The sequence below is a fragment of the Triticum urartu genome, chromosome 7, assembly GCF_003073215.2.
Source record: "Triticum urartu cultivar G1812 chromosome 7, Tu2.1, whole genome shotgun sequence".
In the NCBI taxonomy this organism is placed as follows: domain Eukaryota; kingdom Viridiplantae; phylum Streptophyta; class Magnoliopsida; order Poales; family Poaceae; genus Triticum; species Triticum urartu.
This window is the reverse complement of record NC_053028.1, coordinates 137528923-137599182: the sequence shown is the minus strand read 5'-3', so window position 1 is coordinate 137599182 and position 70260 is coordinate 137528923. Positions and strand designations below refer to the sequence as shown.

The following is a 70260-nucleotide window of genomic DNA, read 5'->3' as shown; positions in this document are numbered from 1 at the left end:
GCGATCAAGGAAAGCGATGAGTTCTCTTGTGGATGTAGTACGCTTATAACTTGGAAGTCGAGCTCCACTACAAGCAGTCGGATTAAGGAGGCGTGTCCGGAATCCGAGTTCAACATGGGCAGACGCGCGAATCCGTCCGGCCAAGGCCAGGATGTGTTGCGCGAGCGCCACCAAAATTTACCATCCAGCGTCCATCTTCGCTAGTACTCCCTCTGTCCGGAATTACCGGTCCACAAATGGATAAAAGTTGATATATCTAGAATTAAAATATGTCTAGATACATCCATGTTTATGACAAGTATTTTCGGACGGAGGAAGTACTACCTTTCGCCGCCAGATTTCTTCTCCCGGCATAAGGTCAGCTCTAACGCGGCACTCCGTTTGATCCGCCCCGCGTCTGTTTTCGGATCGCACGGATAAAAGCGCAGCTAAACATGAAGACATAAACAAATGTGTGTCATTTTTTGTCTATCGTGACCCATTTCCGGCCCAAATTTAGGCCGGGGTTTGCGTCGGAGCGGATGCCCATGACGCCCTCCCTTGTCCTTCCCTGACCCGTTCGTCGATGGGACGTCCACCCCATTTCCTCCTCTCCTCCAAAACCCTTCCACCCTTGCGCCATAGACGGCATGCCCAACCCGGTTGTTGCCTCCATCCCAAACGCCATGGCCAACAGCATGGCCATCCATGGCATGCGCCCAAAGAAGAAGCTGAAGAAGGAGCTCGTGCCGAAGTAGAGGGTCGTCGAAACGGCGAAGAGGACCGACTGGATGAAGGTGGCGGCAAACCAAAAAGATGTCGTTGCCGCCCACGTCACAGTCGAGGCCGCGCGCCCAAGGACGTCGATGCGGAGACTGATCTCATCGTCACCTAGGCCACATAGCGTGCCCTTCTCATGCTAGGGATTCGCGGCGAGCCAGCCATTCCCGTTGTTGCCGCTGCGGCTGTGACCAACATGGGCTCGTCGGTTACCCACCTGCCATATCCGGAGTCGCATCGCACCTCACCGCCGCCGCCGTACCGGTTCCATTCTCAACACGCAAGCACGTCCCGTTTCTTCGGGTCGCCTCAGGACAACTCGCCGGCAATGCGAATTGCGCCAACATTCCTCGTGGTGGCGGCTCTCGACCTCAACGTCGCACCAGTGGCTGGCTAGTCCATCGGGACGCAAAGGAAGCATGTGCGAGAGATCCTTACGGACAACTATCCCGATGCCTGCAAGCTGTTCGATGAACCATTTCCGAAGAGCAGAACAATTTCAATTTGCGTCTCCATTGTTTTACCGAAATCCAACTCTTAACATGTTTTGAATGCTAAGAAACATTTTCAAAAAATACACAAACGATTTTTTTAGGAACATGTTTACGATCATCCGGTTGATTTCACGCTCGCATAAACGGTCTCCAACGCACGCCACGTGTCCTGCGGGGCCAGGCACCGCCCAACCTTATCTCCTCGCCCCGTCTCGTACAGATCACGAGAGCCACCCAATTCCCCCGAGCTCGATCTCCCTTTGTCCTCCCCCTCTCGCCCGTGTTTCTCCGTTGACCCATCCTGGCCCATGGATGCATCAAAGCGCTGCTGCCCAAGCTCCACGCGGCGCTGCAAGCTACTGCCATCGCCGGTGGTGGACTGATGCTGCGAGGCGGCGGCGCGCCCAGCACCCCGCAGCACCTGCACCGGCCTTTGCTGCGGTCAGTGTTCCCCGAGCGTCATTGACCGTCGATGTGGCCGGCGTTGCCGAGCATGTCGGATGCAACGCCGCCGGTGCTATTGATGAGGAGTGCTGCAATTGGTGGATCTCGTCGGCGGCAGGGATGCTTCCAGGCAGCACGAGTGGTGTTGCATCCTCCTAGATCTCGACGGACGGCGGAGCTGCAGTACAGCACGCCGGTGGGCAGCGGAGCTGCTGTTGCGACGAGGCATCTCTCCTCAACTCCGGTGCAATGAAGCTTCACCACGTCGCCGGTGCTGCCACGCCAAGCTTCACCGGAGCCGCCGGTGCTTCACTGGAGCTCTGCCGGAGTTGCATTGGAGCTTCACCGGAGCCCCCGGTGCTGCATCGGAGCTCTGCCGGAGTTGCATTGGAGCTTCGCCGGAGCCGCCGGTGCTGCGTTGGAGCTCTGCCAGAGTTGCATTGGAGCTTCGCCGGACGCCGTCGGTGCTGCGTTGGAGCTTCGTCGGACGCCGTCGGTGCTGCGCTGGAGCTTCCCCGGACGCCGGTGGTGCGCCATGACGAGTTGCAGTGTAGCTTTTGCCGGGGTGCAGCGGTGCTGTGTCGAAGCAGTAGCGTGCTTTACTGCTCCCGTGACTTTGTTATCATCGAACGGTTACCAGGGTGCTGATCGGACGGCTACCTAGCCGGATGATTTCTCTAAGAAATCATCTTTATAACAGTCGCCTTTTTTTACAATGTATAACATTTTTTTGAAACTATCAAATTTTTTTAATACATAATTTTTTATATGTCACATATGTTGAGTAAATAGGCAATTTCTCGATTAAATTAATCCATGAGTAAATCACTAGCATGGCATTGACTAAGTTGATGACGTACTGACTCTGATCTAAACATGCACGTACTAAGCAAACAGTAGACAAATCTACACATACTGCTAGTACTGCTAATATGAAAATAATCAGGAGCGGGATAAACGAGTTATACCCTCCAGTAGGCCACGCAGAGGCCGCGGCTTTGGTGGCAGCAGCGGGCGTCCTCGGCGTCCTTGCTCTTGTCGGCTTCAGCTTTCTCGGCGGCGGCACGGTCGGCGTGTGGACAATGATAAGGCGAGGCCTCCGGCCATCCTCTCCTTGTCAGAGTGTCTCTCTCGCGTTTTTCTTCGGGCGGCCGTTAGGCCTTTGGGGCTTGGGATGAGCGACTGCATCATATAACCGACTGCTCCCGCTTTCATGCACAACCACGGGGGTCGTCTCTCAGCTCAGAAACATCATAGTGGTGCTGCTATGGCCAGAGCGTCGCTATGGTGCCTTAGGGCTAGTGTTGCCCCACACGAAATCGAGCGATTAATATGCCATCGTGCCGCTCAGACCGATAACTCTCCGGTCCGCCTGTCGTCCCTCGAAGCAAAACTCCTCCCTCCTCGCCTCAGCCCCAGCTTTCTTAGGTCCGCATGTTCTCCGTGTCGCTGTTGGAGACCTGCCTCTACCCGTCGAAGTTACGCGGCGCGACGGTATGGAGGGTTTCGACCGGGCGGTTCCTCTCAACTTTCCGTCTTTTCGTACCGTCGTCTCTGTGCCATCCGATCCCTTCGGAGACTTCTCCCGTCGACCGTGTACGCGGCGGACGGGATGGAGTCACCGGCGGCAGCAGCAGCAAAGGAACGACGGGGCGTGCGCGTGAGCAGATGTGATCTGTTCGTGGCCGGCTAGGGTTAGGAGACACCGCATACTTATAGGCGCAGCCGCGTGGAGAGACGTGGGCTCGACCCACGTCCGAGTCCGTGACAGCCCACGATCCGACGTCTCAGATCGTGGCCCAGCTGTCAGAAAACTCTCCGTTAGTGACTGGCAAAAATAAGCGCGTAGGTGTGAGCTCGGCTCGGCTCAATCTCGCAACCCGCGGCGCGTCGTGACAAGGCGTGGCGTGGCGAGGCGGGTGGCGGAGGAGGAGTGCGCGAGGGCCTCTTCTCTTCTCAAGCTCCAATAGCATGTAGAAGAGAAACCCTTATAAACCACTCCAACTCTCCTTCCACTTCCGGGGTGGGACTAAACTTCCCACCACACCTAGTGCCATATAACCCACATGGGCCCTTAGAGATTTTTCAGAAATTGCAATATGGGCCTAGAGCCCATCTCAGATTTCAGCAATCCCCCACCAGATCTCGAGGGCCCATTGTGTCCTCTGTTCCAATTGCTGTTTCGATATACCAGTGTTTCAGTAAAGGCCTGTTAAGGTTGAACTTCACCTAGAACAAGTGGCTACACTCCTTTACAACTGAACAATGGACTATGCCTTGAATTGTCAGTTTGGCGTAAAGAAGTTTCACTACATGTCTTACTAGTACCAGGCTGCCGAAGGCTGACCCCTCGGGTGGAGCATATAAGTCACACTCCTGGCCTATTCATGAGCTTACTAGAGATCACCCCAATCTCATAGACTGTGACCAGCAGTCGGGCTCATATAGGTGTGTTCCTCCAAAGATCGCTCTGTAGGATAGCATCTTGCTTTTATAAGCTTTGGAACACATTGAGACCGTAGTCATCCTACCATACAGTATTGAAAGTATTGCATCTCCAACGGAGTGGGTTAGTATAGTTACTCTCCTCAGTTCACCACTGGCTTGTTTTCCCAGGTCCTAGTTCACGGGATCTCCGATCACATAGGTTGGATTACCACCATGGCAACTCATGTGGGTCTCATACCCATCTTCCTCGATGCATTATCTATCACAACACGTGATAGCCCTTTTGTAAAGGGATCTGCCAGATTCTTAGCCGTATGGACATAGTCCAACGCTATCACTCCGGAGTTTCTTAATTTTCTGACAGCTTTTAATCTCATTCTTATGTGTTTGGTGGACTTCATGTTGTCCTTTGAACTCTTCACCTTGGTGATGACAGTCTGATTGTCACAGTTCATAAGGATAGCCGGAACCGGTTTATCAACCAATGGCAAGTCCATCAAAAGATCTCGAAGCCATCTCGCTTCAACACCAGATGTGTCTAATGCCGTTAATTCTGCTTCCATTGTCGGTCTCGTTAAGATCGTTTGCTTGCAAGACTTCCAGGAAACAGCGCCACCTTCAAGAGTAAACATATACCCAGTTGTGGCCTTCATCTCATCAGCATCAGAGATCCAATTCGCATCACTATACCCTTCAAGTACCGACGGGTATCCGGTATAGTGAAGCCCATAGTTCATAGTACCTTTCAGATAGCGCATAACTCTCTCAACAGCATGCCAATGTACATCACCCGGTTTGGAAACAAACCGGCTCAGTTTGCTCACAGCAAACGCGATGTCAGGCCTCGTTGCGCTCGCTAGGTACATCAGTGAACCAATGATTTGAGAGTATCTCAATTGATCTTTAGCCATGCCTTTGGACTTTCGAATCAATACGCTAGGATCATATGGTGTTTGAGATGGTGTGCAGTCCGAATATCCAAAATGACTCAACACCTTCTCAACATAATGGGATTGCAGAAGTGTGATCCCACCCTCATTATCTCTCAGTAGCTTGATGTTCAAGATAACATCAGCCACACTAAGGTCTTTCATCTCAAAGTTCTGAGATAGAAACGATTTGACCTCCTCAATGACTTTGAGGTTTGTTCCGAATATCAGTATGTCATCAATATACAAGCACAGTATAACTCCTTCGCCCCCACCATGGCGATAGTATACACATTTGTCAGCCTCATTAATAACGAAACCAACAGATGTCAGAGTTGTATTAAACTTATCATGCCATTGCTTAGGTGCTTGTTTCAGGCCATATAAAGATTTTATCAACCTACACACCTTTCTTTCCTGACCATCTATCACAAAGCCATCAGGCTGTTGCATGTAGATTTCCTCCTTTAGCTCTCCATTTAGAAAAGCCGTCTTAACATCCATCTGATGGACGAGAAGACCATGTGAGGCCGTCAACGAGAGTAATACTCGAATGGTGGTCAGTCTAGCCACAGGTGAATAAGTATCAAAGAAATCTTTCTCTTCTTGCTGGTCATAGCCCTTGGCCACAAGCCTAGCCTTGTACTTTCAATCGTACCATCGGGCCTAAACTTCTTTTTGAACACCCACTTACATCCCAGTGGTTTGCAACCATAGGGACGGTCAGTGATCTCCCATGTCCCGTTAGCCATGATGGAATCCATCTCGCTACGGACCGCATCCTTCCAGTAGTCAGCTTCTGGAGAGGCATACGCTTCTGAAATAGAAGTGGGAGTATCATCCACGAGGTACACGAAGAAATCATCACCAAAGGTCTTTGCGGTCCTTTGTCTCTTGCCCCTACCAAGGGTTTCCTCGTCATCCTCCTCAGGATTTTCATCATGTGTTTGTTCATAATATTCCATAGGGATGGCAGGTTCAGGAGTCTCCTCAGATTCCTGTCTAGAAGTGCTTTGCATATCTCTCATAGGAAAAATATCCCCAAAGAATGTAGCATCCTTAGACTCCATAATTGTACCGATCTTCTGGTCAGGTACCTCAGATTTCACTACTAGAAATCTATAGCCAACGCTGTTCTTAGCGTAGCCCAAATTAATGCAGTCCACGATCTTATGTCCAAGCTTACGCTTTTTGGGGATCGGCACGTTGACTTTCGCCAAACAGCCCCAAGTGCGCAAGTACGAGAGTGTCGTCCTTCTCTTTGCCCATTTCTCATAGGGAGTGATCTCACTATCCTTTGTCGGAACTTTATTCAGGACATGACATGCCGTCAATATAGCCTCCCCCCACCATGCCTTGGATAAACCCGATGTATCTAACATGGTGTTAACCAAATCAGTTAGAGTACGGTTTTTCCGCTCGGCAACCCCGTTTGACTGGGGTGAATAGGGAGGCGTCCTCTCATGAATAATGCCGTGTTCCGCACAGAAGGAATCAAACTCACTCGAGAAGTACTCTCCACCACGATCTGACCGGACTCGTTTAATTTTCTTTTCAAGTTGATTTTCAACTTCTGCCTTATAGATTTTAAAGTAGTGTAGAGCCTCATCTTTAGTATTTAACAGATACACATAGCAATATCTAGTGGAATCATCTATCAATGTCATGAAGTATCTCTTTCCACCTTTAGTCAACACACCATTCATCTCGCAAAGATCAGAATGTATGAGTTCTAATGGTGCCCAGGTGTCTCTCCTCCGCGGCCTTGTGAGGCTTGCGAGGTTGCTTAGCTTGCACACATGAAAGGCACTTAGAACCTTTGGCTAAAGTGAAACTCGGGATTAAATCCAACTTGGCTAGCCGCGTCATAACACCAAAACTAATGTGACAAAGACGTGAATGCCAAACTTCAGATTCATTAACATTCGAATGAATATGGTTCACGACTTTATTACAAAAATCTGCGAGGGAAAGGCGGAACATCCCTCCGCTCTCATAACCTTTTCCAACAAAGAGTCCATATTTGTAACAACTAATTTATTAGACTCGAAAACCAACTTAAACCCTTCTCTACATAGAAGGGAGCCACTAACGAGGTTCTTCTTGATGGCGGGACATGCTGCACGTTCTTCAGCTGCACGATCCTTCCCGAAGTAAACTTCAGATCGACCGTGCCAACACCATGAACAGAAGCACTCGCGCCATTCCCCATCAATACGGACCCGTGACCTGTGACCTGGTAAGAAGTGAACAATGAAATGTCAGCACACACATGAACACCTGCACCTGTGTCCACCCACCAATCGTTGGGTTGAAACACTGAAAAAACAGTAAATAAATTACCGTACCCAGATGCACCATTCTCATTGTTGCCCACAATCATGTTGACAGACTTGGAGTCCTGTCCTGACTTCTTGTACTTGTTTGGGCACTTGTTGGCCCAATGTTCAACCGAACCACAAGTAAAGCAGCCCTCGTCCTTCTTGTTCTTCTTGAAGGTCTTCTTACCCTTCTTCTTAAAGTCGGTATTGTGTTGGACACCGTTCTTTCCCTTGGGCTTGTGGGAGTTGAAGTTCTTCTGGTTCACCATGTTGGCAACAGAAGTCCCTTCGGCCCCTTTTCCGTGCGAGTCTTTTGCCCTCGAATTCTGCTCAACACTCAGATGGCCAATGACATCCTCCACAGAGAATTCACGCCTCTGATGTTTCAGAGTGGTGGCAAAGTTCCTCCAGGAATTAGGGAGCTTAGCGATTATGCAGCCCGCGACAAACTTGCCCGGTAACTCGCACTTGAGAAGCTCAAGTTCCTTAACAATGCATATTATCTCATGAGCCTGCTCCAATACAGGACGGTTTTCAACCATCTTGTAATCGTGGAACTGCTCTATAATATACATCTCGCTCCCTGCATCGGCGGCCCCGAATTAGATTCGAGCGCCTCCCACAAGTCCTTGGCGACATGCACATGTAAATATGCGTCGACCAGTTTATCTCCGATCACGCTAAGAACTGCTCCGAGAAACACAACGGTAGCCTCCTTGAACGCCTTCTCCTGTTCAGGAGCAATCGTTCCCGTGGAGACACCGGTGACCCAGAACACGTTCATAGCCGTGAGCCATAACGTGGTCTTAGTCTGCCAACGCTTGAAGTATGTACCGGTAAACTTATCCGTTTCAGTGCAGCGGCAAAGCCACTTGCCGAGAAATTCCTACACATAATAGGTGTTTTGGATTGTTGAGTAAATAGGCAATTTCTCGATTAAATTAATCCATGAGTAAATCACTAGCATGGCATTGACTAAGTTGATGACGTACTGACTCTGATCTAAACATGCACGTACTAAGCAAACAGTAGACAAATCTACACATACTGCTAGTACTGCTAATATGAAAATAATCAGGAGCGGGATAAACGAGTTATACCCTCCAGTAGGCCACGCAGAGGCCGCGGCTTTGGTGGCAGCAGCGGCGTCCTCGGCGGCCTTCTTGTCGGCTTCAGCTTTCTCGGCGGCGGCACGGTCGGCGGCGGTGGACATGGTGATGATGAAGGCGACGCGGACGTAGAGGAAGTAGACGATCGGAAGCGAGCAGTCGCGTAATCGCTGCCCAAAAACCTATTCGCCCCTCACCCCGTACAGGAACTAGAAGGGCGTGGTTTCGGAGACCTGCTCTCCCGTCGACCGTGTACGCGGCGGACGGGATGGAGTCACCGGCGGCAGCAGCAGCAAAGGAACGACGGTGGGCGTGCGCGTGAGCAGATGTGATCTGTTCGTGGCGGCTAGGGTTAGGAGACACCGCATACTTATAGGCGCAGCCGCGTGGAGAGACGTGGGCTCGACCCACGTCCGAGTCCGTGACAGCCCACGATCCGACGTCTCAGATCGTGGCCCAGCTGTCAGAAAACTCTCCGTTAGTGACTGGCAAAAATAAGCGCGTAGGTGTGAGCTCGGCTCGGCTCAATCCCGCAACCCGCGGCGCGGCGCGGCGCGGCGCGGCGCGGCGCGGCGGGCGGCGGAGGAGGAGTGCGCGAGGGCCTCTTCTCTTCTCAAGCTCCAATAGCATATAGAAGAGAAACCCTTATAAACCACTCCAACTCTCCTTCCACTTCCGGGGTGGGACTAAACTTCCCACCACACCTAGTGCCATATAACCCACATGGGCCCTTAGAGATTTTTCAAAAATTGCAATATGGGCCTAGAGCCCATCTCAGATTTCAGCAACATATTAACAAAATTATTTGGTGTAACATATGTATTTAGTTTTTCTAAGATATAAACAAAAGTAAAAGGAAAAAATACACACATGATGGCAGCATGACGTCAACATGGCGAAACACATGGTTATGGTGCCGGCTCACTACCGACTCTCTGTAGCGACACGGTCTTGTGTCTCGCAGCAACCTAGATATAGACTCGCCTAGAGTAAGGATGAAAACGGAGCGGAAACGGACGAAACTGAGTGCTATCATATTTGTTTTCATATTTTTTTGCAGAAGCGGAAACGAATACAGAATCCCCGGAAATGAATACGGAAACAGATACTACCGGAAACGGACACGGAGCGAATACAATGCGGATACGGAAACAGAAATAGGCATTGATCGGAACTTAAAAACCCCTTGAATCATAGAGAAATGCACACAAAAACAAACAAATTTAATGAGTTATTAACATGGCTACAAAATAATATCATTATGTTAGCAACTTAGCGTAGTATTGTAGTAGTACCGGACAATTGCGTATAGGGTCAAGTTGAGTACATGTGTGGTAGTAGAAGTTGGGCCTTACATGCATTCTACTAATTGTGTCATTGTGTTCTCTTTAGTGGTTGGGCTACAAAGCAGCTATAGGTCTATAGTAAAAACAGAAATTCCATATTCACGGAAACGGAAAGTTCCATTTCCATGCATATTCCACCGGAAAACACCGTTCCATTTTTGTTTCCGTTTCCGCATAAAAAATTCCATTTCCACTTACGTTTTGCAAATTTCCATTTCCGTTTTCATATTTCCTCTCTGTTTCCATTTTTCCTCCGGAAAAACGGAAAGTTTCCACTTCATTTTCATCCCTAGCCTAGAGGCTAGGCCCCTCGTGGGGCTATCCATTGATTAGGTGCACATTTTACTTGTGAAAATCCGACACCCACGAATGATTGATTTATGAAACCTTTCATAAATTCTCTCCTCCCCACCTATGAATTCAACCGGGATGGGCCTCTGCCGCTAATCCCGCCCCAATTGATTTGTTCCACATCAGCCCGTAAGATGAATTACGTAGAAAATGTACATAGATTTAGCACGGGCGCCCCTATGTCTCGCTTAACGTGAGGCGCAGGGAACTCTCGTGTGAAGACAATCACAAGATGATCTGGTCGAGGCATGCGGGAGGCACAACCTAATTGTTGTTGTGTTTTTTTTGCATGTTTTTTGTTGTTGTTTTTTGCTTTCTTTTCTTCTACTTTTGTTTATACTTCCAAATGCTCTAAATAAATATATTAAAAACACTTTACATAAAACATTTGAAAAAAATGTTAACCAAGCGTTTGAAAAAAGTTAAATGTGTATAGAGAAAATGTTTTTTTGAACATAGTACAAATGCAAACACTCATATATACGCTCATACACTCATCCATATGAACGCACACACGCACACATACGCACACCCTATCCCTATGAGCACCTTCGAAAGACTGAGCCAGCATATCATCTTGAAATTTACGAAGTCACCATAGACACCTCGTCGTCGACGGAAACGTCTCTTCACACTGAATGCGCATCGCCGGAAAATCATGAAATAAATCTAGGAATAAATGCGAGCATCAGGACTTGAACCCTGGTGGGCTGAGGATACCACAGTCCTTCTTAACCATCCAACCACAGGTTGGTTCGCTATAGAGAAAATGTTTCTCATGTGTAAGAAAAAATGTATACAAAAAATATACAATGTGCTAAAAAGGTTGATCATGTATTTATAAAATATTAACCAAGCATTTTAAGAAAAAAAATGTTAAACAAGTATTTGAAAAATATTAATCAAGAATTTTTAAAATGTTAAGTGTGTACATTTTTTTTGACCATATATTCGAAAAATGTTAATATTATATTTAAAAATATTTATAAATCATTTTTAAAATGTGATAAAAAGTCTTGACCATGTATTCAAACAATGTTAATCTTGTACTTGAAAAATGTTTACCAAACATTTGCAAAAATGTTAAATGTGTAAACCCACCGACCTAACCCATCTAGTGGGCTAGGTCTGTGAAAGTACCAGCGGCCGAGCGGAAATGTACATCATCGTAAGCCCACCTAACCCAAGCCCACACTACGGCCCACCAGCGACGCGGAACTCGCCGACCCAAACCCGCAGCAAAGCCAGTCACGCAAATCGCGGTCCCGTGCAGCCGCCGTGGCCCTCCTCTCCTGTGGCCGCCGTTGCCGTGCACCACCGCCGCCGCCGCCAGCGCAACCAGGGCAACCCTATCAGCCATTGCGCCGACAGTCACAGCACACCCTAGAATTCACCATCCCGCCGCCGCATGCGCTAGCCCGGGACCTAGCCTGCTCGCGGATCCCTCGTCGCTTCGCCCGACGCGACCCGCGATGCATCGCGCCATGCGGCTGCGCTGCCTCCTGCGCCCTCCGCCGTCTTGCGGTACCGTGCCCCTCGCCACCCCCGCGACCGTCGGCGGTGGCGCCGGGAGATTTGGCGCGCCCGACGGGGCACGGAGGCTGGGTGCGCCGCGCCTGCCCTTCGGCGAAGGGGGGCGGCTCTGCCGGTTCTACAGCTCGAAGGAGGGTGTCGGGAGCGCGGAGACGGCTGCGGGGAGTGGCGGCGGCGGCAGCAACCAGCAGGAGCACGCGCGGCTCGGGGAGAAGGACCAACAGGAGTGGCTTAACGGCGAGCGGTTCGTCACCGGCTGCAAGAGGCGGGAGTCGCCGCTCCTCACCAAACGGGAGCGCTTCCGCAACGAGTTTCTGCGCCGCGCCGTGCCTTGGGAGAAGAGCAGCCTCACGTGGAGCAACTTCCCGTACTACGTCGAGTAAGCACTATGGAACGCAACGCACACCACCTGCTTGGTGTTTTTCCTCCCTAGCGTGGACTAACTCAGTTGCATTTCACCACCTCTCCTTTGTGTTGCAAGTAAGAATGCGAAGCAGCTGCTGACCGAGTGTGTGGCATCACACCTGCGGAACAAGGATGCTACTTTGGAGTACGGTTCTCGGCTGCAGTCGTCCGGTGGGAGGATATTGCTCCAGAGCTTGTCAGGTGTTGTGCAGGAAGGATGACAATTTCTTCCAAATGTGTGCCATTCTGCTTGCATGGATGATGAGATTTTACATTTATTGCAGGAACTGAGCTTTACCGGGAGAGATTGGTAAGAGCGATTGCTCACGAGTTACGCGTACCATTGTTGGTTCTGGACAGCAGTGTTCTAGCTCCATATGTAAGTTAATCTTTGCCTATTTTAAAAGCTTAAGACTGCAGTTCTGTGGGCAAACCTAATGGCTCACCTTGTAGGATAATGGTGAAGATTGTTCAGAGAGTGAGGAAGAGAATGGTCAACCGGAGTCAGAAGATGAAGGCTCAGAATCAGAAGGGGAAGATGAAGATTATAATGAAGCTAAGTCTGGTGAAAGTGACGACGACGAAGTTGGCAAATCAGTGGAGAACCTCAAGAAGTTAGTTCCGCGCACTCTTGAGGAATTTGCCAAGGTGTTTATTTCTGTTATGCTGCCAAATCATATAGTATTAAAACATGACATTTGATAATGCCTGCCATCTTGCTCTTTTATTTTATTTGATTTTACTGAGCGATGTACCTTTACTTTGTATCTATAACAATCTATTTAAAAAATCAGGGGTGGAAGACCTACAAACAAAGAGTTTTTTGCTGCAAAATAGTAAATAGTATAAAAGGCTTAATGTTGATATTAGTGTCTTGTAGTAAATTTCTGATCAGCGATTTTGCGTCTAATAGTGTCAGTCTCATGTGATGGTCTTGTTTCCATCTTTTCTACTGACATGCTAATTAATGTTGAACCCGTTTTCCTCCTTTCTTGTGTTTGCTTCTCATTCTGGCTTACAACTTATACCTTGAGTTCTTGTCTTAGGGAGTTGTTAGTGCGCAAGAAAATTCTTCAGCAGCAGAAGAATCCACCGCTGAGTCGCCTGAAGAAGAGAAAAGGCCTCTCCAAAAAGGTACATAACTAAGTTTTTTTTTTCTTGAGTGGTTTCCCCAATGTTGGCTGCAGATTAGATAACATTGTTAATCATGACACTGATAATTGGTCTTATTTTAGTAAGTAGCCACTTCCCCGCTTGGTGGAACGAACCTACCTATTGCCTGTGGAAGTTACAGGCTAAGCTCTGCCGTAGGTTAATATGTCATGTTATGGGAATTAACTCAGGTCTAATTGCTTGTTAAGTACATGCCCATCTGATAATATTCAATCCCTTCATCTTGAATTATCACATTCTGTTTTTTGTGTGTACAATGTTCTGCATTAGATAAATGGTTGTCAGCCAGATCGTGAACAATGTATATAGCCAGTAGCCAGTTGCATTCTAGTGTTATTCACTTATTCTTTGTCAAGGTAAACCGAAGCTTCACTAGCCACAAAACACTTGAATCATCAACTTCTCTACGCAAACAACTTTCCTCCAAAGTTTAAGACATGTTTGGTTCAGAGACTAAATTTGCCAATATTTGCTACACTTTCTTGCCATACATGGCTAAGGTTTGGCAATCAAAATTGACGCTACACTTTAGGCAATCTTGCCACATTTTTCTGAGTCAATGACACGTGGGGTCTAGATTGCATGAAAAGAATCTTGCCACAAGTGTGGCAGCAAACTAAACAGGGGACTAACTCAGTCAAACTTGCCTAACTTGTGTTGTGGCAGCCTTAGTATGCCAACCAAACACGCCTTTAGCTCTTTGTATTGACAAGAAGTTCAGTACTCCAGCTATTTTATGAGAATGAGGTCAATATAATTCAGCTATACCACTTGCTTAAGTTTCATAGGATTGTACCTATTGGTGAATATGAAATTCAGGCTGGACCATTTTAATACGTACCGTACTCTGTATGAAGACATCACCTACTTTCCTCATCACTGTTTCAGGTGATAGGGTGAAGTATGTTGGAGAGTCAGTGCTTGCTGAAGCAGATCACAGGTACTTGTTGGTAGTTCTGCTCTCCTTTTGGTTTAAGCCACTTTTATCATGATATTTCTTCCTTTCCATTGAACTTCTTTCAACTTATTAGACTCATGTATTGTACCTCACTTGATTTGCTACTTTTAAGGCTAAGCAATACATGTGCCTTTTAGCTGACCATGGCATCATGCATGGATTGATGCATCCATGCACAGACCATCACATGACTGCTATGTGTTATATGATGTGATGAGTTTCACCATGAAGTTCACATATTGTTAGTCCGTTCATGTTGTTGGTTGTCTCACGGTAGGACTGGCCACCTGGGTACTTGCTGATCCAGGTGTATGCATAGTTGCATGTTTGTTCATTTGAGTTCTTGTGTGCGTGTTGTTAGTTCTCTCTGCATGCATGCTTTTGCATTAGTAATGCTGGCGAGGTTGGTGCCTGGTGTCGGGAGGGCATGTAGCACATGTTTGCAGTGTTCATTCTCTGTCATCTAACGTAGCTACGGACCGTCTTACTAATTGAGCTTCTTTCACTTATCATGATGCATATCATCTCTCATATCACAGGGTCATTTTGGGGAAAATACCAACTCAAGAGGGAGCAGCAGAAGCCTTTACCTTTATTAGCGGCAGGTGGGTGGATAAATCTTTTCTTGAATAGATTAAGAAGGCTTGTCTGCATGCCTTATTTCATGTCTGTCTGCATCTTTAGCTTTTCATGCCTTTGGATAGTTGTTATCTACTCCCTCCGTTCCTAAATCTAAGTCTTTTTAGACATTTCAAATGGACTACAACATACCGATGTATGTAGACATATTTTAGAACGTAGATTCACTCATTTTGCTTCACATGTAGTCACTTGTTGGAATCTCTAAAAAGACTTATATTTAGGAACGGAGGGAGTATATGGGTAGATCTAATTTTTGAAGTTTCTCATTTCAACAATATGGGTCAAGAAAAATCTTGTGTTGGAACCATATGTTGTTCGTGGGCATATTCGGAAACTTCTGCAAGTTCTGTTGAATGCTTTGCTGTGCTTATACATATAATTTATGCGTCTTTAGTTTGATTTTTACTATGCTTCTGTTCATCTCAGTAGTCCACGTCGGCATTGTTTCTGATGTATAATGATTTGGTTTCACATTTTTATGTCTTACGATATTGTAAGCTTATCGCTGAACATTCTTAAAATTCACTATTTCCTTATGATTTTTTTTATAATTCAACATTCTTTGAACTGTTAAAATCGCAGAACTTTATCAAATGGACAGCGTGGAGAGATATACGAGATCAATGGTGATCAAGTGGCTGTTTTATTTGACCCTCCTGAGGAGAAGCTGGATGATGGTAAAAATGATGAAGCTAACAAAGAGCAAGATGCTAAACCATCAGTTTGCTGGGTTGACAGTATGTTTCTATTCTGAAGCATCCATATCTACATTCAGCTTGGATACTCTGCAATTTTAACAATGATCTTGTTTTGTAATTTTAGCTCAGGATATTGTGCTTGACCATGACACTGAGGCGGAAGATTGGCATATCGCGATGGAAGCATTTTGTGAGGTAATTTCACACAATATCTTTTGTATGGAACATTTTTTTCTTGACATTTCTTGTCTTTGTGCATGCATACATTTGAATAGCTTTGACCACCATTCTATGCTGGGTACACTTGGTGTTATGCTTGTGTGCTGCAATTGCAGTGTCCATTCCATCTGGTCTGCTCAGTAAACTTACCTCTTCTGGATTCCCTTTGCTTGTACAAATAGGCACTGCCATCTCTTCAACCAGCCATTGTTTACTTTCCAGACAGTTCACAATGGCTTTCTAGGGCAGTTCCAAAATCAAATCGCAGAGAGTTTATCGAAAAGGTAGAGGAAATGTTTGACCAGCTTAATGGACCTTTAGTGTTGATATGTGGGCAGAACATACTCGAGGCAGCACCCAAGGATAAAGATCCAGTAAGCAATAGAAACTCATCTAGTCGCATTCTCACCTTCTTGCATTCTATTATATATATTTCTTTTCTTACTTTTGTTATGAATAAATACAGAAGGCGCTGATGTTTCACAATCTCTCTCGCCTGTCTCCACTGGTAATTTCTTGCTAATCTATACAAGAATATGTGTTTGTTTCGTAGTTTCTCTCTGTTATAACTGATTGAGAAAACATCCTCATTCTCCCATCTAGCTTTTTAATTGTCTCTTGTGCTCATCTAGCCATCTAGGTATTAGTTATGGCACAGTATGTGGCTAGTTTATTGCATCTATGAGGTCTTCAAACTGAAGAGACCTGCAAAAGTATCATGCTATTTTCCCTTGCTCTTTTGTATCCTCATTTGGCCGTTCCCTCATTTGTTTTGTGTTACCAGTGGTGGGTAACTCTGGGAGTGAAAGAAACTTTAGCATTGATAACATGTATACATTGCTTAACCTAACCTGCTAAATATTCCCATGGGCTCTGTTCATTGTGCTCATCCCACATTATTAGCATAGAGTAAGGGATAGGTTTGATATAGCTGGATAAGTTAGCAGTTGACCGCTTGGTATGCTAGCTTGCGTGACCTCACATCATTTTTATTTTTGAAGAAAATTCAAAAGCAATCCCATATATGCTTAGTCCCTGTGCCAGATCAAGGTGAGAGTAAGTGCAACATTATAAGCCTGCTAGCAAGCAAGGCCTGGCCAGACCTGGTCGAAACAATGTTTGTCTTAGCTGATCCAGGTTGGCCGGCCTTACCAGGTGCCCAACTCCAGACAGGTCTGGCAAAGACTGCCTGGTGGCAGGTTGCTGTTATTGTACTGCACTGCACTAAACTGTAGATAGTTGCATAGAACGATTAACAAATCTACAGTTGGTTGCAGAGAATTGTTATCAAATCTAGTTGGTTGCAGAGAATAATTATCAAATCTAGTAAAATATTGCTGTCACAACTATCAGAAGAGTCTTGCCGTAAGTTTATATGTCAAAAACTAGCATAATGGAAGTGCTTTTATGAAGCCACCACGATTTAAATGCACCCTCCAAAATCGGCAATGCTTTTCATTGTTAACCTAACAAATGCTCTACCTTAGCGAAGTAGGTAGAAAACATAATTGGGTCATTCTCTGCCTTGTTGCATGATGTTCTGCAGTCGAATTTACATTGTTCCTGTGAGCTACTTTTCTTTGCAATAATGTCTTGGAGAGTTGGTTTCATTTATGGTGGGATTGCCATAGCAATGGCTAAAAATTTGTACTTGGTTGAAATTTGTATTTTTCAGACATCATCCTTGAAGAGGCTGGTAGGGGGACTACAAGGGCGGAAGCCTTCAAAGTCCAATGGCATAACGAAACTCTTCGGAAATAAATTCTATATTCCTTTACCAAAGGTAAGTTTACACTATTTTAGTCTCCAAAAGTACTATTATGTTATTCAGTGTTGATTGCACTCTCCTGCTGATCTGAAAACGTACAAACTACAAGCCCTCCTAGTTTGGACGATGCTGTTATCTTTACAGCTGTGTGATACTTCTTTTTATGTTCAGGATGATGAGCAACTGAGAGTTTTCAATAACCAGATTGCAGAGGACAAAAAAATAATCGTTTCAAGGCATAACCTTGTAGAATTGCACAAGGTATTGGAAGAACTATTTGAGCTCTAATCAGTAGATTTAGTCAGTTGCTTTTCATTTCCATTACTTGACCAGTTGACCTACATATGACAACGACTGATTCGCTTCCCCAAGTGCTTGCGTGTAAGTTCTGACATGTAAATGCAGGTGCTTGAAGATCATGGGCTATCATGTGAAAATCTGTTGCATGTGAAGTTAGAGAGCATTATTCTGACGAAGCAAAGTAAGTCTGCTAACCGGACCCATATTATGATGCATATCCCTTTTTCCTGAATCATGGTTGCCAGTGCTGCTTATGTGCGAATAGATCATATCAAAGTTTGGATTAAACAATGCCCGGCTTCAAGTTTATTGGTGCACATGATTATTGTTCTGGTGTTTGGGTGGCATACTAGCATGCATTTTCATTTATTGATCCTACGGTAGTTCTAACTCAACATTGCTATTCTTGTTAAGGAACCTTTGTTTGCACTGTGCATATTGATCCCAGTTGAACTGCAACTGGAGTACATGACCAGTGCTCAGTCCGTGCGCATGGGCCCAAAATTTTGAAGTTGCATCACCTTATGATTGGCATTATAAGCTAAATAAAATTAATACTCCCTCGTAATGAATGTAACACCTCTCACCTGTCTTAAGTACAACCTTTTATTTCAGCTTATAGATTCCTCTAGTCTGCTCTGGACTTTCTCTTTCTCTGCCTTCCTTTTCCCTACGAATCCTCCATATTCCTACCATATCCCCCGTTCCTCTCCAGCTGACCGCTGGCATAGCTAACGGCAATGGGTCTACTTTGTATACAGTTTTACTAGTTGATCTAGTTTTTAGGCTACTGGTTTTTGTGTTCGAGGTTACTCCTCCCAGTGTGGAGTTGTTTTTCCCTTGTTGATTTTAGTGTTTATCATCATAGCTCGGCACCTTTGGATCTGGGCAGCGACATGGGTTAATAATCCACAGGCGTCAACTTCTCTGTCTGTTTCTCCTTCCTTCGTTCTTTAGTTGAATTCTAGATCTGAACTACCTAGGGTTTACACTGGATGCTCCTTACCATCTTCAATCATCAATCTCTGGTCACTGTGGTTGGAGTCCCCAACATCATCGGTATACAATGGTGTAGGATGCAGCTGCATGGCATGCCACCTTGTTTACACGACTTGTCGTTGGCGATCACCAAAGTTCCTCCATCAGTCCTAAATGGCAATCGGGCCAAGGAGACCCTCTCCTCATTTCTCAATCCTTACTTGCTGAAATGCTGCAGTTGCTAGATCCAACCACAATATCGTGGTCAACAAGCTGCAACAGCCATCCCTTGCCAGATGTATCCTCGAAATATGTTTGTATTTGTTTTCTCGTTGCTGCAGGTGCTTGTGGGTGTATGACTGCATGATGATGAACTTTCATCACACCATCAAAGAACTTAAAGCGTCTTAAGTTGGAGCAGGACAGTTACTTGCTGCACGCATTTGTAATTTTGTATGTGGATGCAGGAGCGGAGAAGGTCATTGGATGGGCTAGAAGTCACTATTTGTCGTCAGCGATTAATCCTTCCATAAAGGGTGACAAGCTAGTCATTCCCCGTGAGAGGTGTTCCCTCAGTTGTCTGGGCATTCAGTTGTATCTATGGCTGGGCACTGACTGTTGATATCTTTTCTTCTTTGATTGAAGTCTGGACCTAGCAATCGAGAGGCTAAGGGAGCTGGAGGCTTCAACTAAGTCACTTTCTGAAAACATGAAGGTAATTTAAGTTGTTTGGTTGTTCCTTGGAGTTAACCATGCCTGTTCTTATGTAGCAAGATTATGCTGTGATGATGTCCAACCTCAAAGAGTGTCTTGCTGCAGATGTTGGCAAAAGATGAATTTGAGCGCAATTTCATATCAGCAGTTGTACCTCCCCATGAAATTGGAGTTAAATTTGAAGATATTGGCGCTCTTGAGGATGTCAAGAAGACACTGGATGAACTTGTTACTCTTCCAATGAGGAGACCAGAGCTTTTCTCGCGTGGGAACTTGCTAAGGGTAATAATGCTTTCCGTTTGCATTTTCATATGTACCTGTAGCATTTTGGGCTTCATAATACCGAATTTGACCCCTTGTTCCATATGGGCTTACAAACTACTGTGACTGCCAATTTATAGCCAGGCAACATTGAATTAGTATCCCAACACAGAAAGAACCTTAGTTTTATCTTTAATTCCTAACTTCTAAATAAAAAAGGTACTTGTGATTTTCATGGGGTGTTTGGTGCTATGCCGCTGGAAGTTTGTTTAGTGCTCAGCTAATACTCAATGTTACCCGATGTTGTTTTATAGTTAATGATTACGGAGATTTTAGCAGAGGTTTTCCTGTGGATGTCTACTAAAGCAGAGAAAAGAAAATCCTAAACGTACATAATTGGTCCTCTAGTCTAGTGAGTTGGAATTTTTTTAGTGAGCCAGCACTAGCATTGCAAGTCTGCAGTAGATGAAACAATGGATCGGGTTGCTATCCTTAACCAAGCCTCAGGCTAGAGAGTTTTCCTTTTTCCTACAGTAATTTCATTCCTGATATCCAATACCAACAACAACAAACAACAACAACAAAGCCTTTAGTCCCAAACAAGTTGGGGTAGGCTAGAGGTGAAACCCATAAGATCTCGCAACCAACTCATGGCTCTGGCACATGGATAGCAAGCTTCCACGCACCCCTGTCCATAGCTAGCTCTTTGGTGATACTCCAATCCTTCAGGTCTCTCTTAACGGACTCCTCCCATGTCAAATTCGGTCTACCCCGCCCTCTCTTGACATTCTCCGCACGCTTTAGCCGTCCACTATGCACCGGAGCTTCTGGAGGCCTGCGCTGAATATGCCCAAACCATCTCCGACGATGTTGGACAAGCTTCTCTTCAATTGGTGCTACCCCAACTCTATCTCGTATATCATCATTCCGGACTTGATCCTCCCTCGTGTGGCCACACATCCATCTCAACATATGCATCTCCGCCACACCTAACTGTTGAACATGTCGCCTTTTAGTCGGCCAACACTCAGCGCCATACAACATTGCGGGTCGGACCGCCGTCCTGTAGAACTTGCCTTTTAGCTTTTGTGGCACTCTCTTGTCACAGAGAATGCCAGAAGCTTGGCGCCACTTCATCCATCCGGCTTTGATTCGATGGTTCACATCTTCATCAATACCCCCATCCTCCTGCAGCATTGACCCCAAATACCGAAAGGTGTCCTTCTGAGGTACCACCTGGCCATCAAGGCTAACCTCCTCCTCACACTTAGTAGTATTGAAACCGCACATCATGTACTCGGTTTTAGTTCTACTAAGCCTAAACCCTTTCGATTCCAAGGTTTGTCTCCATAACTCAACTTCCTATTTACCCCCGTCCGACTATCGTCAACTAGCACCACATCATCCGCAAAGAGCATACACCATGGGATATCTCCTTGTATATCCCTTGTGACCTCATCCATCACCAATGCAAAAAGATAAGGGCTCAAAGCTGACCCCTGATGCAGTCCTATCTTGATCGGGAAGTCATCAGTGTCGACATCACTTGTTCGAACACTTGTCACAACATTATCGTACATGTCCTTGATGAGGGTAATGTACTTTGCTGGGACTTTGTGTTTCTCCAAGGCCCACCACATGACATTCCGCAGTATCTTATCATAGGCCTTCTCCAAGTCAATGAACACCATATGCAAGTCCTTCTTTTGCTCCCTATATCTCTCCATAAGTTGTCGTACCAAGAAAATGGCTTCCATGGTCGACCTCCCAGGCATGAAACCAAACTGATTTTTGGTCACGCTTGTCATTCTTCTTAAGCGGTGCTCAATGACTCTCCCATAGCTTCATTGTATGGCTCATCAGCTTAATTCCATGGTAATTAGTACAACTCTGAACATCCCCCTTGTTCTTGAAGATTGGTACTAATATACTCCGTCTCCGTTCTTCTGGCATCTTGTTTGCCCGAAAAATGAGGTTGAAAAGCTTGGTTAGCCATACTATCGCTATGTCCCCGAGACCTTTCCACACCTCAATGGGGATACAATCAGGGCCCATCGCCTTGCCTCCTTTCATCCTTTTTAAAGCCTCCTTGACCTCAGACTCCTGGATTCGCCGCACAAAACGCATGCTGGTCTCATCAAAGGAGTCGTCCAGTTTAATGGTAGAACTCTCATTCTCCCCATTGAACAGCTTGTCGAAGTACTCCCGCCATCTATGCTTAATCTCCTCGTCCTTCACCAAGAGTTGGCCTGCTCTGTCCTTGATGCATTTGACTTGGCCAATATCCCTCGTCTTCCTCTCTCGGATCTTGGCCATCTTATAGATGTCCCTTTCACCTTCCTTCGTGCCTAACCGTTGGTAGAGGTCCTCATATGCCCGACCCCTTGCTTCACCAACAGCTCGCTTTGCGGCCTTCTTCGCCATCTTGTACTTCTCTATGTTGTCTGCACTCCTATCCAGGTATAGGCGTTTGAAGCAATCTTTCTTCTCTTTAACGCCTTCTGGACATCATCATTCCACCACCAGGTATCCTTATCTTCGCTTCTCCTTCCCCTGGACACTCCAAGCTCCTCCGAGGCCACCTTACGAATGCAAGTCGCCATCTTCGTCCACACATTGTTCGCATCTCCTCCTTCCTCCCAAGGGCCCTCCTTAATGACCCTCTCCTTGAACGCTAGAGCTACCTCCCCCTTGAGCTTCCACCACTTCATTCTAGCGACTTTGGCACGCTTATCCCGCTGGACACGAATCCGAAAGCGGAAGTCAGCAACCACCAGCTTATGCTGGGGTACAACACTCTCTCCAGGTATCACCTTACAGTCTAGGCACGCACGCCTATCTTCTCTTCTCGAGAGGATGAAATCAATCTGGCTAGAGTGTTGGCCACTACTAAAAGTCACCCGATGTGATTCTCTCTTTCTAAAGAGGGTGTTAGCTACAATCATGTTGTAGGCTAGAGCAAAGCTTAAGACATCTTCTCCTTCTTGATTCCTGATGCCATAGCCAAAGCCCCCGTGTGCCCCTTCAAAACCTGTGTTAGATGTACCCACGTGGCCATTGAGGTCTCCTCCTATGAAGAGCTTCTCACCAATCGGTACACTCCTAACCATGTCTTCCAGGCCTTCCCAGAACTCCCTCTTGGTGTTCTCATTGTGGCCTACTTGCGGGGCATACGCGCTGATAACATTGAGAACCAAGTCCTCAACTACCAGCTTGACCAGGATAATCCGGTCCCCACGTCTCTTGACGTCTACCACTCCATACTTGAGGCTCTTGTTGATCAAGATGCCTACGCCATTTCTGTTTGCAGCCGTCCCTGTGTACCACAGCTTGAAGCCGGTATCCTCCACCTCCTTCGCCTGATATCCAATACCATTAACAGTAAATATTACATGCTTATAACTTCATGCTTTAGGGATTCAGGATAAATTGCTGTAGCTGTACTAATGTGATGCCATTTTATGCCATACAACACAACTCAACTTCATAAATCAAGCTCCTCCATGCAAAAACACTGCTAGAATTCTTACAGCACTTCCTATAAAATAAGAATATCTCTGAAGAAACGTCTAAATCTTAGTTTGCTTTCTTAGATGTGTACTTCTGTATGCATATCTTTATGTTTTTCATAGTTGTATGTTTAACATGATGTATCTGTATGGACCTTTGTTCAGCCTTGCAAAGGAATATTGCTTTTTGGGCCTCCTGGAACTGGAAAAACTCTTTTGGCAAAGGCACTTGCGACAGAAGCTGGAGCAAATTTTATCAGCATAACTGGTTCTAGTCTCACGTCGAAGGTAAATTTATTTGAATTCGGCGTATAGGAGTTATATTATGTGACAACTGAATGGAATGTTAATGATGAATTGCTTCTATATTACCTGAAGAGTCCGTTCTCCTATTCGACCATATCCTGCACCAATTTTATGTTTTTTCAGTTCACAAAAAATTGCGTGGTTAGCTCCCTCGGCCCCTCCTGTATCGAATGTACTGTTAGTTGCGGACTGATAGCAGCATACCTGAAGCAACCAGAACACTTCGTTGGATGTGTAATACAGCAATACTGGACATTATCTTTGTAAACAAAGACTGGCAGTAACCATTTATGGTTTTGTCAGATTGCACTAGTCTGCCACCTTTCCATGTAATATGCTGGTACTATAGTGATAGTCAAATCTCTCTATTCAGCACTGCATTGATCTACAGTTTCTCCCCGCTGCGAGTGCGGCCTGCTGCTTTACATGAAACAATGAAGCCAAATATCGAAGTTCATCTCTTGTGTGAATTTTCTTTTCCTGGAATGTATCCATTATTTGACAACTTTAATTCACTTCCATCATTTTCTGTCAACAGTGGTTTGGAGACGGTGAGAAGCTCACCAAAGCCCTTTTCTCGTTTGCAAGTCGGCTAGCTCCTGTTATCATATTTGTGGATGAGGTGAGTTTTCATTTGATCAAACATACTGAAGTAGGTGTTTTATATTCAGGACGGCATCCTTATCATTTTGACAGGTCATGCGGAATCTCCTGACCCATACAATTTTGATTTGCTAATGGTAGGTTGACAGCTTACTTGGTGCAAGGGGTGGTGCAATGGAGCATGAAGCAACGAGAAGGATGCGCAATGAATTTATGGCAGCTTGGGATGGTCTAAGGTCCAAAGACAGTCAAAGGATCCTTATTCTTGGTGCAACAAACCGTCCATTTGATCTAGATGACGCTGTAATACGTCGTTTGCCTAGGAGGTAAAATCTGCATTGATGTGCTTGTGCTGTGCATGGGAAAATATTATTTTGGCTCGAGTGACTTAAATGTGATGATATGTCAACATGACCTGCAGGATATACGTGGACCTTCCGGATGCGCAGAATAGGATGAAAATTCTCAAGATATTACTTGCCAAAGAAAACATAGAATCTGAATTTGGATTTGACGAACTAGCCGATGCAACAGAAGGTTACTCTGGGAGTGACTTGAAGGTATCATGCTCAAGCCATCCACAGCTGTTCTATTCTTCTCCCTCGCGTACCAAATTGTCTGCTGTCCACTTCACCTATGTGTAACTCGTTTGGTGCATTTTCTGCAGAACCTATGCGTAGCTGCAGCATACAGGCCAGTTCATGAACTGCTAGAAGAAGAAAAGAAGGTGGCATTTCCTTGCTTTTAGTATTACTTGTTGCATTCTAAGTTTATTCACCATGGATCTTCCTCTTGATGTCTTTGCTCACCTGGTTGCCACCTTCTCTTAGGGGGCTGTGGGCAGTACGAAAACTTCTTTGAGGTCCTTAAAGTTGGATGACTTTGTCCAAGCGAAAGCCAAGGTAAACAGAAACCAACTGTCTGTTGACTGTGCTGTGCACTCCCGAGGATATTTAACGTTTCATGTTTGATTGTTTTCATTTTTGCTGTGCAGGTGAGCCCATCTGTTGCCTTCGATGCCACAACCATGAACGAGCTAAGAAAATGGAACGAACAGTACGGAGAAGGCGGCAGCAGGAGCAAATCGCCATTCGGGTTCGGCAGCTAACATGATTCCGGTAGCAATTTTGCCACACTGTATCACTTGTAGTACCAATGTGCTCCGATTTAGCCATAGGGAGTCAGATCAGCGATAGCGCTATTCCTTTGAAACTCTGATGTCCACCTTTTGCGGTTTTGCCTGTAGCGTCCACTCTGCTCCTTTCTCCACTTTTCGGTACACACCTAGAGCCCTATTTGAGCGGTACTACGGTGGCCCTGTTTCGTTGAGAAACACGCCTGACGAACACGGAAGTTTCCTGAGCCTGTGATGGCAGTGATACACGGGGTCGCCCATTTATTTGTGTTGTACACCGTTGCCGCCGAGGCCTGATCAAAATGTAAATAGATCCAGAAATTTTTGCACCCAGAACAGCTGACGGTGTACGTCTGTAAAATAAACCACATATTCTGTTGCTTCGTTTCAACTGTTTATTTTTTTCCTGACTGGATAATGATTTCTGCACAAGTGTCTGCTTAAGGGTAAGCCAAACGTGCTTTTATTTCTTGTGTTCCACATTTATATTGCCTCTGCTGCTGCTGTCGCTTCTTAACCGCCTGGGTACGTTTCGGCTCGGTTCTACGCCGGGCAAGAGATGGCGCTTGGTACGTTTGTCCCTTCCTGGTTCCTGTCTTTAACCGGCAAATAGTGTGGCTCCTCCTATATTTTTCAAAATTTTCGTCGTAGTACGCTAACTTGACCTAAGTCGGCACGTTCTACTAGCAATTTATTTTCTGCAGCGGACACCTTTTTGTGCATGGGCGTGCATGGCAGCATGCACCCCGTATACAAGCGCTGATGGGCGTCATCAGATCGAACCAAAATCTCTTCTCTGCTGGCACGGTACGAACTTATACAACAGAAAACAACACAACATATGAGAAGGGATCGCAACTTTTTGCCCACCCCCCTCTCACCGTACCATGGGCTGTTTGGTATCTAGCCATATTTTGACACATCAAGTTAGGCGGATGTTTGGTTCTACCATACCCAAAGCAAGTTTTTTTTGTGAGAAATAAGCAAGGGATAAGTTAGGTGTGACATGATTCCTTGAGGCAAGTCAAAATCTGGCTAAGAATTTGAGCGTTAGGTTAAACAAGTTTGACAGACATAATGTGGCGAGCTATGACAAAGTTAGCCACCAACCAAACATGCCCGCTCAAGTGCCATGAAGCAGGTTCAGATGAAGCTTGAGGTGTGCCATCGAGTGTTGACTAAAGAGTTGGTGTCTTGGGAAACAGGAAGGAAGTGGAAAGAGAGATGAAACAGGAAGGTGGAAGTGAGAATAAAGCTGAAACTATTCACATAAGACCAACAACTACGATATGTTGGATTGGAAGAAAATAACTATGTTTAGTACAACTTGGGGTTTTATTTTAGGTGAAGACCACCAACCATGTGCAGTTTTGGTTGAACATTTTTCTTCTGACTTGATGTGGTTGAACATGCTCCAACTATTGCTAAACAAAGAACATGCTCATACTAGGTCTTGGCCCAAGAGTAGTCGTAAGATTTCATTTTCTCTGCTCACATATGCACCTGAATGCTTTCACACAGCGGATTTAGCGTGGGTTTCACCATGGTGAATATTTCCCGGTAGAACGATACCTACTACTCCCTCCGTTCCAAATTACTTGTCGCAGAAATGAATGTATCTAGAACTAAAATACATCTACATACATCCATACCTGTGACAAGTAATTCGGAACGGAGGGAGTACATAGCAACATGCATCGTATAGTACTCCCTCTGCCTGGATCCATTTCTCCGACAAGTATTTTCGGACGGTGGTGATTATTTCCACGGTAGAACGAACACTTGAAGCATCTCATCGCATGGTGGCCTAGCGGTGCACAAATCACCGAGCAAGTAAGTTGATCACTAGCCGGATATGCTTTGTTTTGTTGCTCACTGGCCAGATATGCTTTGTTTTGTTGCTCACTAGCCGGATATGCATTGTTGACAATGTTTCACTTTGTAGCCTTCTCGTGCTTGTTTTTTTTTACAAGCAGTTGGAGAAGAAAAACTTCACCGTCATGCATTATTAGTTGAAATTGAATGGGCAACCGAAGTGCAACCTTTTCATAGGCAAGACCGCCGCCCAAGCCACCGAGGAAGAAACCAGCGACCCTACCAACCTAACCTAAGAACTGCCGAAGGTTAGAAGATATTTACGGAGAAAGAAGTGGGAGGAGGGGAGGGCGAAGCGAGAAGGTATGCCAGCCAAATTGACAAAGAGGTTTGAGAACATATTGGCGAAGAAGGAGAAGGCATTCTGAGGCGCTCGGACCTCAAGGAGGAGAAAAAGGCGTATAAGTTCAAATTGTTGATGGAGGCACCAGAGGAGGACCATAATCAAAGAGAGGAAGGCCGCACTCGAGGAAAAGAAGATGAAATTGCCGCCAATGCGGAAGTCGCCAAGATATTGTCCTTGAATGTGGCATCTTTGAATGCCAACACAAGAATGATCGTGCAATCCGCCCGCTACCAGATGTTCCATCAGCAGAAAGATGAGTTGATGGTGGCAGACAATGAGAACGTGATGGAGGCGGAGGCTCCCTAGGGCAGAAAATTGCACGGACTGCCGGACTGATGTTCTTTTGGATTCGGGCATGTAAAAACTAAGCATTGCCTCTTTTTGATTGTGATCGGGCATGCGCTCTGACGCTGGTGTGATCTGGCGCGCCGTTTTTATCTATATTTAAATTTTAAATTGTCCTTTACTAACAGACATATACAAAATAGCATTGGATGACCATCCTCGCATCCGTGTCCGTGGACTGGTCCTCCTGTTCGGTGTCCGTAGAAGGACGCCGGAAGGAACTTGCGAGTGCCCTCATGAAAAACTTTGGGACGTGTCTAGGGAGCAAACGTGTGCTCCCTAGCATCCCGTGGCACACACCTGTTTTAGGAAAGTTTTTGTCCCCCTCCCATCAAAAAGGTAAGCGCACATGTCTGGTCCCCCAAGGTGCCCAACACCGATCGCACAAAAAAGCCTCTCACGCCCCCTCACTGTCTACCAGAGCCTATCCCACACTGCCTACCAGAGCCTATCTTGTTTCTTGCTCGTCTTCTTCCTCCCAGATCTAGTTGCATAGCTCCAACTCCATTAGCACACAAAGAGCTCCCTAGCCGCATACGTTCTTGGTCATCTTCTTCCTCCCAGATCTAGTTCCATAGCTTCAATGCCATTAGCACATAAATAGCTGCAGAAAAAAAACAAAAAGAACTCTCATCAAACTCTGACTTACAGGTACCCGGCGCACTCATGGCTAACCTCCTCCCCCTCCTTCAGGACTCCCCCATCCCCCTGGTTTAGGAGTTTAATTCGATGAAAAAAGTCAAAAAAACTGTTCCTGCCATAGAGGAAGAAAAACATGATCTAGCAATAAAAGTTGTGGGGCATCTCTTTTGCTCAGAGGTTTGTGTAACTCCCATATCATTCCTAGGTTTAGGCAAAAATGTGCTCCGAACAAAGCAAACCGTGTAGTATATCCAGGCAAACTCCAGGTTTTTGTTTATAAAGAGGGATTTAAAGAGATAGCAACTCACACTGGTTTTGTAGGCAATTTCCATAGATTCTGCAGCAAACTGATTAGCTTGCTTGCCTTGAAAAAAAAAGATAAAAGAAAGTGGAAGTAAGGAGCAACTACTAGTAGATAGAAGGCAATTGCCTACAAATTCCAGGGGAAATGTTGCCCTATATTCTGTAGAACATCAAGTTGGTGTCCCCTTGGCCAAATGCATTTGTAGTTGTAGGCATGATCTAAGCAATTTGCATGGTATATCCAGGCAAACTCTAGGTTTTTCTTTTCAAAATATGAGATTGAAAAAGGTAGCAACTCGTACTGGGTTGGTAGGCAATTTCCATAGATTCTACAGCCAACTCATTAGCTTTGCCGAAGAAAGAAAAAAAGTAGAAGTCAAGAGCAACTGCTACCTGGTTTGTAGGCAATTTGCCTACAAGTTTCCCAGCCATGTCTAAATACACACAAGTTGCTTGAACATGGACCAGAACTTGCCTGCAATCAAGCACGACCAGAAAAATGCATGTAATTAAATTTTCTTCTACAGTTCTACTTGCAAGTACTTATGATGTCCAATGACTAAATCCATCGCATGAATTAATTGTCAACAACATCTTCCTTTGCGTGCATCACCATGCAGCAAATCAAGTTTTGCTGGCCATAGCCATAAGCTAGCCAATACTAAGTACATGCTTGTAAATCAGTAGGAAGCAATTTCTACTAGTTAAGGCAAATCGCAAATGGCTATTTCCTTCCCAAGACAAAAATTAGCCAGATTTCTGGAAGGCAGCAAAATAGATCATATATATGCATGAAGGCATGAGGCTCATGAGTGTGAGCCGAAATGACACACAAGTTGCTTAAACATGAACCCGGACTTGCCTACAAATTAAGTACACAAGTTACTTTGTGGGAAGAAGAAAATGCCATGCTAAATTGGAAGTCCTAGTTCATGTTCAACGCAACTTTGTGTTGTTAAGGCAAATTAGTGAGCAACTATATCGGTTTTTCAAGCAAATCAAGTATTGACAAAAAGAAAGTCTGACGGTGCATGAAAACTGTTCCATTTTTCTTTCTCCAACTACTGGTTGTTGTACAACCAGAGAAACACCTTAATGCTTTTCTTAGGTTACTTTTTGTACTAGGAATGTGTTGAGAAAACAAAAATAGAGCAGCCAAGTTCTAGGGCTTGTTTAAGCAAAATCAGTGTTGGCAGTAAGCAACTCTTGTGTGTTCGCGCATGCTAGAATTTGATGTGTAGGGGGAAAGTGTGAGCAACTATAGCGGTCTTTTAAGCAAATCAAAAATTGACAATAAACAAGTCCTGTCAGTACATGATAACTGTTTCGATTTTCTTTGTCCAACTACTGGCTGTTGTAAATGCAGAGAAACCCCTTGATATTTTTCCTAGGTTGCCTGTTGTACTAGAAGTGTGTTGAAAAAAAAGAGCAGCAATTTCTAAGGTTTGGTTAAACAAAATCAGTGTTGCCAGTAAGCAACTCATGTGTGCTCGTGCATGCTAGAACTTGATGTGAAGGAGTGAAGTGTGAGCAACTATTGGGGCGCTTTTAAGAGAAAATGTAACGGGTGGGAGAAATTAAAATCACAGAAGCCTGCCATTCTTAGTTTGCTTCTGTACAAAAATGGTTCTGGCCGAAAAAAGGGCAGCGGCTTCTATCTGCTTGTTTAAGCAAATCCGGCGCTACCATTAAGCAATTTGTGATATGTTGTCATTAACCGACCTACTGGGCTCTTTATATTCAATTTTACTGGCAAAAGTCACAGAGTCACAGAGTTTGCCAAAAAATAATAGGCAAGTCACACACTTAACACTAGCAAGTCACATTCAAATGTAAAGCAAGTCCTACACCCTACTCAAATGTCAAACAAAGGGGAAAGAAAAGGAGCTTACTTGCATTGCATCTAGTGTTGAGTATGTAACTTGCTTGGCATTTAAATGTGACTTGCTAGTGTTGAGTATGTTACTTGCTTGACATTTGAATGTGACTTGCCTGTTCGACATGTGTGATTTGCTTGACACACAACCCCTGTCCCTCCCCCTAGATTTGTGCCTAACATTATGTGATCTATAATGTGTATTTAACTTGCTTTGTTCTGTGTGTCAAGCCTGGTCTAGTAGTGTGGACTTGCCTAACCCCTAAATGATTATGTGTGTGTTGTGTTTGTGAACTTCGATATATGTGTGTGAGGTGCTTGAAAAAAAAGTATGTGTATGGTTAAACGGGGGGAGCTTACCCGCAGCTTGTCATATTCCCCCTCTGTGTGTTGCTCTCCAATGGAAGAAGATGAATCATTGTCAGCAAATGAATCATGGTCAGGATCAGGAGAAGCCGCAGGATGTTCTTCCCAATTGCGTTTTTTGCACGTCCCAGCCATTTTTCCTGCTAAAAAGGAGAAAACAACACCATGAAATGCATATTTAGGTGGCTTGCATGAAACTTCCAGGACACTAACTACAAAGAACTAGCAAGTTATGAACCATATGACGAAAATGTGAAGGAAAAATAGCACATGAGCAAAGTTTGTGTGTTAACTGAGGCAACTACCTATAGAGTGCTGGGCAAATTTTGGCAAAACTCAAAGCCACCTAAGTAACAAAACCATTAAAAGCAAATTATGAACCATGTCAGGAAACTAAGTAACAAACATTAGGCAAGTTGAAAAGCAAAAACAAGCAACTACTTATCAATTGTTATGCAAGTTTTCTCAAAAGGGGGGGCACACGCCCACATATCTGGCAACTGCATATCTAGGTACCCACGCCCGCATATCTGGCAACTCGTAGCCTCTGCCTGGCAACTGCCCACCCTGCACCCCTCTTAAACATCACCAATATAATGCCGACTTCGAGGCAGAGTAATGGTTTGCCGCACCACAAAAAATAGTTCAGACGTCATGGAGAAAGAGAAAGGATTTACCTCATGGAGACGAACGAACGTGGTGTCACTGTACCATCCACTTCTAGTTCCTTCAATGTCCCTCTCGGAGCAGCGAATAGGTCCTCGTGCATGTCCCACTCGCCACTGCTTGTCCGTGCAGTCCTCACCGTCGCCCTCCTTTAAATCGGCAAGCACTGGAAAAATCAAAAAGATTTAAAACTGCATCTTCGAAATCCATTGAGTGGAGTTCATATTCCAGTGTACGGAAGTTTTTTATTCTTCACATATGGGTGGACGGAGAAGAACTGTGGTGAGGAAGGAACATAAACAGCAGGGCAAAATTAACCGGTTCCTAACCGGTCTTCCCTGTATGCAAGCAATAGACCATATATATGTGACATTTTCATCTCTCATTAACGCTAAGAATCTAACATCTATCACCGCCCATGCTGATTACTCACTTCAAAACAGGTGGTAGGACTAGGGTTCCTACCGGCTCTACTGCGTAGGTTGTAGGGGCAAGGAGGGAGTGGACGCGGCGAGGAACGGGCGCGCCGGCGGCAGGGCGCCGTCGCGGCTAGGGTTGAGGGCGGCGGCGGCTTGGCTGCGGCGGCTAGGGTTTCCGGCTCCTCTAGGAGCCGGGCAACAAAAGATAATAATATTCTTTATTGCTTACCTCCAAACGATGTCTTACATGAGTATTTATAACTTTAGCCTAAGATAACTTTCCTAAGATAACTTGCCTAAGATAACTTGTGGGCTAAGCCCCTAATACTAATGCCCGGTGGGCCTCTTCCTAGAATAGACCAAGCCGGTCATAACATCTCTCCCCGCCTGCGCAAACAGCTCGTCCTCGAGCTGAAAGTCTGGATAGTGTTGACGGAAATCCTCACGCTGCTCCCAAGTAGCCTCCTCCTCCGGAAGGCCCGCCCACTGAATTAGGACGAACCAGACGCCACGACGGAGCTGAGCCTGCAACACCTTTGCTGGCTCTGGAAGAATGCGACCATCGGCGGTTGGAGGAAGCGCCGGGGGAGCCGCCGGTGGCTCGCCACGGAAAGGCTTGAGCAGCCCCACATGGAACACGTCGTGGATGCGGGCGCGGGCTGGAAGCTGAAGACGATAGGCCACCTTCCCAATGCGCTCCACGACAGGGAAGGGCCCGACGTAGCTAGGACCAAGCTTGCGCTTTGCGCGCGGGTCCAATGACTGCGTAGAGCGGTGGAGAAGACGCAGCCACACCCAGTCACCTACTGCGAACTCCGCCTCGCGATGATGATCGTCGTAGTAGTGCTTGGCCGTCTGCTGGGCCTGAAGGAGACGCTGACGGACCTCAGCCAACATCTCATCACGGGTGCGGATAAGGTCACCCGCAACCGCCGTCCGAGCCGTCGCCGGGTCGACCGGAAGTATAGGCGGGGGTGGTCGACCATAGACCACCTCAAATGGCGTCGCGCGCAGGGCGGAGTGATAAGAAGTGTTGTAGCAGTACTCCGCCCAAGAGAGCCAGTCCACCCAAGCGCGAGGCCGATCACCTGTCACACAACGCAAATACATGGCAATGACCCTGTTAACCACCTCAGACTGATCATCTGTCTGAGGATGGAACGCCGTACTCAGGCGGAGCTGGACACCCGCCATCCTGAAGAGGTCGCGCCAGACATGGCCCGTGAAGACTGGGTCCCGATCACTGACGATCGATGTCGGGAACCCGTGTAGACGGACTATGCCGTCGAAGAAGGCCCGGGCCACGGACGCCGCCGTGTACGGATGGCCCATCGCGATGAAGTGGGCGTACTTAGAGAAGCGATCGACCACCGTGAGGATGACGGACTTGCCCCCCCACCTTGGGAAGGCCCTCGATGAAGTCCAAGGAGATATCCGCCCAAACCTGAGACGGCACCTCCAAGGGCTGAAGGAGCCCCGCCGGCCTCAGGGTCTCTGTCTTGTTGTGCTGGCAAGTCTGACAGGACCGAACCCAGTCGCGGACCAGGGCACGATCGCCAGGGATGTAGAAGTCGGCGCGAAGATGATGGAGGGTTTTCTGCACACCCTCATGGTCCGCCGAGTGAGCGAGCTGTAACACCTGGTGACGGAGATCATCATGCGCCGGAACAAAGATCCGGCGCCCATGGAGGAGCAGTCTGTCAGAGAAGCGCCAGGGCTCCTCCAAGTCGCCGGCCGCGAGCTGCTGCTGAAGAATTGCGGCGTCATCGGCCGTCGCAGTGGCGCGTCGAATGTCGGTGAAGAGACCGAACGATGGCCCGAAGCGGATGCACAGGGCCGTCCCGACGGACGCGTCGGCGGGTGGCGCGAGGTCGGAATCGCGACGGGACAGCGCGTCGGCCACGGTGTTAAGACGGCCCGGCCGATACTCGACGGAGAAGTCGAAGCCGAAGAGCTTGCTGATCCACTGGTGCTGCGGAACGGTCAACAACCGTTGATCCAGCAAGAACTTCAGGCTGTAGTGGTCCGTGCGAATGTGGAAGGTCCGCCCCCACAAGTATGGCCGCCAATGACGCACGGCCTGGACGAGGCCAATGAGCTCCCGCTCGTAAGCGGCCAACTTAAGATGGCGCGGAGCGAAAGGCCGGCTGAAGAAGGCGAGGGGCCCATCGCCCTGATGAAGTACGTGTTGGGGAACGTAGCATAAATTCAAAATTTTCCTACGTGTCACCAAGATCTATCTATGGAGTCATCTAGCAACGAGGGAGGAGTGGATCTACATACCCTTGTAGATCGCGCGCGGAAGCGTTCAAGAGAACGGGGTTGATGGAGTCGTACTCGTCGTGATCCAAATCACCGATGATCCTAGCGCCGAACGGACGGCACCTCCGCGTTCAACACACGTACGGAGCAGCGACGTCTCCTCCTTCTTGATCCAGCAAGGGGGAAGGAGAGGTTGATGGAGATCCAGCAGCGCGACGGTGTGGTGGTGGAAGTAGCGGGATTCCAACAGGGCTTCGCCAAGCGCTGCGGGAGGAGGGAGATGTGTCATGGGAGGGAGAGGGAGGCGTCAGGGCTTGGGTTGGTTGCCCTCCCTTCCCCCCACTATATATAGGGCCAAGGGAGAGGGGGGAGGCGCAGCCTTGGCCCTTCCTCCAAGGAAGGGTGCGGCCAGGGGAGGAGTCCCTCCTCCCCAAGGCACCTCGGAGGTGCCTTCCCCCTTTAGGACTCTTCCTCTCCCTTGATTCTTGGCGCATGGGCCTCTTGGGGCTGGTGCCCTTGGCCCATATAGGCCAAGGCGCACCCCCTACAGCCCATGTGGCCCCCCGGGGCAGGTGGCCCCACCCGGTGGACCCCCGGGACCCTTCCGGTGGTCCCGGTACAATACCGGAGACCCCGAAACTTGTCCCGATGGCCGAAATAGCACTTCCTATATATAATTCTTTACCTCCGGACCATTCCGGAACTCCTCGTGACGTCCGGGATCTCATCCGGGACTCCGAACAACTTTCGGGTTACCGCATACTAATATCTCTATAACCCTAGCGTCGCCGAACCTTAAGTGTGTAGACCCTACGGGTTCGGGAGACATGTAGACATGACCGAGATGACTCTCCGGTCAATAACCAACAGCGGGATCTGGATACCCATGTTGGCTCCCACATGTTCCACGATGATCTCATCGGATGAACCACGATGTCAAGGACTTAATCAATCCCGTATACAATTCCCTTTGTCTATCGGTACGACACTTGCCCGAGATTCGATCGTCGGTATCCCGATACCTTGTACAATCTCGTTACCGGCAAGTCTCTTTACTCGTTCCGTAACACATCATCCCGTGATCAACTCCTTGATCACATTGTGCACATTATGATGATGTCCTACCGAGTGGGCCCAGAGATACCTCTCCGTCACACGGAGTGACAAATCCCAGTCTTGATTCGTGCCAACCCAACAGACACTTTCGGAGATACCCGTAGTGTACCTTTATAGCCACCTAGTTACGTTGTGACGTTTGGCACACCCAAAGCACTCCTACGGTATCCGGGAGTTGCACAATCTCATGGTCTAAGAAAATGATACTTGACATTAGAAAAGCTTTAGCATACGAACTACACGATCTAGTGCTATGCTTAGGATTGGGTCTTGTCCATCACATCATTCTCCTAATGATGTGATCCCGTTATCAACGACATCCAATGTCCATGGTCAGGAAACCGTAACCATCTATTGATCAACGAGCTAGTCAACTAGAGGCTTACTAGGGACATGGTGTTGTCTATGTATCCACACATGTATCTGAGTTTCCTATCAATACAATTCTAGCATGGATAATAAACGATTATCATGAACAAGGAAATATAATAATAACTAATTTATTATTGCCTCTAGGGTATATTTCCAACAGTACGGCGCCGAACCCGGCGCCCGAGGCGTCACAGTCCACCACGAACGGACGGTCGAAGTCGGGCATTTGGAGGACGGGGCCCCCTTGAGGGCCTCGAACGCCATCGTCGCCTCGTCGTCCCAGGCGAAGGCGTCGCGGCGAAGCAACCGCGTGAGGGGCGCCGCGATGAGTCCGAACTCCCGGATAAATTTTCGGTAGTAGCCGGCGAGTCCGAGGAACCCGCGGAGAGCCCGCGGCGAGTGAGGCGTCGGCCAGGCGGAGACGGCCGCCACCTTATCGGCATCCATAGCCACCCCGTCGGCCGAGATGACATGGCCGAGGTAGGCGACGGTAGGCGTCCCGAACGAGCACTTCGAGCGCTTAAGGTGGAGGTGGTGCGCCCGAAGCTCGTTGAAGACGATGGCGACGTGCTGGAGATGTTCGGCCCAGGTGGCGCTGTAGATAAGAATGTCATCAAAGAAAACAAGCACAAACCGCCGTAAGTAGGGTCGAAGGACGTCGTTCATCAGGGCCTGGAATGTTGCCGGGGCGTTGGCCAGGCCGAAAGGCATCACCAAGAACTCGAAGTGGCCATGGTGGGTGCGAAACGCCGTCTTGGCGATGTCGTCCGGATGCATGCGCACCTGATGATAACCTGACCGGAGATCGAGCTTGGTGAAGAAGCGTGCCCCATGGAGCTCATCCAAGAGCTCGTCGACCACCGGTATAGGGAACTTGTCCTTGAGCGTGAGTGCGTTGAGGGCGCGGTAGTCGATGCAGAAGCGCCATGTGCCGTCTGACTTACGGACGAGAAGCACCGGCGCCGTGAAGGGCGACGTGGAGATTCGGATGATGCCTGCGGCGAGCATCAGGGCACACTGGCGCTCCAACTCATCCTTCTGCAGCTGGGGGTAGCGGTAGGGCCGCACCGCCACCGGAGTGGAGCCTGGTACGAGGTGAATATGATGGTCGTACACCCGGGCAGGCAGAAGACCCCGCGGATCGTCGAAGAGGTCGCTGTGCTGCTGCAGAAGAGAATCCAGCAGGGGGTGCTCGGCCTCCGAGGACGCGGCAGCCAGCTGGAGGTGTGGCACGGCAGGCGCGGCGCCCCCAATGCCCTCCCACCGGATGCGGCGGCCCTGCCGCCAGAATGTCATTGTGAGTGCGTCGAAATCCCACAGGATGGGGCCTAGGGTCCGGAGAAAGTCCACCCCGAGGATGAAGTCGAAGCAGCCCAGATCGATCCCTGCACAGGTGATGGAAAAGTGTTCGCCGCCGATGGAGATGGGAACGTCGCGGGCTAGCCCATGGCACCGGAGGCGATCGCCGTTCGCCACTGTGATCCGCAGGCGCTCCCCGCCCGTCGTCGGAAGGGCTAGCCGACGCATGGTCGACTCGGGCAGAAAGTTGTGTGTGGAGCCCATATCCAGCAGGGCCACCAGTCGCTCGCCATGGATCGTCACGGGCAGCAGCATGGTCCGCTCGTCCCGGATGCCGGCCAGGGCGTGAAGGGAGACGACGCACGCCGTCGCTGCGGAATCCGCGGCCGCGTCCTCGGGCGCCGCAGGCGGATGTAACGGTTCGGGCGAGTCGTCCTCCTCGGTGTAGTCGACCGTCTCTAAATAAAAGAGGCGGGGGCAGACATGGGTCGACGTATAGGGATCATCGCAGTTGAAGCAGAGACCCTGACGGCGACGCTCCTGCTGCTCGGCCGGTGACAGCCGACGAAAGGGCCATGTGGCAGCCGGGGGTGTGGCCGTCGCGGCTGGGAGAGGCCGACCCGGGGCTGAGGAAGTCGGTGCTGGCCGACTGGGCTGGCGGCCGCTCCGTCCGAGTGGCTGCTGCAGTGCCTGGGCCCGCTGCTCGAAGGCCCGGGCGTAGTACATGGCCGTATGGAGGTCGGGGGGATCCCGAAGCTCGACGTCCACGCGGATATGGTCCGGCAGACCGCCCACAAAGAGCTCGGCGCGCTGGGTCGCGGAGACGCCCGGCGCGTGGCACGCCAGGGCCTGGAAGCGGTCGGCGTAGTCCTGCACCGTAGATGTGAACGGCAAACGGCCGAGGGCCGCCAGTCGGCTCCCGCGGATAGGAGGCCCAAAACGGAGGAGACAGAGCTCCCGGAAGCGCTCCCGCGGTGGCATGCCGCCCTCGTCCTGCTCGAGGGCGTAGTACCAGGTCTGCGCTGCGCCTCGAAGATGATAGGACGCGAGCCAGGTACGATCCGAAGCGAGCGTCCGCTGCCCTCGAAAGAACTGCTCGCACTGGTTGAGCCAGTTGAGGGGGTCCTCCGTGCCCTCTTAGGTGGCGAAGTCCAGTTTGGCGAAGCGAGGGGGTGTCGGCCCGCCGTGCCCGGGGGCGGCCGCAGTCGCCGCCGGCGCGTATGCTGGGTCGGGAAGCGCCGGGGCGTAGTTCGCCGAGCTGGAGGGGTGATCAAACCGCAGGGAGGGCGTCGGGTGTTCCGGCGCCGTGGAGTAGACCGGCCCGGAGACGAGCCGGTCGCCCAAGCGGGGATCGGCAATGGCGACGGTGGAAACTGCACCTGGTGCAGGGGCCGACCCGTAGCCCTAGGCGCGGGTGGTGGTACTGTCGATGGCGGCAGCGCCTAGTGGAGCTGCTGCGCCGGCGCCTGCGGTGTGGGGACCGGCGGTGGCGCCGGGAGAAGCTGCTGGGGCGGGCCCCCCAGCGGCGCGGTGGAGGCCGGCCATGCTGGCCACGGCTGTCCCGCAGCCGAGTAGTGCACCAACAGCAGCGGCGGCTGGGACGCCCCTCCGTAGGGCGCCTGGAAGGCCGGGGCGGGCCACTGTAGCGGCGGCGGCCCGTAGGTGGTGGTGCCGGTGCTTGGTGGCGGGGGCTGGTTCCCGGCGAGGTAGAGGGTAATACCCCTGACCGCCTGGACAAGCTCCCGCAGGGTGCCCGACACCTCCTCGGGCGAGAGGAGCGGAGGCGGGTCCGCCGCGATGGTGATGGGCGCGGTGGTGATGGTGGTGCCGGATGCGGTGGTGATGGTGGTGCCGGATGCGATCTCCGCCATCGCGGTGGAAGTGGCCGGCGGCAGCGAGGGCGGGTGGAGGTGGATGGTAGCGGCGGCGGTGATGGAGATTGGGACATGATCGGCCTGGTGTCTCTGGATACCAAATTGGTAGGACTAGGGTTCCTACCGGCTCTACTGCGTAGGTTGTAGGGGCAAGGAGGGAGTGGACGCGGCGAGGAACGGGCGCACCGGCGGCAGGGCGCCGTCGTGGCTAGGGTTGAGGGCGGCGGCGGCTTGGCTGCGGCAGCTAGGGTTTCCGGCTCCTCTAGGAGCCGGGCAACAAAAGATAATAATATTCTTTATTGCTTGCCTCCAAACGATGTCTTACATGAGTATTTATAACTTTAGCCTAAGATAACTTTCCTAAAATAACTTGCCTAAGATAACTTGTGGGCTAAGCCCCTAATACTAATGCCCGGTGGGCCTCTTCCTAGAATAGACCAAGCCGGTCATAACAACAGGTTACCTAGTACTATGAAACAACACACACCAAGCTCCATCAAAAACAGAATAAAATGGCCATGCCATGCTTGGCAATAGCAGAAGTGACATGGACCCATATGATGGCATGGCTATTGACGAGTGGGTGGCAAGAAAACAGTACACACACAAAGAGACACACCACGTGGCAACAACAGTTCATAATCACAAATCACACCCACTACCCAGAGGTTTTAGCAACAATTCGTAATCACAAAACACACCCACACCTGAATATCTGGCAACTCTACACATAGAAAACAGAACATACTCCTCTACTCCCAGTTTTCAGTTTGAGTGATGTTGGATGGTAGTGGCACAAAAAAACAAAAATGAAACCAAATCCGTACCTCCTGGATAGTAGAGGATCTTGCATCAGTACATCGGCGAAAAAACATGAGATCGCCGGGACGATCGCTTGCGCTTGCATCAATACATTGAGTGTGAATGTAAAACAACCACGTAAGCAAAAAGTTCATGTTAACTGTTAAGCCTAGCATTGAGTAGCAAAATAAAAATATAAGCAGTCTCCATGTTAAGCCTAGCATCAGTACATTGGGCACTTATCAATCGCCATGCAAGTTTTGTGAAAAAGGGGGAAACCCCACACTCAAAACAGCAGATCTGGAAACTCGTACAACAAAATCTGGCAACTCCTAGTATATGTCCGGCAAGTTCCACCTCCAACCTTTCCAAACCTGCTTATTATGATTCTTCAGCAGGTGGACAATCTTGGCATCCTTCCTTGTCTTCCTCTTGAGCAACTGGCAGAGCTCCGCCGGGTTCACCTTGCCCGCCACGGCCACGACTCCAGTGCCGACGTCGCTCCCACCGACGTTTCAACCCCTGTCAAACCAAAAAATCAAGCAAATTGGATGTTCCTGCAAACCAAGTAAGAGGGGTCAGGCCAGGTAGGCTGCGCAATGCATGCGTACCTAAGAAGGTTCTCACGGAGGCCATTGCCTTGTCGACCTTGCCGACGCAGCCCATGCACCGCCACTGCATGTTGACATATGGATTCACAAGTCCACAGCGAGCAGGGGGGCGCTGGTTGGAATCTGCGGTGGGGCGGCCGGAGCAGCCGCTGCCTGCTTTTGTTGTCGTCGTTGGACAAGAAGGGCCCGGATCCGACGGGGATCGAAGGTCCCAGCCGCGGGATGCATCAAATTGGCGAGGGATCGATGCGGCGGGGCGCAGGACGACGCCGGAAGGGAGAAGCGGGGCGCGGGGCCACGTCGGCGCCGGTCAGAGGCGGGGGAGCGCGTCCACCGGTGCGGGATGCTTCGTTGCCGGTCTGGGGTGTGGGGTGCGTCGGCGGAGAAGAAGGCTGGGGAAGGAGGAGCTCCGGCGTGGCCAGGTCGATGGAGGCGGGGCGCGGAGGAAGGTGTGCACGGGGAGGGAGAAGATGAGTTCGTGGATGAGGGAGAGGAATGGGTCGTGGGCACGGCCGCACGGGGCAGAGAAACGAGGTGAGTGAATAGTTTGTTTTCGGCCCAGACCGCCCAGCACCTGAGGCCGCGATTTCGATCGGACGACGCGGAAGGGTGTGTGCTCCGTAAGACAATAGAGCCCGCGAGCACTTTTTAGGTTTTAGGAAAACTTTGTGGTCACGTATAGTATATTGCATTGCCTGTTTATTTGCTCCGATTCTCTGCGACCCTACGCATTAGTCTATGCGATCCTTGCTGCCGGCTTGATTGATTTGCCGTTGAAAGATCACACACGCCACACCAGCACGAACAGATCTCCATCTGCTGATTTTCACAAATATACGAAACCCGTCGTGCGTCGCTCGCCCGCACCTGCCTCCAGCGTTCTCAGTTGGTGGGGCGCGCACGACGGCTGGTTTTCTCCCAGTTCTGCGTACAGCGTTCTGTTGCTTTTTTTTTTTTTTTTTGCATCGACAGCGTTCTCGGTCAAGCTTGGGATCTCTTCGTATATTCGTATCGTATATTTATATGTAGGCACGGGAGGGTTGGTCGATCCCGAGTCGGTCTCTGCAGGTGGGGTCGGCGGAGCAGCAAAGAGCGGATATGGAGCCAGCTGAGAATGATCGATTCGGCTGGGTGCTCTGTTCGCGGGAAAGAAAGCGTCAACGGAAGATAAGCGTGGATACGTGATCAGCCTTCCTTTTTAAAAACGCACACACGTAAGCTGACACCATCCCGCGTTTGAATCGGAGCATTTTCAGGATCCCGCATCAAATACGGTATAGATATATACTGCACTCGGATCGACACGGCGACCCGTCACTCGCCCGAAACTTCTACGGCCGAGAAAAGAAATTATAAAAAATTTTCATTGGTATAGATTTTCTATAAAGCCAAAAATAAATAGAAAACAACAACTAACACTAGACACTGCTTAATAGGTTAATATCAAAAATGATATAAAATTACATATAAAGTATTTAAGATTGATAATATAATAGCATTAAACAATAAAAATTAGATACGTTGAAAATGTATTAGTATACGTTTGATCAAGTTAGGTGAATGTTTGGTTCTAACCATGCCTCAAGGCAAGATTCTTTATGTGATAAATAAGTCTCGCATATCATATACACAAAAAGGTGTAAATAGATGCCCTGAGGCAAGCCAAAATATGACCAAGAATTTGAGTATTTCGTTAGACAAGTTTGACAAACATAGTGTGGCAAACTATAACAAAGTTAGCCACCAACCAAACATGCCCTAGGCTGAAGAGTCAGGAAGGAGGTTCGGATGAAGCTTAAAGTGTGCTATTGAATCTTGACTAAAGAGTTGGTGTCTTGGGAAAAAGGAAGGCAAATGGAAAGAGAGATGAAAATCAACTGCCCATAATAAAAATGTAAAAGATGGAGAGAGTGGGTAAAGGTGGAAGTGAGAATGAAGCTGAAACTATTGACATAAGACCAACAACTATCCCAGCAAAAAAAAAGACCAACAACTACAATATGTTGGATTGGAAAGAAAATAACTAGAGCTGTTTAGTACAACTTGGGGTTCTATTTAGGTGAATACCACCAACCATGTGTAGTTTTGGTTGAACATTTTTCTTTTGACTTGGTTTGGTTGAACATGCTCTAACTATTGCTAAACAAAGAACATGCTCCTACCAGGTCCTGCCCCAAGAGCACCCGTAAGATTTTATTTTCTTTGCATACGTATGCACAGTGGATGCTTTCATACAATGGATGTTGGCGTGAGTTTCACCACGCGAATACTCCCATAGTACCTGGTAGTATGTAGTATGCATGCATAGTATAGTAGGATTATTTTGCTTGCAACACGTTAGTACTCCCTACATTTCTTTCTTTTTACTCCACATATAAAATTTATCTAAAGTCAAACTTTGTAAAGTTTGACCAAATTTATATGGAAAACGCTCAACGTCAACCGGCTAAAAAGAAACTTCGCGTCCGTCCCCTTCGCTGTGCAACACGTGTCCATGTGGGTCTGATGCACGTCTCCACCTTCCCCTGATTTCTAAACCAACACCCAACTGTTCTTCCCCAGTCTATTCTCTCGCATCTCTTCTCTCATGGTGCAGATTGGACGGGGCGTTGGAAGCTGGGCGCCGCTGCCGCTCACACCAGCCAACCAGTCGCCCCGCCGCTCAGATCTCTCCTGCCCTGGGCGCCGGATCTGGCCCGAGCTCGCCGAGAAAGGAGCCGGAGGAGAAGGACTTGACGACGGCTACAGGGTTCCTGGAGAGAGAGAGAGAGAGAGAGAGAGAGAGGGAGGGAGGGAGGGAGAGAGAGGGGGGAGAGAGGGAGGGGGGAGAGAGAGAGGGGGGTCATGGAGAGGAGAGGCACGGCGAGGTGGAGCAGAGAAAAGGAGGAACGAGGCGCCGGAGAAAGGGCTCGCAGGTGGGCAGCGGGATCACCGGGCAGCACAGAAGCTTCGGGCGCGAGCTCTCCTGGTGTTGCGGCGCAGCGCACGGCCTCTTAGTCGGCGTTGTTGATGTCGGTGGAACCCTTACTGATGGATCCCTCCCAGCTCAACATGGCGTGTTTACGAGCCGTCGGCAGGCTATTGCCATCCGCGGTGAGGCATTTGGGGGTTAAGCACTGTTCGTAGATGCTTTTGCAACGTCATCAAATGTTTCTGAAACATAGGTCTTGTTGCGATAGTCAACAATGTTTCTAAAACAAAGCTTTTGTTGGAAGGAGGGATCATGCACGGAGAGATTTGCAATGTTACCAATGTTTCTGAAACAAAGCTCTTGCTGCAATAGTCATCAATATGTTTCCGAAACAAAGCTCTTGTTTCAATAGTCACCAACTGAAACAAAGCTCTTGTTGCAATAGTCACCGACGTGTTTCTGAAACAAATGTCTTGTTGCAATAGTCAATACTCTTGTTGTAAAGAGCGATCGTACGGTGAGCAACCTAGATCGGACGGCTCGCGGGGCGGTGGATCTTCTGAGAAGATCCACCGGCCGACGCGTAGCACTTCCCAATTTATATTTAAGAAAAGCTATCAACGTCACAATACTAAAATTATACAATGAAAAATAATTTCATGATGCATCTAATGATGTTGGTTTAATGTTCTGAATGTTCATATTTTTTTATGTAAGTTTGACTTCAGACAAATCTTACGTGCGAAGTAAAAATAAACGGGGAGTACATTGAACATTGTCTCCCTCTTTTTTCTGTTCCTTTGGCAGAAAAGCTTGTGACTCTAGAGAGGAAATAATTTAAATCGCTTAATCGCATTTCCAATTTTGAAGCTACTTTTTTTGTTTCTAAAAGTAACCACCGATATGCGCATCACTAGCCTCAACACACAACAAAAACGTGGAAAATACACGGCGTTTCCAGGACCTTGCTGCTTCTCGGTTGGATCAAAGTGGATAAAATATTTTAGCACAGCGAGGGCGAAACGGTAAAACTCCACGGTCGTACCGTCGTACTTGGTACTCCTCTACTCGGATCGACGCAGCGACCCGTCACTCGCGGGCGCTACTTAAGACCGGGACCGCGCGGCCACCAGCTCCCCCACCCCCCGCGCGCCTTCCCTTGTCGTTCCTTCCGCCTCCAACGTCGCACGCCACGGCCACCTACTACCCGCGACGACCGGGCCGGGGGTAGCAGCAGCGATGGAGGCGGCCGCGGGACTCGCGATGCAGTCGCGGGCGGTCGGGGCCGGGCGCCGGAACGGGGCTCTCGGCGGGGACAGGCCGGCGCGGGCGGCGACCCTGCGCGTCGGAGGCCCGGCCGCCGCGCCGGCGCTGCGGGTTCGCGGGGCCAGGCCCGTCGCCCCGCTCTGCTGCGTCCAGACATCCAGAGGTCTGTCTCTCCGATTCTTTCCATTGCTCGGCATTTTTTATTAATTAATTAGTTTTCAGCTGAGTTGGATCGACGAGACTTTGGGGACGGACTGGGCCGACGCTAATATGATTCTGCCTGCCTGTAATCGTGGGGTCTCGTAATACTGAGACGGGAGTCCTTTGGGGACGGACTGGGCCGACGCTAATATGATTCTGCCTGCCTGTAATCGTGGGGTCTCGTAATACTGAGACGGGAGTATCGACGATTTCGTATCAAGGCTGGAGGGTTGGTGGCAGAATTTGTTGATTTGGGGGGAATGAATGGCTGCTCTGATGTCGATTTGGGGTAAACCGTAAACGTGGTTACGCGTGGGCTAAACAAAGCAATGTAGTTTCAGGGTAGGTAGCTAATGCTTTATTGGTTTTGCTTGGTCGAGTAGGTGTTACTGGTGGTGGTGGGGGACGGACAGAAAGCAACTATTCTCTTGTCTGATTGCGATGTATGGGAATATTCTTGCATCCTAACTGGTGGAATTTAACTTGTGTCCTAGAACAATAAACTGATGGAGTTCAAATCAACGCGCGATAAATCTTGTTGTCGAATTTGTTCTAGGATAGGTAAGTACATGTGAAATTGTCTAATTGTGTGCGGCAACAGTGTACGGCTCCCCCTGTTCAAAAATATAAGGCGTATAAGTTTTGTCTGAAGCCAAAGTTTAATAACTTTGACCAAGTTTATTCAGCACACATTTACACTTCGTTTTAGATTTGGCTAAGTTGTTTGGTGTAGTCAATTATGCACATGTTACAGAGCTTAGTACCACACTGCATATTTTAATGATATGAACATCTTTAATATTTTCTCTTGGGCGGTTTCCTGACGAGACGCGCAGGCTGATTAATCAAACTGACTTTTCTTTGTGACCTTTTTGTATGTAATACAGGTCATCAGAGCTTGCATAACTCAGTCGACGAAGCCCTCTTGCTAAAGGTACATACTTATACTGAAAAATTCCTGACATGAATAAAATAAGATGCTGCTTCTGGGCATCTTTTTGACAAAATTGTATTACCTTTCAGAGGAAAGCAGAAGAAGTTCAGTTTGAATTGAATGGGCGGTGTATTTACCTAGTTGGTTAGTTCTTGCACCTGCCTGTTTGCTGTTGCATACAGTTAATTTATCTTATTGCCTCTCAAACTAATAATAATGGGTTCATACTGCAGGAATGATGGGCTCCGGAAAGAGCACGGTGGGCAAGATATTAGCCGAAGTCTTGGGTTATTCATACTTTGACAGTGATAGTTTGGTAGAACAGGCAGTCGGAATGCCTTCCGTTGCTCAAATATTCAAGGTTCACAGTGAAGCATTTTTCAGAGACAGTGAGGTAAATAATCCATGAATTCTGTTAAAAATTTGATCTTCTATAGATATCATGTGTTTGTAGTAATTAGAATGGAAAGACTTGTGGACTAACGATTTCTGTGATTTTTTTACCTACTTGTTTTGCAGAGTAGTGTCTTGAGAGATTTATCCTCAATGCATCGGCTAGTTGTTGCTACTGGAGGTGGTGCTGTTATTCGGCCAGTTAACTGGTATGGGAATTACTCTGTTCTCGCCAACATCTCACTTGTAATATGTTACATTATCACGTTTTCTCCTTTAGATGAATAATGGTACTGATCTCTGTCAATTTTCCTTACTCTCAGGAGATATATGAAGAAAGGTCTGTCTATCATGTTGGATGTGCCTTTGGATGCGCTTGCGAAGCGAATTGCACAAGTTGGGACTGCTTCTCGGCCCCTTCTAGATCAGCCATCTGCTGATCCATACACAGCGGTACCTACTCTAAATTTTTGAAATAAAGCTGTCTTAGCATGCCCATCAGATAAAAATCAATAGCTGTATTATGAAACACTAAATGGGACACCAAAAAATTTACAGTAAACATCCCTGCAATTTCTCAAGTCGTTTGCATCTTGATTGGTTGCACACATATGTCTTTCTCTATGTTTGCATTGCACTAGTGAAAATGCATGACTCGTTGATTTGGTGCCTCAGGCTTTCACGAAACTCAGCCTGCTCGCTGAGCAAAGAGGGGATGCTTACGCAAACGCCGATGTGAGGGTTTCTCTTGAAGGTATGTTAGATGCCCCTAGCTTCATGGTCATAGATGGGTCTCGAGACTCCAGCCTCTCCCGAGCGAAGTTGTAATGCCCAAACAGAGAATAACACAACTAGTATTTACCTTTGCAGAGCTTGCAGCTAAAAAGGGTCATGATGATGTCTCTCAGCTAACCCCAACTGATATTGCTGTCGAGGTATTGTACTTCTCAAGTCGACTGTTCCTGTGCTTCTATTTTTGCAAAGAATTATTCATGTGCAAGTGGCATATCACGCTTTCTCCAATGCACCACCCCCTTGAAAACAATTTTCCCCTGATGTAACTTACCTGTTGTGTTTCAGGCCCTACAAAAGATTAAGAATTTTGTCACTGAGCATTCCATGGCCAGTGGCCCATTCGACGACTTATAAATTGGTGCCAGGAGACGAACGATGCAATCCTTGTAGAATTTCAGCCCCAATTTGTTTGTACCGTGTCCGTGTATCTTCATTTTTGTATCGCTCAACATCATTGATTCATTCTTTATAGTGAAAAAGGAGTTGTGCTGAAGTATGCTCTGATAAAAATAAAAGAATAGCCGATGGAGCTAATGTTAAGAGCTCCACGGTTATGAGATCATCACACTTACATTTTTCACTCAGCTGTTCTTTCAAACAGACAATTGTCAAAGTAACAGTACATTAGTGTTCAGTTGTCAAAATACCATTGCAAACAGAGTAATTGTTAAAAGTACCACTGAATGAAATCAGTTCAGCAGCTTTTCGCCATTTTTCTAACGCACCACTTGAAAGCGAAGTATCACTATAGGTTCATTTTGAGATCATGACAGGAATCAATAGTTTTGACCATGACCACAGTCCAATATCCAAGACAGTATATTTTAAGAAAAGAAAAGACATGGGTTAAAATTATGATAGTGATTTTCTGTTTGAAAAGAAAAATCCTATAGGAACCGCATGAGAGGAAATTTCCAGCGCAAGTTTTTGGACCAAAATAACATTGATTTGTGAGATGTACAAAAGAGGTACTACAAATTACGTGTATATATAATTTGATACTCCTTCCGAGTTCTTTTTTATAAGATGCTATAGACAGCCGAGCTTGAACTGTTTTGGACACTGTCTGAACGATCTAAAACGTCTTATAAAAGTGAACAGAGGGAGTATTTTAAGTCCCTCCTGTTTGTCTTTTCATACAACATACAAATATGTGTCTCTTTACGTCGGAAAATTGTAGTTTCCCATTCCATTCGACGATGTGCATCTGAAATTCAAATCATACCTTTCAGTAACTCGGAACCAGTGAGAATTTGACCTCATCATCTCGGTACTTTAAGTGTTGATAGCAGTTTGGGCATGTTTTTTCTTTTTTTGAAAATTAAGGCTAGTAATGCTGCCACATAAATTTTCAGCTCTTTGGGACGACACTTTTATTGAGAAAAGATCACCACCTCTGCAACAGAATTTTGGGCAATCGAACACCTTTGCAACGATACGACTCCCGTCATCACCATTTCGTGTATTCTACTCTTATCGCGAACTGTTAACTGACAGTCGTATGCATGAACCTGTGGGCAAGCCTGCTCGATCGAGGATTACTCTGCATGCAGCCCGTTGGTGGTTGGCCGGCCGGGACGCTCGGGGAAATGCGACGCCGACCTTCTAATCGCATGAGCACTCCAGTATGGTCAGGCCAGGATCTCGACCCAAAACCTCCCGGCCATGCCGAGACCCAAAGCAGAGAGGCCCGTGCCGCCGCCGGCCCCCCGCCGGCCCCTCGCGGCGGGCGGGCTGGGCCTGGCGGCCGCGGCGTACGTGGGCGTCGACTACCTCAGCCGCGCGTCCCCCTCGCTGCACGGGCGGCTGCAGCCGGCCATCTGGGCGGCGCTGGCGTTCGCCACCGCCGCGCGGGCGCCCTTCTACCGCCGCTGGGACGCCGAGATCCGCGCCGCCCCGTGGTTCCTCGCCGCCATGGTCCTCATGCTCGCCGCGCTGCTCTGCGAGGCCATCTCCGTCCGGTTCGTCTCCAGCGTGCTCGGCCTCCGGTGGCATAGGTCTCTGAACAAATTCTAGTTATCCTCTTCCAGATTAATTCTACAGTTATCTTTTGCAATTGGTGTGGCTAGGTCTCAGTCGACTAAGACTTAACCAAGTCTCAGCCAAATGATATAGTACGTAAGAAAAAAAAAAGAAAAAACTGATTTTTTTTCATGAATCTCCATACAAAATCAAAGGAAGATAGTATCGACTGAGACATAACAAAGTCTCTCAGTCGACTGAGACTTAGCAAAACTGTTTTGCAATTGCTCTATTCTAGTCGTTGAGAGTATCTCCAATAGCGTGTTTGTTGTTTTCTTGGTAAAATTGTCCATGTCATCGATCCAATAAGTTATCATACAACTACTCTACTTCAGTACGAGCATATCTAAGATTCTAAGCTGTCCAGGAAAAACAAGATACTCCCTTCGTTCCTAAATATAAGTCTTTTTAGAGATTTCAATATGTACTACATAGGAAGCAAAATGAGTGAATTTACACTCTGAAATATGTCTATATACATCCGTATGTAGTCTATCTCCAACAAGACTTATATTTAGCAATGAAGGGCGTAGCATTTAAGTTTGCACTCTCGCTGTACTTTGGAGCTTGTGCAATGGTTGTTGCTTCAAGTTCGTCACTTTTGGATTACACATCAACTTATGACTTATCCCAATACAAATTAGGACGATTGGCTCAAGACACTATGTATTCACTGCATATTGGATAGAATTAATGGTGCTTTGGTTTGGATAGGAAATATGATGATTTTTAAAAAAGGGAGTTATAAACTGCAATTGTTAGCTCATGCTTCATAAAACAGTGAACGCAATAGTCTGTTCATTGTAGTGAATGCACATGCATGAAAACAAGAGGCAATTTAGTTTTAATGGAAACCAAGACATGAGAATTGTAATTTGACACTAGCGGAACCTTATAAAGCTTATGTGAGTCTGCTTTTGTTCCTTCTATCCACTTTGTTTGTACATGTGATCTATTTTACCTTAGGGTTAGGTTCCATTGTCAGACTCACATAAGCTGTATATGGTTCTGTGGTTTATAACTTTCATGTAAAGAATTTCCTGCGTCTTTACTTTTAGAGAAAAGTATATTTTTCGTTTCTTAATTCTTGGCAAAGTCTAGATTTGGTCCCTTAACTCTGAAACCGAATAAGTTGCATCCTTAACTCTTTAAATCGGACATGTTTCGTCCCTTGACTCAACGAAAGCAGTTTTCAGGCTAAATCAGCGTGGTTTTGACCGGTCGGTGCCCATGTGGCAATCTTCCCCCCTCTATCATCCTATCTCCGGTCAAAATTTCGTCGAGCAATTGGCATGCGCCTGCAGCGCCACCGGCACCAGAGACGACACGGAGGCATACCTGCAGGGCAGGAGCTGCGCAGAGCGCCACGAGCAACCGGCATACTGGCAGGGCTAGAGTGGAGCTCTTCGGCAGCAGCACGAGGTACCTGTGGCAGCATGGACCTCCGGAACACCTCCATGCTAACGGGCGGCAGCGACATGCCCATCTCCACGCCCGCAATGAGTCTCTCCGCCGCCTCCGCAGACGAAGCCAGCGTGGCGCGGGTCTTCACTGCCTACTTCACGCGACTCGCCGGGGCGAGCGGTTCACCGTGGTGCCATGGTCCCTACAAAGGTAAGGCTCATCTCGGGCGGACGCAGCTGGTCCTGCCGGATCCCACGTACGTGCACCGGTAGCTAGCTCGCCAGGTTCAGGCAGCGGCTACACGTATTGGTCCTGTAGATCAATTAAGCAGCTTGCTAGCGTACTTGTTAGCTTGCACGTACGCATAGCTTCTTTGATCTAGCAGGCTCAAATCCAACACACCGTGCTGCCGCGGAGGCGCTGTGGCTGGGCTCCGACGGAAGGGCTGCAAGTGCAGCCAACGAGGTGGTGGAAGTGCAGGCTCGCTGCAAGTGCTCGTCAAAATGCCTACAAGAGATAGGATGGGAAGGACGAAGGACAAAGGACATCTACTGGTCAAAACCATGTTGACTCAGCATGGATATCGCTTCTTTCAGATCAAGGGACGAAACTTGACTGGTTTGAAGAATTAAGGGTGCAAATTGTCCGGTTTTAAAGTTGAGGGACCAAATCTAGACTCTGCCCAAAGTTGAGGGACAAAAAATATATTTTTCTCTTACTTTTATTGCCTATAAGATATAGAGATGCTACCTTGGTCCTTGGCAACATCAACACTCTTGGTACACTCTTCAAAAGGTTCATTTTTCACGTATTCGAGTGTTTAGTGCAAGTGCAATACATCATACTGCATACTGCGCTTTTAGGGACATGCACATACTCTGCAGCCTTCAAAGACCTGAACTAAGACATGTTCAATAACATTAACAGATCTACTGCTCCTCTTCCCAACACTGGTCAGTGGCTTCTTCTAGCACTAAACGAGAGGCTTCCTCAAACTGTGGTTTATCTATTGAGAGCCCACATCATCACACTACATAGTTACTTGATGTTGTTTATCATGTTGGGATTCTCGGCATTTTTTGACTGCATCGAAGGTCCTGGCCTTGGAATAGGCACAAGGTATATGTTTGTTATGGCGGTCGGGTGTTTCTTCGGACCATAACATTTGTTTCTACCATTCTTCCATCCGCAAGGCCTTGGTGTGTTGCTGCTCGATATAAAATACCTGACCATCCTCATGCTTGGGCACAGAAGTATTATGTTCCGTATGCTTCTGATCCGCGTGCAATCCGCAGGATCATACTAGTGGATATGCCATATGGTTAGAGCATTTAACTTATGAAACTTCCCGGTGTAGCTGCTTTAATTTGGTTGACTTCTAGTAACTGTTTAGGATCATTTTTTTATTGCAGCCAGTGTTCAAAATTATACTGATCACTATAGACCTGATTGGGCACATATGAGCTTCCTAATAGACATATTGAGGCCATCTGCCGGAGAGGGCCCTTCACGGTATCATTTGGTGAATAAAGCCGGTGGTGGTTGCAATGATCTTATATATAGTGGGCACATGTTTGTTGCTGTCCTGACTGCTATGGCATGGACGGTATGTTGTGTTGTCATCTTCACAGAACTGACTTCTTTTTAATCTTTGCATGTCATGCTACAAATGATATGAAATTGACTCACCAGGATCACCCCTATGTTCAAACATTCTTATGTCACAACCAAGGAAGTGTGATACGTGCACCCTTGCTAATATGTGGTTATGCATTAGCCTTAGAGGTGATTTCTCAATATGGGTCTTGCAGTTAAGTCCATGTAAAAGAGGCCATCGACCAGTTCCCGTTGGTCTTTCGTATGCCATTGTTGCATTTATACCATTCATTGTCTTTCCTGTAGTGTAAAAACTTTGTTGTCGTGAAGACTTCAGCTTGGTGTTATCTATCTTCCTCTCTTCAATATGAACGCCACGCTACATTCGGACAGTTTTTATGCTTAATTTTTGTATTGTCAATTAATCCCTGTACAAATATCCATTTGTTCTAAAGGGACAGATGTCCAGCTTAATACTATATATGTCCATGTGGCACCTCGCAGGAAGCGTACGGGGGATGGATATCAGGTGGGATATGGTTTCTAGTCCTGCACAGTGCCCAGAGGGAGATACGGGAGCGTTACCATTATAGTGCCGACTGCATTGTAGCAATTTACGTTGGAATCCTCTTGTGGCGGGTCACTGGGTTCATCTGGTCCATCAGGGATTCAGATCAAGCTAGAAGACTCGCCAAACTCGATGAGGTTCACAACAGATTATTTCATGCTGCAAAGGACTCGGACATCGACGAAATAAGGGGGCTGCTAAATGAAGTTGAGATGGCTGGACAGTCAAAGAGGACCTTCTCACAGGGTGTCATCTTATCCTTTGCTGCTTTTATGATTACATTCACCCTCCTGTTTGTTCTCCTTGCATTCTCACTTACTAGCAATGGATGATTGATTGGCATCCTGACTTCCATTTATTTTTTGCCAGAAGTATATTTTAGTCAGTGCTCCTGAACTTGTCGATGCTTATATGGGCTGAGAACTTGGGAATTGATACTAACAGGTAGTTTTAGAGCAGGGAACCTACTTGTTGATAAAAGCATGCAGGTTTTGCTGATAAAGGAATGATTATTTCTTGCCTTTCAGTACTTATTTTTGATGTGACAAGAATTAACATGGTGCAGAGCATGAACTGAATACGAGAATGTGGCTCTGTAATGTATCATGCGCTCCTGTTGTGTGCATCTGTTTTTTCTTTATGTGCTTTGGGCTCTTTTCTTTCTCTATTTTTTAGAGAAAAGACACGATATATTTTAGAGATAGATGAAAACTTTATTTTAAACATGTGAAGATTTTTTTGAAGCATATTTTTAAAAATACCTTACTTAGTTTTTAAAAATGTTCACGACACATTAGAAGATGTCCGTGGAATGTAAAAGTTTGTTTGCGCAGCTTTAAAATTAATGTTTGTCCAAAAAAAATGTTTGTGATATTTAATATATATTTTTGGCTTTAAACATTTAATATTTATAACATGTTTAAAAATATGTTCATGCCATTTAAAAAAGATCATGAAAATATATTAAAAAATGTACTTGTAATTTGTAAAAAAGGTTCATGACATTTAAAAAGTCCACATGTTTCAAAATATGTTCATGACTCTTTTAAAAAAAACTTTCATGAAAATGTAATTTTTTTGCGGGAATTTAGAAAAGTATTCACAGTTCCTTCTATATTTTCACAACACTTAAAAAAGGTTCACACTTTAAAAAATGTTCGGAAGCTGCTGGAAGCTTCCTAAAACCGTGCAAAGTGAAGCAAAGATGGGCAGGCCCATCAAACACAGCGATCCCTTTTTGTGGGCGCTCGCTAGCGAAAATAATAGCAAGTGGCCCGTTAAGCGCCGAATGGTCTCGAGCTCCTTGTATATATTACTCGGCCCGACGCCACATGAGGAGCTACTTGAGCACTTGCTGGATGCTCAAAAAAAAAAACACTCGAGCACTTGCTGTTGACCCCGGCTGAGTGGGAGTCCAGTTCAAGAGGAAGGAGACGGCAATGGCTCCAGTAGAAGAAAAAATTGTAAATTCAATAAGGCAATGGCCCATTGCTATAATTGTGATGACTATGGGAATTTCCCAAAGGAATGTCGTGCGAAAAAAAAATGTGCTGAAGATGAACCAAGCTTGTTCTGATTGAGCAAGAAAATGCTGCATGTCTGCTTGGTAAGTCGCATTCCCAACGAGGAGTTAATGTTGGCAGCAAGTTGTGTCACCAGCTTCGTTCTAAAAAAGTTTGTCACCGGTGGCAAAAGTTCTATGTTCTTCTCTAAGTTGCGTCCACGAGTACGTGGTTATGTGAGTTATTGTGCTAGATGTTCTCATAAAATACGCGTGTGATGAAAATCTTGTGTTAGTTACATCCAAAGTACAGTATACTTCTGCTGTTTGTTGGGTCCACGAATTCGAATTCTCAAGTTAGTTACGTCGCCAGAAAATATGGTCATGTAATAGGTGTGTCTATAAGACAATATATTTCTTGTGTCCACAAGAAACTCTGCACATGTGATAATGCAATATAAGGGTCCCATCCAAGATATGCTAGAGCGAAGACGATCCGTACCTGAGATTGGTATTGACAATATTAAGGGGAGATCGTTAGCATTAATATTGTCACCAGTACGCAGTACAACTTTGAAGCTCAATCTCCCTCACACACAAATTAACTTGTATTGCTGTTATGAAACTGGCCCTATCTCATTACCACGGCAACCATCCATGCTTCCTGATGAACAGAAACCGGTTCTAGGCAACGTTGTCTTTGTTGTTGTCGCGGAACTTGGCCGGGACCATTACTTCCCCGTCGTACGTGACCTCCACTTGGAACTCCGAGTACCCTTTTCTGACATCGTGCCGGCTGAAGACTTAGTCGCAGAATTCATGCCTAGCCTTGTATTGGGCGGCCGCTATTTCTTGGTTCATGCGGAGGAAGGGATTGCTAGTGGAGAAGTCTTCGACGGGCAGGGGAGGGAGAGTGTTCCTCATGAACACCAGGTAATTCGCGCTGAACTTCCACGTCTCTGTCCTCGCCACCCTCTCTCCGCTCCACTTCCTCGTTGCCTCTTCACCCCACGTAAAGTAACTGCTGCCCTCCTTTTTCCATTCGGCGTCGGCCACAATCTTCCTCATTCTCTCTCCGCCCCACGCCATGTTCTTGCTGCCCTTCTCAATCGGTTCGGCGTCCGCCAACACCTCCTTCGCCTCGCTAGGCTTGGGGCTCGCCGCCTTCACCTCGCTAACCTCGCTGACTTTGGAGCTTGTCGCCCTCTTCTTCATCAGCATCCTGGACGCGGCGGCCGCCCCCATCGCCTTCCTCCAGTTGGGCTTGCATGAGAGAAACAAGCGATGAATCCTATTTTCGACTCTGAATTGCCTGAGCGAAAGATAACAAATTGGACAAGTCTTCTTATTCCTCGTCCGCAGCTCCTCCTTGGATCTAGCATCCTCTACCACCTCCTCCTTCTCATCGGGCCTGCTCTTCTTCGTCACCGGACCCAACAACTCCGTCTGTCTGGCCGGCCTCATCTCACGCCTCTTCATCGCGCTAGATCTGGATTGGGAGGTTGCGGCGGCGGCGGCCTTGTACCGAGAGGAAGAAAAGGAGCCAAATGGGCCTAATGGGCTGGACTACGCACAAGCCCAACTCATTACCGTAGCCAATGTTGTTGGACTGTTTTACACAGTTTAACACAATTTAACATACTTTCTTTGCCATCTAGATATATCAAGAGATATTAGAAATTATAAATCATGACAAGAACGGGCAAGAGATGTTAGTTACCAAGTTGCACGATGAGGTCTTGTTGTCTACCTCACGCAGTTACCAAACAATGTTGCCAACATCTGAATATTTGGCTTCAAGCCGAATTTAACATCATGAACAGAGTAAGAAAAAGTATTTAGAAACATGTTGATACAAATAATTTTGAATGACTAATTCTGATAACTTCCAAAAAAAATTGTAGATCAATGAAGTGTTCAAGAGGATCTATGAATAATAATGCCTCATCACATGCCAGTATGCACACGGCCATGTTGAAACAATCATTGTCCATACACTATTAACTTTATTTTTTTGATACTTCAACCCATTGGATGAGGTGTCGAGCTTTGTATCCATTCATTCCTGAAAAATGGATGGTAAGAATCATAATAATGTATACTGGTGCATTATATACTTCTAAATGTTGCTTATTACAAACAATCGCATCATCGATCGATATGATGTAGTGCACAACCCAACAAGTAATTATGTGGATATGTGAGCATGATGGGTATTGAGGTAGGTAGTTTGTCTTTGACTCCGTCGGGTGAATTATACAAGAACTCAACTTCAGAATTAGATTCATCGTCAGATTGATAGTATATTGGACTTCCTTTTAGCTTATTCGGGTTTGATTCGACCAATATGATAGCTAATTTCCGTCGAAATTGTTTCATATCCTCCTGCAAATATAATACATTGAGATAAAATAATGAGATCATGATTAGTTATGTGGATGTTGTATAATGTCATGCAAAATTAGCTAGCTATGCATCAGGCTTGCATGCCGGCAAAATGCAACAACCAACACTAAAATAGCTATCAGTAGTAAGAAGCAAAGTCTGATTTGATCGAGCTGCAGATAGACCTACATACTTGTATACTAGTTCCTTGTATTCGTGTTTGTGTGAATCTTGTGAGAGCACATAGTAGTTCAATCATATATGTGGTCTCAAATCCTAGTTGGACTAACGAAGCCTTTCAATGATATGATATTTACACAGTTCATTGGTAGGGTATAAAAACAATGTGATTATAACAATTATGTAGATGGTTCTTGCTCTTTTTTGTCTAATCTTGCACGCGAAATGCGTGTCTAGGATGGATTCGGGCGACTGTTTTTCTAAACACATGCAACTTTATTCATAGTCGAAACCGTTACAGGTACAACTTTTGATTCAAAATCCAAGGAATTACAATCTAACTCGTAATTACAAGGAAGTCTCTTGAAAACATCTTCATGGTACCTATCTTTGCAAGCCGAAAAAACCACCAAGACAGTCAAGGACTGCAATTAGACCGGAACTATGATACCACTACTCATTCATGCTCACAAACTTGATTACTGGTAAAAGATTCTGAAACCCCCTTGGGGCAGAAATCCGAAAAGATGAGAAGCCATGAGCGATTAATGGACTTAGACTGGGGATGATACCCTAGAAGTGCAGGTCATCGAACCACAAAATCTTCACCATAATGTCGAGGAAAGATTCCAACTCTACAAAAAATCAAACCAACAAAAGCAACATGACACACTAACATAAACTCACCAGACATGAATAATTGTCTCTACGAGAACACATACCTCTATGGGTCCATGCTTACAAACATGAATCGTCTTATAACCAAGACCAAGATCAGAAAAAGCTCTCTTGGCGTTAGCGTAAAATTTTGGAAAGTTCATACCAGGAAAGCGATATTCAACAACTAAAAAGCATATTGAATGTTCTCACTAGTGCAGAATCAAGCTATTGTTCCGGTTCGTAAGAACCTTTAGTGTCGGTTCTGCAACCGGCACTAAAGGTTGGGGACTAAAGCCACCCCCCTTTAGTGCCGGTTCGTCACGAACTGGGACCAAAGGCTCACCACGTGGCACGATTTAGCGCCCGAGGGCTGGGGGCCTTTAGTCCCGGTTGGTAAGGTTATGGGGTTTATGGGTCTATGCTTTATTTTTCCTTTTAATTTTGTGTTTTTCATTAAAAAATTTTCATTTCAAACATATTTTACGCTACTACATATTGTACACGTTATGCATATATATAAATAGAATTTCTTGTAGAACCGATCATATATATCATCGGATTTCTCGCACGACCATTCACACACACACATATATATACAATTTGATACAATTTCTCTTACAATTTGCAGATCATTACATGGAGGCATTACAACTTGTAATGGTATTCTCCTTTTGTGATCTATGACCTGGTCGAGCAAAATCCCGCTATTTCCTCTTGGATTACTTGTACGCGATCCGTTGGTAGGAGTTGATCCCGCATCTCCGACATCTTTAAAGAAGGAGATCAATATGAATGCATTAGTTGTCATGTATATATATATATGTAGGTAATGGTATAAAAATTATGAATAGTGTTCTGGCAAACACGTACCCAAGTTTGTCTAGCATCTTTGGTCCTTTCGGACGTTATAATGCGAATGTTCTCGCAAACGTAGTATGCGCATAAATCATTCCCCGGCGCCTGCCTCATGGTCTTTATGAGAATAAAATTCAATCAGATAATAATTAATCAAGCATGATAATGGTATTGAAATTAGAATTAAAGAGGCTAGTACTACTTAATTACCTTGGGTCACACCCATTTCAGCTATTGTTTCCATGGGCCTAGAACATCTTTGATGAACTTTTGCCAAGCCCTGTCCGCCGGCAAAGAAAATGAATAAAGGAGTTATTAATTAGTTGGTATCAGGAAATGAACTAAAGAGGCCAACATAGTGCGATAATGATCGAAATTACCTGTTGATCACCCACTTCACGATTGTGTATTCATTAGTATCTTTATATAGTGAGTCTAGTACTTAAATTTTTTCCTCGTCAACTTCAATGATTAACAAGATTCAGCTAAAACTGCATGCGCACACGTTTGCATGTATAATTGAGCGGGCATGTGCATACTCATCAACTACACTTATTAACATCTAGTAAGCAAAAACGGAATTTGTAGACAAGACGATGTCACTCACTCGAAGTTGTGAGGAAATAGTATTTCTGGTTGGGTATTTAGGTGCTTCAAGAACTCTAGCAAACTTTTCTATGTATATGGTCGATCATATTCACGTGACTATGTCTCTTGATTAATGGTATTTGGGTCAATGAACCCAATGCCATAGGTCCAACTCTTTTCATTTCATACATCTTCATTCTGCATAATACCACAGAAAAGAATATAGTGAGGATAATTACAGGTAATGAACGAGCACTACTGGTAGCTAGAGACTTAAATTATAAAAAGAAACCACTTACATACAATAGCAACTGACGATAAATTTGTCAAGTGCGTCTTGATTGAATAACTGAAACATTTCTTGAAACTCAACCCACAAATCTTTTGCATGGTAGTAATGCTCTTCCTTGATTCCCACCATGAAGGACTCTCAATCGGTAGTCTTTGCTTCTCTCAAGTACCATTGATGCAATTCATACATTCTCGTTGGTAGACGCAGGATCTCCTCGGGCTTGACCAGAGGTTCGCCGCAGACATATTTTCGTTTTAGTTCCCCCTCTTTAAACGTTTCGAAGGCTGTCGGTGTCAAAACCGGCGGATCTCGGGTAGGGGGTCCCGAACTGTGCGTCTAGGCCGGATGGTAACAGGAGACAGGGGACACTTTGTTTTACCCAGGTTCGGGCCCTCTCGATGAAGGTAAAACCCTACTCCTGCTTGATTAATATTGATGATATGGGTAGTACAAGAGTAGATCTACCACGAGATCAAGGAGGCTAAACCCTAGAAGCTAGCCTATGGTATGATTGTGTATGGAGTTGATTCTGTCCTACGGACTACAACCCTCTGGTTTATATAGACACCTGATAGGGTTAGGGTTACACAGAGTCGGTTACAATGGTAGGAGATCTTGAATATCACATCGCCAAACTTGCCTTCCACGCCAAGGAAAGTCCCATCCGGACATGGGACGAAGTCTTCAATCTTGTATCTTCATAGTCCAGGAGTCCGGCTGAAGGTATAGTCCGGCTATCCGAACACCCCCTAATCCAGGACTTCCTCAGTAGCCCCTGAACCAGGCTTCAATGACGATGAGTCCGGCGCGCAAATTGTCTTCGGCATTGCAAGGCGGGTTCCTCCTCCAAGTCCTTCATAGAAGATTGTAATCACCAAGAGTAGTGTCCGGCTCAGTAAAATAAGTTTTCACATATTGCCATAGAGAGAATAATATTAACACAAATCAAATCTGCTGACGTATTCTGCAGTGCACCATCACACCATAGCCAAGTCCTTTACTCGAATCGTTTTCACTTTTCCACCTCAGCATGTTTTGCGAGGCGGTTTCCTTGGCACGTCTTGTCAAAGCAGAGATCGTGTCCCCCCCTTTATGGGATCCTCATTAATACGGACGTGGGTAACCCAATCGTGCCCGTTAGCATGTTTTCTCGATTAAAGGCGAGTCCCAAACGGTTACGGGGAGGGCTCTTGGTATTCAACCTCTTATAAAGAGACCAAGGCCTTACTCCCTTTTTCAATCTCAAACGAGTTCTCCCGTCGCCTCGAGTTCCAACACCCTAGGCTTTAGATTCCAGGCGCTTCGGACCTTCGACAATGTCTGGTTCCGACCTCCAGGGCCGATGGATGCCCTCCTCCGTCACGGAGGGGGACGTGCTAAAGTTGAGAGAGGCTAAGTTCTTGACCGTCGAAATCCCGCATAGGTTGCCTGTTCAAGGGCAAGCTGTTCCTAGTCCCCAGCCTGGCGAGAGCGTAGTGTTCATGTCTCACTTCCTTCGGGGGTTAGGCTTCCCGATGGATCCCTTCATGAGGGGGCTGCTGTTTTATTACGGGCTGGAACTTCATGACTTAGCTCCGGAGTCCATCCTCCATATTTCGTTATTCATTGTTGTATGCGAAGCGTTCCTCCGTGTTACCCCTCACTTCGGATTGTGGCTCAAGACCTTTGGAGTGGAGCCGAAGATGATCGAGGGACGGCATGCAGAGTGCGGAGGTGCTGTCATAAGTAAGAATGCTGATGCTCCATGGCCCGAGGGCTTCTTTCAAGAGTAGCTCGGCTTGTGGCAACGAGAATGGTTCTATATCACCGCTCCCAGGAGCGCCAAGTGGGCGGCGCCTCTTGCCTTTCGCCCGGGTCCCCCACCACGGCTGGCGTCATGGGTCAACAAAGGATTAGATTGGGGGTTATCCAAAGACGTGCCCCTGTTGCAGGGCCGCATTAGGGATCTCCTAGTAGGAGACCTCAACCTGGTCAAGGGACGCAGGTCATGCTGATTCGCCGAATACTGCCCGGCAAACGTCGCCCCCTTCGCCTGTGGGAGTTTAATCCAGAGGGACCGCGAACTCTCCAGAACTTCATGGGCGCAACGCCCGCGGAGATGTATAGACTGTTCTTCGGATCACAAGAGATGTGTCCGGATTTAACCGAGGACGCAGGTCTAAGCTGCAATCGCCTGGATACTCAGGTAAGCGACCTCGTGCCCGGACCTTCTATCCGTATAATCGTTATAAACTTGCCCCTAAAAGAGCCGTCCTTTTGAGCAGGAGTGGATAGCAAAGGCAAAGCTGATTAGGTGTCCAGCTCCCCTTCCTGAAACCAGGCCGGATCCTGTGCTGGTCAGGATGCTGGAGACAATGCCTTTGGCGGGGGAGGACAAGGAAGCTATGGCCTCCTCGAAGGAGGCTGCTCCGAAGGGAGGAACCGACAATTCCTTTCCCGAGGGGAAGAAGAGAGTCGCCTCTGACGACCCAGAAACCGTGGTCTCGAAACGGGGGAGAAAATCCTCGTCAGAGGGTCCGGCGCCGGGGAGTTCCTCGGCCGGACTATGCCCTCAAGGGGATCAGCCCTCCAGCGAGCCGTAAGTAGAGAGAGGTGTTTCTTTTGAGGGATGAGAGAAATCTTTGATTTATATCTGAGAAGACTAACCGAAATTTTACCTTGCAGCTCGGACCTCAGCCCTTCTCAGCAGAGCTCGTCTTCGGGGGATCTTCTTCCGGAGATGATGGAGAGCGGGACGCCTCCCCGTGCCGTGCAGCCTAGCGAGGCGGGCGACCCTGAGGTGTCGTCGCGGAGAGTTTCCCCGAATCCGGCAGGGGCGGAAGGTGGTAGTGCGGTCCCCCGAGGTTCTTCGCATCCGGCCTTCGAAAGGGGCCATGGGACAAGTCCGGCACCGTCTGGTGCTCGGTCGGAGGAGCTAAAGATTCTGCTGGGGCGAGCTTCTATCTCAGAGGAGCACCGTGCATTGATGGGCACGGTGATTGAAAGGATTTCATCCACAGAAAACGGATTGCATGAGGCCGTCAAAAGTTTACTGACGGGTTTTGAGGTACGTTAGATAATGTACACTTTTGTTAGTTGCGCATAAATAAGATGCGCCCTGTGTAGATAGTAGCCCCTGATACTCTGCGTGTTGTCAAGGAATGACGGCACATAGAGGATCATAATCCCAGGTCTAAGATGTCGCCTTTGAATGTAGGTGGCGAGGTGTCCGGAATCAAGCCGGACTAATGATGTGGCCGAACTAAGGCGGCAACTGGACGTGGCGGATGCCGACATCGCGCTTGTCAATAAGCGGCTTGATGAGGCTCAAGGTATGGAATTCTTCGGGCGGCGCCAGGTAAGAGGAGCTTTATGCCAGTGTCTTACAATGTGTGTGCTTGACGCAGATGGTGCGGCCGCCGTGGAGAATCTTAGGGCAAAACTTGCCCGAGCGAAGGAGCAAGCTGGAAAAAGCGATGCGGCTGCCAAGGAGGCCCTTGAAGAGCTGAGAGCCGAACAGGCTGCTCATTGCCGAAGCAAAGAGGAGATGGCCGAGATGGCCAAAGAGTTAAGAAGCGCTACCGACCATTGCAAACTTCTTGAAAAAGAAGACCAGGCAAAACAGACGGATTTAGAAAAGGCCGTTGCCGATGCCAAGGACGCTCGCTCTGCGATGAGAGCTGCGAAAGAGGAGCTACGTCAGGCCGAATAGATTGTGGCTGGAAAGCCCTTTATGCTGCGGAGGAAGTTTTGTGATCCGAAATTTGCTCCGTTGGACCGGATGTGGAGTGTGAAGGACACCTATCTGGACTTGGCAACAAGTGCCGCTGATGCGACCGAACACTTTCGAGATCAGAAAGATTGCGAAGTGAAAAAGCTTTTCTGGTCGCAGTTTCATAATCCAGAGCGTCCACTGGCAGTGGATGATCGTTTGGCTCAATGGGATGAACTGAATAGGTTGTCCGGACTCGCCATGAAGTACGTCATGGATCATCTGTGGCCGGGGAGATCGGAGCCGAAGAGCTATTTCAGCTTGGTGCAGCAATTCCTTGACGCGGTGCCGCGTATAAATGCAATTAAGAGGTCAGCATGCATAGAGGGCGCACGGATGGCTCTTGCCCGTGTTAAGACATACTGGGCAGAGATGGAGGCCACTGTTGTTGCGTCCCGAGATTCGGACCAAAGCCGAGTACCTTCCGAGCACTATTTTCAAGAAGTTCTTGAAGGCGCTCGTGTAATAGAGACGCAGTGCCCGAAAGATGCTATGTTAAGATAGCATATGTAATTATGAAGTAATATTTTGATAAACTGTAGTGGCTTATTTTATACTTGTGCCTCCAAGTATTGTAAACACCTTCTAATTGGCCGTTTTAATATATATATATATATGTATAGAATCTGAAAGATGGCAGTCGTTGGCTTCAGCCCCCACGCACATAGTGCGGGGGTGCTCGCAGAAGATGCATTCTCACACTTAACCCAATGTCTTGGTCCTACAAAGGAGGTGATAGCGCAGCGGGCCAGGCAACCGGACTATAATGCTTTAACACTTTCACTTAGCCATAGGAGTTTGAAAATGAGACTCTTTAGGTAGCTCCTTGGTGGCAACTGCGCTCGTCCGAATTCGGGGCGCGTATGTGCCTGACCGGGAAGCGGTCCTTCGTCAAAGCGGAGGAATCCGATAGATTCCGATCGGTCATCGAGTGGCTGACCAGTCTCACGCTACATCATGACAGTCAGTTTTCGGCTTTCTCTACTGAGGTGCTCGCCCTGGCCGAACCGGGGGCACAATCACAGTAGTTCTCCTGGTGCTACCTTAGCCGATAGAGCGGAACGTAAGGTAGCCGAACTCAGGAGCCGGGCAACCCAACATTTGACCAAAGACATGATTCGGAGCTGATGCATATAATGCCAAAACTCGCGACGCCGAACACTCCTTAAGGTGTTCGGTCTTTATGAGTGCGGGCCAAACAACACTCTTTATTGAAAAAGCCCCTAATGTCCAGGTACGCGCAAAAATTCTGACGTGGCCACATGCCAAGACGCCAGCCTCCTCGTTGGTTATATTAGAAAGAAAAACCAGGGGATGTGTAGCAACAAGAGACAGTAAAAAAGGTTGACGTAGGGTCTTAATCGAAAAAGAATCCTTTAGGACGGGTCCCTACTGCACGTCTGCGCCTGTGTCTCCGTTGTGCCGTATTCTGGACGGGCGCCGCACGACGTTCATCTGTAAAAGAGAGGAACTGAGTTCAAAACGAGTCGTGCCGAAAAAGTTTAAAATAAGTAAAGTATAAAGTAAGATATGTAAGTTTGAGCTTTATTGTCTCTTATTGTATATGCGTGGAGCCCCTTGTGCGGGGGTATATTGCTTCTAGACCCGCATCAATGATGATTTTGCACCGAACTCGTCTATCCGCGTTCGTGGTCTTTAAATGACCTATTTTGAAGTTTTTTGGCCGGTGAGGCCATTTTGCTGTGGGGCTGTTAAAGCGGCCGCACTATCCTCCGCTTGGGGAGGCGCACTTTAGTGCTTCCCCATCAAATAAATGATGCCTCGTGGACCGGGCATTTTAAGCGCAAGAGATGCATAATGTGGTATTGCGTTAAATCGAGCGAAAGCTTCACGTCCCAGTAGTGCTTGATAGCGACTTGAGAACGGGACGACGTGGAAGGTCAGCTTTTCACGGCGGAGGTTATCGGCAGAGCCGAATGTGACTGTTAGCCGGAGAAAACCCGTACAATGGGTGTCCGGACCAGGTATTACCCCTTGAAAGGAGGTTTTGCTGCGGCGGATTCTTGCTGGGTTTATCCCCATGTGCTGTATTGTATCCTGATATATCAGGTTTAGTCCGCTGCCGCCGTCCATAAGGACATTTGAAAACTTGAGTCCGCCAATTATTGGATCGAGTATCAAGGCAGTCCATCCTACATTCTTGATATTCCTAGAATAATCTAGCTGATCGAAAGTGACCGGTTTTGACAACCAGTGGCAGGATCCTTTGGGGATGGGTCGTGTGGTGCATACCTTTACGGGCACCGCACGTTTTGTTATGTGAAGTGAGTTCACTGTTTTTACTTCTTGCGGGAAGTTCTTTTGTTTCCTGGTGCTCTGTTGTTGGGGTTCGTCCTCGTCTTCGCTTGGTGTGTCGAGCCCCTTGTGTTCGGCATTGAGTCTTCCGGATTGTTTGAAGACCCAACAGTCTCTGTGGGTATGGTTAGCAGGCTTCCCGGGAGTATTGTGTATCTAACATATCCTGTCCAGGATTTTGTTTAGGTTGGATGGATCGTCCCTGTTGTCCTGGGGGGGGCGATTTTTCCTGATTTTGTCGTGAGCCTTTGAATCCGGCGTTGACTGCCGTGCTCTTCGGACTTTTGTCCTTAGTCCGGCGACGGTCCTTGTTGCGTTGCGGTCTTCCATTTCCATCCCTGGTTTCGGATGTACTTGGGTCGCTGGGGCCGCACCTTGCCAACCAGCTGTCCTCTCCTGCACAAAAGCGGGTCATGAGGCTTGTTAGTGCGGCCATTGTTCTTGGCTTTTCTTGGCCGAGGTGTCTGGCGAGCCATTCGTCTCGGACGTTATGTCTGAAAGCTGCTAAGGCTTCGGCGTCCGGACAGTCGACTATCTGATTCTTTTTAGTGAGGAATCTATTCCAGAACTGCCGAGCTGATTCTCCGGGTTGTTGAGTTATGTGACTAAGATCGTCTGCATCCGGAGGACGGACATAGATCCCTTGAAAGTTTGCTCGGAAAGCATCCTCGAGCTCTTCCCAGCTTCCAATTGAGTTTTTGGGAAGGCTTTTAAGCCAATGCCGGACTGGCCCTTTAAGCTTGAGGGGTAGATATTTTATGGCGTGGAGATCATCTCCTCTAGCCATGTGTATGTGGAGGATATAATCCTCCATCCAGACTCCAGGGTCTGTTGTACCATCGTATGCCTCTATGTTTACGGGTTTGAATCCCTCTGGGAATTCGTAGTCCAGGACCTCATCGGTGAAACATAGGGGGTGTGCGGCACCCCTGTATTTGGGTATGCCGGACTCTGATGATGGCTTCATAGCGTTGCTTACGAGAGCTTGCTTTCTTGGCCCATAAATGGACCTGACTGGGCCATGATGCGAATCCTTAAGGGGGTCGCATGCCGATTTAGGTGCGGCGCCGCTTGTCGCTTTATGGGGTCGTCTATCCGACCGTGCGGCTTTTTCGTTTTTTGAATGCGAGGGTTCTGAGGCCTCTTCGTCAAATTCAGGCAGTAGCTTTCTTTTCGGTTAGCTTTTAGTGCGGCGACTGTCGCCGTACTTATCTGTGGCATTGATTACCTTGCTCCATCTGATCCGGAGTGCATCTTCCGCTGTTTTTAGCTTCCGCTTCTGCTTTTTTAGGCTGCGTGCAGTTGCAACGAGCCTCTCATGGAGATTTTTCTGCTCCATAGGTTTATTTGGCGTGAGGTCGTCCGGAATGCCGCTTTCGCCGGGGGAGGGATGTTCGGTTTCTCTATCCGTGTTGCCCTGTTCGGACGGTTGCTCTAAGGCCTGCTCGTCGTCTACTGGCTCGTCCTGCTCTATGGCTGGGTTTTTGTCGAGGCGGGGCTTGGGCCGGCGTTTTTGCCGATGCCTTGATTGCTTTTCGGGGGGTCGATCTCTCGTCCCGTCCCCTTTTTCCTCGTTGTCGCTTCCCTTAGGGGTGTCCACCATGTACACATCGTGAGATGAGGTGGTTGTCCAATGCCCTATGGGCGTTGGTTCGTCGGTATCTCCTCCATCGTCATCCATGCTGTCGATGTCTTCGGAGCCGAAGTCAGGCATGTCGGTTAGATCGTCGACAGTGGCTATAAAGTGGGTGGTGGGTGGGTTTTGAATTTCCTCACCGCCCGTATCCCACCCTTGCTGACCGTAGACCGGCCTGGGCTCTCCTGATAAAGAGGGAGACTTAAGAGAATTCAAAATGTCGCCAAAAGGCGAATGCTGAGAGATGTCCGCTGCGGTGAACTCCATTACCGGCGCCCAATCGGATTCGATTACAGGGGCGCGGGGGGCTCGGAGTTCGAAGAGGAATCCGGCTCCTCGGAGTCACGGGCCATGCGGAGTGCGGGGCTGGAGTTCGGCTCGATCGCCTTTGAGATCGCAGCCCCTGAGGCAGCGTCCAACCGCTGATCCTTGATCGGCGCAGTACGTTCCGGGTCAATGGTCGAAACCGATGCATGTGCGGCCTCCAAGGCGCTGTTCGACGGCAGAGCTATATCGTGCCCCTCGAGACAGTGCGGCACGCTTGGCTGTGGCTCGAATCCGTCGAAGATCGAGTCTCCGCGGATGTCAGCCGTGTAGTTTAGGCTTCCAAACCTGACCTGACGGCCAGGGGCGTAGCTTTCGATCTGCTCAAGGTGGCCAAGCGAATTGGCCCGCAGTGCGAAGCCGCCGAAGACGAAGATCTATCCGGAGAGAAAGGTCTCACCCTGGAACGCATCGTTGTTGAAGATCGAAGGAGCCATCAGGCCTAAAGGCGACGACACAGAGGAACTCTCAATGAAAGCACCAATGTCGGTGTCAAAACCGGCGGATCTCGGGTAGGGGGTCCCGAACTGTGCGTCTAGGCCGGATGGTAACAGGAGACAGGGGACACTTTGTTTTACCCAGGTTCGGGCCCTCTCGATGAAGGTAAAACCCTACTCCTGCTTGATTAATATTGATGATATGGGTAGTACAAGAGTAGATCTACCACGAGATCAAGGAGGCTAAACCCTAGAAGCTAGCCTATGGTATGATTGTGTATGGAGTTGATTCTGTCCTACGGACTACAACCCTCTGGTTTATATAGACACCTGATAGGGTTAGGGTTACACAGAGTCGGTTACAATGGTAGGAGATCTTGAATATCACATCGCCAAGCTTGCCTTCCACGCCAAGGAAAGTCCCATCCGGACACGGGATGAAGTCTTCAATCTTGTATCTTCATAGTCCAGGAGTCCGGCTGAAGGTATAGTCTGGCTATCCGAACACCCCCTAATCCAGGACTCCCTCAAAGGCCTCGATGCCCAGGAGTTGTTTTACAATGACACCTGCCTCTTTAGCCCGCCTGCGATGATCATCGGTTATTACCAGCTGATCAGCGTCGGTACTCGCATCTGTTTGTACAATGAGCGGGCCGAGGGGATCGATGGCATCGCCTGTTCTCCCAGCTGGGGAACAATTTCCCCCCTTTTTAACAGCTCCTTGGCTCGAGCTCGAGCTCGAGCTCGAAGCTTCGAGTTTTGTGCACGATAGGACTTCTTGATTTGGCGCTCATAGTCTGAGTCCCTATGCTTCACAGCCGGTTGAGCATTATCAATAAAGTGTTTTACCACTTTCTTAGGTACTTTCTCCTCTGGCAGCGGGGGCGGTTTCAGTCCAAAATGGGCCTTCAATTGGGCGTCGGTTTCCTCGTCAGTCATGTGGTAAGGCAACTTTGGAAGAGGCTTGAGGCTTGGACCAAATTTGTATTTCTTGCCCCCTGTTGTACCGCTAGCCGACGTAGCTGCGGCGCCTCTCTTTCGTTGTTGCTGAGGCTGAAGGAAATTATGCCTATAGAAATAATAAAGTTGTTATTTATATTTCCTTATATCATGATAAATGTTTATTATTCATGCTAGAATTGTATTAACCGGAAACTTAGTACATGTGTGAATACATAGACAAACAGAGTGTCCCTAGTATGCCTCTACTAGACTAGCTCGTTAATCAAAGATGGTTAAGTTTCCTAGCCATTACATGTGTTGTCATTTGATGAACGAGGATCACATCATTAGAGAATGATTTGATGGACAACCCATCCGTTAGCTTAGCACTATGATCGTTTAGTTTATTGCTATTGCTTTCTTCATGAACTTATACATGTTCCTATGACTATGAGATTATGCAACTCCCGAATACCGGAGGAACACTTAGTGTGCTATCAAACTCACAACGTAAACTGGGTGATTATAAAGATGCTCTACAGTTCTCCGATGGTGTTTGTTGAGTTGGCATAGATCGAGATTAGGATTTGTCACTCCGATTGTCGGAGAGGTATCTCTGGGCCCTCTCGGTAATGCACATCACTATAAGCCTTGCAAGCAATGTACTAATGAGTTAGTTAGGGATGACATTACGAAACGAAAAGACTTGCCGACGAGATTGAACTAGGTATGATGATACCGACGATCGAATCTCGGGCAAGTAACATACCGATGACAAAGGGAACACATATGTTGTTATGCGGTTTGACCGATAAAGATCTTCAGAATATGTAGGAGCCAATATGAGCATCCAGGTTCCGCTATTGGTTATTGACCGGAGATGTGTCTCGGTCATGTCTACATAGTTCTCGAACCCGTAGGGTCCACATGCTTAACGTTCGATGACGATTTGTATTATGAGTTATGTGATTTGATGTACCGAAGGTTGTTCGGAGTCCGGATGAGATCACGGACATGACGAGGAGTCTCGAAATGGTCGAGACGTAAAGATCGATATATTGGAAGGCTATATTCGGACATCGGAAAGGTTCCGAGTGATTCGTATTTTTCGGAGTACCGGAGAGTTACGGGAATTCACCGGGGAAAGTAGTGGGCCTTAATGGGCCATACGGGAAAGGAGAGAAGGGCCTCAAGGGGTGGCCGCGCGCCCCCATGGCAAGTCTGAATTGGACTAGGGAGGGGGCGGTGCCCCCTCTCTTTCCTTCTCCCTCTCCTACTCCTTCCTCTCTCCCCTCTTGGAAAAGGAAGGGGACTCCAACTAGGATTGGGAATCCTAGTTGGACTCCCCCTATAGGCGCGCCCCTCCTAGGCCGGCCTCCTCTTCCCCCCTCCTTTATATACGTGGGCAGGGCACCCAACACACAAGATTTGTCTTAGCCGTGTGCGGTGCCCCCTCCACAGTTTTCCACCTCGGTCATATTGTCGTAGTGCTTAGGCGAAGCCCTGCGTCGGTAACTTCATCATCACCGTCACACGCCGTCGTGCTGACGATGAACTCTCCCTCGGCCTCAGCTGGATCTAGAGTTCGAGGGACGTCACCGAGCTGAACGTGTGCAGATCACGGAGGTGCCGTTCGGTACTTGATCGGTTGGATCGCGAAGACATTCCGACTACATCAACCGCGTTACTAACACTTCCGCTTTCGGTCTACGAGGGTATGTAGACAC

General features: G+C 47.6%; 3 protein-coding genes and 1 pseudogene across 11 annotated transcripts; 3 read left to right on the top strand and 1 right to left on the bottom strand.

Moving 5' to 3' along the window:
- The first annotated feature begins 11449 nt into the window (after positions 1 to 11449).
- Positions 11450 to 25828, top strand: LOC125521135. Of its 2 annotated transcripts, XM_048686178.1 has the most exons (25): positions 11450 to 12113; positions 12216 to 12340; positions 12424 to 12518; positions 12593 to 12787; positions 13186 to 13273; positions 14201 to 14252; positions 14810 to 14875; positions 15495 to 15649; positions 15735 to 15805; positions 16012 to 16203; positions 16296 to 16337; positions 17505 to 17612; positions 17769 to 17858; positions 18003 to 18078; positions 19343 to 19439; positions 19521 to 19590; positions 19695 to 19871; positions 23525 to 23647; positions 24204 to 24287; positions 24410 to 24594; positions 24690 to 24828; positions 24936 to 24995; positions 25099 to 25170; positions 25263 to 25386; positions 25515 to 25828. In XM_048686178.1, exons 1-24 carry the CDS (start codon positions 11674 to 11676, stop codon positions 25374 to 25376), a joined length of 2916 nt encoding a protein of 971 aa, XP_048542135.1. In that variant the 5' UTR covers positions 11450 to 11673; the 3' UTR covers positions 25377 to 25386; positions 25515 to 25828. The 2 variants fall into 2 exon arrangements, with proteins under 2 accessions (XP_048542135.1, XP_048542134.1); XM_048686177.1 differs by having other exon boundaries at positions 25263 to 25828.
- Positions 25829 to 28040: 2212 nt separating this feature from the next.
- LOC125521136 lies at positions 28041 to 41140 on the bottom strand. 8 transcript variants are annotated; one of them, XM_048686182.1, is made up of 8 exons: positions 40577 to 41140; positions 39992 to 40487; positions 31834 to 31971; positions 31151 to 31299; positions 29308 to 29389; positions 28920 to 28975; positions 28619 to 28677; positions 28041 to 28535 (listed from the first exon to the last, which is right to left on the bottom strand). In XM_048686182.1, the coding sequence occupies exons 2-7, from the start codon at positions 40187 to 40189 to the stop codon at positions 28659 to 28661; spliced, it is 642 nt and encodes a 213-aa protein (XP_048542139.1). In that variant the 5' UTR covers positions 40190 to 40487; positions 40577 to 41140; the 3' UTR covers positions 28041 to 28535; positions 28619 to 28658. The 8 variants fall into 8 exon arrangements, 6 of the variants coding, with proteins under 6 accessions (XP_048542139.1, XP_048542142.1, XP_048542136.1 ...); XM_048686185.1 differs by having other exon boundaries at positions 31834 to 31988; positions 40577 to 41138; XR_007289061.1 differs by lacking the exons at positions 28619 to 28677; positions 28920 to 28975 and adding an exon at positions 31462 to 31502 and having other exon boundaries at positions 28041 to 28573; positions 31834 to 31988; positions 40577 to 41137.
- A 3467-nt stretch (positions 41141 to 44607) lies between these two features.
- LOC125523163 (shikimate kinase 2, chloroplastic-like) lies at positions 44608 to 47656 on the top strand. Its single transcript, XM_048688217.1, has 9 exons — positions 44608 to 44916; positions 45842 to 45888; positions 45978 to 46032; positions 46122 to 46282; positions 46408 to 46490; positions 46605 to 46734; positions 46957 to 47035; positions 47152 to 47216; positions 47362 to 47656. Exons 1-9 carry the CDS (start codon positions 44727 to 44729, stop codon positions 47428 to 47430), a joined length of 879 nt encoding a protein of 292 aa, XP_048544174.1. The 5' UTR covers positions 44608 to 44726; the 3' UTR covers positions 47431 to 47656.
- A 678-nt stretch (positions 47657 to 48334) lies between these two features.
- On the top strand, positions 48335 to 53040 carry LOC125522156 (annotated as a pseudogene).
- The last annotated feature ends 17220 nt before the right edge of the window (positions 53041 to 70260 follow it).

Bases quoted from the DNA above. Each gene is read 5' to 3' on its own strand.
- LOC125523163 (XM_048688217.1), top strand. From the start codon at position 44,727: ATGGAGGCGGCCGCGGGACTCGCGATGCAGTCGCGGGCGGTCGGGGCC. The intron at 46,033-46,121 runs GTTAGTTCTTGC...TTCATACTGCAG, and splicing joins GCGGTGTATTTACCTAGTTG to GAATGATGGGCTCCGGAAAG. The intron at 46,735-46,956 runs GTACCTACTCTA...TTGGTGCCTCAG, and splicing joins CTGCTGATCCATACACAGCG to GCTTTCACGAAACTCAGCCT.
- LOC125521135 (XM_048686178.1), top strand. From the start codon at position 11,674: ATGCATCGCGCCATGCGGCTGCGCTGCCTCCTGCGCCCTCCGCCGTCT. The intron at 12,519-12,592 runs GTAAGTTAATCT...CTCACCTTGTAG, and splicing joins GCAGTGTTCTAGCTCCATAT to GATAATGGTGAAGATTGTTC. The intron at 17,859-18,002 runs GTATTGGAAGAA...ATGTAAATGCAG, and splicing joins ACCTTGTAGAATTGCACAAG to GTGCTTGAAGATCATGGGCT.
- LOC125521136 (XM_048686179.1), bottom strand. From the start codon at position 40,189: ATGCTAGGCTTAACATGGAGACTGCTTATATTTTTATTTTGCTACTCA. The intron at 29,390-31,150 runs GTAAGCTCCCCC...GCTTGATTGCAG, and splicing joins GGGAATATGACAAGCTGCGG to GCAAGTTCTGGTCCATGTTC. The intron at 28,536-28,618 runs GTAAGTCAGAGT...CTATGGAACTAG, and splicing joins CATGAGTGCGCCGGGTACCT to ATCTGGGAGGAAGAAGATGA.